The 72089-nt window shown below is 38.6% G+C and overlaps 2 protein-coding genes across 2 annotated transcripts; one reads left to right on the top strand and one right to left on the bottom strand.

Annotated features, from left to right (window-relative positions):
- The first annotated feature begins 20519 nt into the window (after positions 1-20519).
- id1 (inhibitor of DNA binding 1, HLH protein) lies at positions 20520-21643 on the top strand. Its single transcript, XM_081358343.1, has 2 exons — positions 20520-21001; positions 21109-21643. The coding sequence occupies exons 1-2, from the start codon at positions 20663-20665 to the stop codon at positions 21142-21144; spliced, it is 375 nt and encodes a 124-aa protein (XP_081214469.1). The 5' UTR covers positions 20520-20662; the 3' UTR covers positions 21145-21643.
- A 2984-nt stretch (positions 21644-24627) lies between these two features.
- ncoa3 (nuclear receptor coactivator 3) lies at positions 24628-71360 on the bottom strand. The gene is made up of 23 exons (XM_081358320.1): positions 71275-71360; positions 42557-42661; positions 42297-42457; positions 41104-41204; positions 40726-40900; positions 40420-40605; positions 40231-40317; positions 38016-38159; positions 36515-36662; positions 35894-36411; positions 33953-34965; positions 33428-33554; positions 33066-33224; positions 32742-32963; positions 32521-32635; positions 31737-31908; positions 31258-31608; positions 30240-30341; positions 30088-30153; positions 29781-29964; positions 29113-29293; positions 27210-27393; positions 24628-26535 (listed from the first exon to the last, which is right to left on the bottom strand). The coding sequence occupies exons 2-23, from the start codon at positions 42640-42642 to the stop codon at positions 26524-26526; spliced, it is 4494 nt and encodes a 1497-aa protein (XP_081214446.1). The 5' UTR covers positions 42643-42661; positions 71275-71360; the 3' UTR covers positions 24628-26523.
- Positions 71361-72089: the final 729 nt, after the last annotated feature.

The following is a 72089-nucleotide window of genomic DNA, read 5'->3' as shown; positions in this document are numbered from 1 at the left end:
TAAGCAGCACAAATGTTTTCAACATTCTTGAGCTGCAAATCAACATATTATAGTGATTTCTGAAGGATCCTGTGACACTGAAGACTGGAGTAATGATGCTGAAAATTCAACTTTGCCATCACAGATATAAATTACATTTTAAAATATATTAAAATAGAAAACAGCTATTTTAAATGTGTAATAATAGTTCACACTATTACTGTTCTTACTGTATTTTTGATCAAATAAATGCAGGCTTGGTGAGCAAAAGAGACTTCTTTCAAACACACTATAAAGTCGATAGTGAATTTGTGTTCGCTTGTTTCGTAGGCCTGGAATGAAGTTTTCCTTAAATGGATACTCCACTTTTTTGGGAAATAGTCTCATTTTACAACTCCCCCAGAGTTAAACAGTTGAGTTTTACCGTTTTCGAATCCATTCAGCCGATCTCCGGGTCTGGCGGTACCACTTTTAGCATAGCTTAGCATAGATCATTGAATCGGACAAGACCATTAGCATCTCTCTCAAAAAAATGACCAAAGAGTTTCGATATTTTTCCTATTTAAAACTTGACTCTTCTGTAGTTACATCGTGTGCTAAGACCGACGGAAAATGTAAAGTTGCGATTTTCTAGGCTGATATGGCTAGGAACTACACTCTCATTCCTGCTGGAGCTGGGGACTATTTTCAGGCGCTGCGTCATATCATTACGCCTGCTGCACTCATGGTACGGCAGTAAAGTTTCTTGATTATTACACAGGAATGAGAGTATAGTTCCTAGCCATATCAGCCAAGAAAATCGCAACTTTACATTTTCTGTCGGTCTTAGTGCACGATGTAACTACAGAAGAGTCAAGTTTTAAATAGGAAAAATATCGAAACTCTTTGGTCATTTTTTTGAGAGAGATGCTAATGGTCTTGTCCGATTCAATGATGTATGCTAAGCTATGCTAAAAGTGGTACTGCCAGAACCGGAGATCGGCTGAATGGATTCAAAAACGGTAAAACTCAACTGTTTAACTCTGGGGGAGTTGTAAAATGAGACTATTTCCAAAAAAAAGTGGAGTATCCCTTTTATTGTATTTGTTGTTTTTTTTTATTATTACATTTATATATGTAACTTTTTGCACACAAAAAGTTTACTTTTTGTTGTTAGTCTGGTTCTGTTTTTCTCCACATGAGAATTGGTGTATGACGTTATGACCTCATGGTTGATGTCATGACATGCCTGGTTTGTATTTGTTTAAGTGCATATTAACACTTTTTTGTTTTATAGACCTCAGTTTGCACATATTTATAGAGGTGAGTTTCAACTGATAAATAAATTAGCAGTTAGTTGCAGTGCTAATCTGTTTGAGTTTCTGCAGCTGAACATGTGCAACCAAATGTGTCAAGAATAGGCAAATGGAAAGAGACGTGTGAGACATTAAGTGTTGTTTCACTTTGCAAGTGTTTTTCCACTTACGGTGCTTTACTTTTGGAATTCCGCAATGGAGCAGTTCATTTGCCCACAGGCTGACATTACACGGCGAACTGATGACGCTAAAACGATTCCTGGTCACATCAGCAAATGGCAGTCACCTGCTTAGCTAAGGGAAATGGAAAAATCAGCAGTACAAATGGGGTGAGAGAAGATCACATGTGTGAGCGTGTTTGTGTGCGACGCGGAGAGAGAATTCCCTGAGTGAGGCCAAAAGCAGGAACTATCTCTACAGCTGTCTTTGAAACAGGAAACTACTCTCTGAGAAGAGCTTTCTCAAGGCCTGATCATAGAGGCGTGACAGGAAGCCCCATCAAATGACAGGAAGTGAAGTCTGGAGAGAGGAAGTGGGCTGTGGAGCTTCGGCTCCAGTAAGTCTGGGCCCTAAAGCGAGGGAGGAAAAGAGCGAGAGAGAAAGATGCTGGGCGTACTGATGTTAGCGGCAGCTGTTCCCACACTGCCAGCTGTGAGTTATTATTTGCCGCCTCGTAAAAGTACACTGGCACCAGTCGGGCAGCCTCCTGTCGCCATGGTACTAGTCTCTCCAGTGAAGAACAGATGTGTGACAGCACACAGCCATCGTTCTGTCGTTGTGTTAGCATACAAAAATAAGCATGTTTTTCATCTACAATGCCACATATTGTGGACACACTTTAGCATTATTTTCCTCACTGTCGTATAGTTTAATATGTCAGTAAGAAAACAATGGTGATAAAAATATATATTTGTGTGAACTAATTAAGCCAAAGATACGGCCTAGTGCATATTTACAATGTCTTAAAACACATGCTAGTGAACAACTCTTTTACACTCCCCTCAGGTTCGTAAAAAAAAGTCTTTAAAGTTTATGTCACGGACCGTAGCGGCGTTCAGAGCATGTGCTTAAAACATTGAAAGGCTAACCATGCCTGTTTCGAACACTTAGCATACAGAGAATGAGGAAATAGCTGTTTTGCATTAAAATAAGATGTATCACCTCAGATAAGTAGGTGCTAATTTGTGTAGCGGCAGCTGACATGAATACAGTGGCAGCGTCATTGTGCGTTAAGGGTTGTGACCACAAACATGGCCGCAAAGCCTGCATACTCATCCTAATTTGGGTATCAACTTCCTCATTCAGAAGAAGAGGTGCTAAGTGTACCTCACACTGCTAATGGCTCGCGAACCTCGCTGGAAAGGAAACCGATCTGGAGACAATAGCCTATTACAATTATCACACTTTCTAAGTGGCACCAGCAAGTTTAACCACTAAACTTTTCACCTACTGTAAAGGGCTTTGTGAGGCATTGCTTCCTTTCTTTAGGGATGCATCAGGTTGCTAATGGATCATTAGCACCCGTAACACCAGCCCTTGGACCCGGGGACTTTGAGTCTCGGGCAAAGTCAAGGAAAAGTTCAAGTTTTAATTGTCAAATGTGCAATGCAGAAAACTGCAGTACCTGCTGATGAAGTAGTGTTATTATGTAGAGTTGTAGTGTTATTACACAAATTATATATACACTCACTGGTCACTTTATTAGGTGCACCTATTCAACTGCTCATTAACACAAATATTTAATCAGCCAATCACCTGGCAGCAACTCAATGCATTTAGACAAGTGGACATGGTCAAGACGATCTGCTGAAGTTCAGACTGAGCATTAGAATGGGGAAGTAAGGTGACTTTGAACGTGACATGGTTGCCGGTACCAGACGAGCTGGTCTGAGTATTTAAGAAACTGATGATCTACTGGGATTTTCTTGCACAACCATCTTTAGGGTTTACAGGGAATGATCCGAAAGAGAGAAAATATCCAGTTCTGTGGCCTTGTTGATGCCAGAGGTCAGAAGAGAATGGCCAGACTGGTTCGAACTGATTCAAACGCAAAAGTAACACAAATAAGCACTCGTTACACCCGAGGTTTGCAGAAGAGCATCTCTTAACACACAACACTTCGAAACTTGAAACAGATGAGCTACAGCAGTGGAAGACACATCGGTGCCACTCCTGTCAGGTAAGAACAGGAAACTGAGGCTACAATTCACACAGGCTCACTAAAATTGGACAAAAGAAGATTGGAAAAACATTGCCTGGTCTGATGAGTCTCAATTTCTGCTAAGACATTCAGGGCCCTATTTTAACGATCTGAAACGCAAGTATCAAACACGAAACGCAAGTAACTTTGTGAGCGGATCTTGCAAATCTAAAATGGGTTGGTCTGAAGTAGCTACATTACTCATAGGTGTGGTTTGGGCGTAACGTGAAATAAACCAATCAGAGCATCATCTCACATTCCCTTTAAGAGCAGGCGCGCTTGTTCCATGGCGGATTGCTATTATAACAGCGGATTTGCCAGGCGCACGCCGGGAGCGGTTCACAGCCGAGGAGACCGATGTTCTCGTCAGGGCCGTAAAAGACAGAGAAGTGACATTGTATGGGGATGGGAGAAACCCACCCAAATAAGCTTCGGTTAAACAGTCATATAATAATTTGGGTAAATGTGGAAGCTAGATTTATGCCTATTTTTTCACATCTTCATGGACACCACAATGATTTCCCTCGTGTGGAATATTTTTCCCTGTAATTATGTATGCAAAAATGGAACTGCTGAGTCTGTGTAGATCAGAGAATCAAAGTGTATGCACGTTGTGTACACGCTACATTATGGCCAAGCATGCACCCTTAAAATAGCATCTGAAAATGCGCCACTGACTTTAGACTAGGTTTTTCCTGGTCTGTGGCGGAATTGTTTTCTGAAACTGCAAAATAGCACCAGGGAACGTTTGCGCCGGAACACGCCTCCTGTTTTCGCTGAACCGCCCCGGGGAGTGCAAGTTCATTCCCTAATTTACCGACGTGCATCTGTGGAGGGAAAAGTCCGCTGTGCGTCGGGTGCAAAATAGGAATGATACATGTGTCGGTGTACAAAGTCAATTGCGCTGGGTGCAAGATGCCTCAGATGGTAGTGTCAGAATTTGCTGTAAACAATATGAAAGAATGGATTCATCCTGCTTCGTATCAATAGTTCAAGCTTAATTAATCTTAAACTGGTTTCTTGAATATGACAATAAGTTCACAATACTTGCATGGCCTCCACCGTCACCAGATCTCAATTCGATAGAGCTCCTTTGGGATGTGGTGGAACGGGAGATTCGTATCATGGATGTGCAGCCGACAAATCTGCAGCACATGTGTGATGCTATCATGTCAACATGGACCAAAACCTCTGAGGAATGTTTCCAGCACCTTGATGAATCTATGTGATGGAGAAATCAAGGTAGTTCTAAAGGGAAAAGGGGGTCCAACCCAGTACTAGCAAGATGTACCTAATAAAGTGGCCAGTGTGTGTATATAGCATGGAAAGTTGGTATCTCCAACTATGTAAACCAGCAAGACCAACCAGTTTTAGCATATAAGGTCATTGGGTTTACATGCACTTAGAAAGTTCAATTTCAGTCAGACACAGTTCGCAGGAAGCATTAGCCTCATGGTTTCTCAGCAATGTCTTATTATTAGATCAAAGGTGCCACATTTCATGTGACCTTTTCATATTATTAAGATAGCAAACTCAAGTCTGATAGCAAATGAAAAACAAAGCGATGCCACAAGGACACGCTCAAGACAGACAGATAGTTACATTACTGTGACTGATGGCATTAGCCTAGCATCTGGACAGACATAACACAGGAGCCACAGAAGTATCGCAGACATAATTCACACAATTTTATCACCACGTACGATAATGTATCACATTATTTTGCATTTCCAGAGGGTGCACACCGAGATGCATCTTTCTTGGTCGAAACATTGCTCGTTGTATTTCGTTCTACATAATTTCAGAAATGTCACTGATTTTCCATCTCCAACTTTGGTCATTTCAAACTCATTTTGAGCAGTGGCTTTGATCACCTCACACAGCTGCACTGAACCACTTTCATTGCTCTCACAATAGAAGAAGAGTGTTTTTCTCCAGAAGAAAGCCCGGGGTTTAGTTCCCAAAGAAAGCTGAAGTTTAGCTCCTTCACTCTCTCAGCATTGTTATGCTAACAGGGTCAGGGCTAAAGAAACATCCCATTAGCATGTGAAGAAGACCCCACATCTGAGAGGAGACCTTCCAGAAAGACAATCTCCCATTCCTCTCTCACTCTCTTTCACTTATTCATTCATTCCTTCTCATTCAGCTCTGATCCTTCACTCTCTTTTTTCCTGTCTTTCAGGCTTTTATTGTTGTGTGTTTCCAAAGATCCTCCATCTGTTTCCCTCTCAAAACGAGAAAGTGCATAATATCATTTCTTTTTGGAAGCTTCTTTAAATATAGGCTCTTAACGCTAAACAATATTTATTGTTAATCACATGGCAATTATCGTTACCGTGACTCACGCTGTTGTAGCAGCCCTAAATGTATCCTTCAGACTCGGGATGAATTCATCATGTATATGGCAACAGTGTGTGCCTTAACTGGTGACAGATGTGGAGACCTTCAAGTCTGTGTGTGTGTTTGAGCGTGCATGTGTGTAGATCATGATAAGTATGACCACACTGATTTCTGTCTTATACTGAAACTCCATCCATCTTTAAGCGCACATCAGCCAGAGTAAATATATATGTTTAGATGCCATATTGGGCAGAGAGCTGTTGGATTATAGACATATGGTTCTGCTGGAAAACAGAAAGCTATCCAGATCATAATGGGAAATATGAAACACATACTTCATAATGACAAAATACGCTGTTTAAAGGATTACCTATCAGGGAGTGTGAGTATTAGCTATACTTTGGAGACAAAACTGTCCTTGAAACAGCTAATTCTGACAAAATCTCTCTTTGGGGATGCCCTCATAGTTAAAAATAATAATGATAATAATTAACAGATATTTAGTCTAAAGAATCTTTGTGTTTTATATTATAATTAATAATGTTTTATATTGATATTTTACTTTTTATCTTTTTTTTTAACCTATAGCATTTACAGTTTAGGCAGTATTACAATAACACAAAAATGCACAAAATTCTAACCTTTCATTGAAGTAAAAGTGGGGGGAAACTCACATTATGAAATATATGTGTTTCTCTAGTTCATGTTGGCCACAATTATTGGAACCCAATATTGCAATGCCCTTTTCCCCAGCTCTGAGTCTTCTTCCATAATGCCTGATGAGTTTGGAGAACACCTGACAAGAGATCAGAGACCATTCCTCCATACATAATCTCTCCAGATCCTTCAGATTCCCAGATCCATGTTGGCGCTTCTTCTCTTCAGTTCAGCCCACTCATTTTCTATAGGGTTCAGGTCTGGGGACTGGGATGGCCATGGCAGAAGGTACATTTTGTGCACATTTTTGTGTTGATTTTGATGTTTGTTTTGGATCATTGTCCTGATGGAAGATCCAACCACGGCCCATTATGAGATTTCTAGCAGAGGCAGTCAGGTTTGATCTTTTATCTATGGGTGCTAGAATCCATAATACCATGTATCTGAACAAGATGTCCAGGACCTCCAGCAAAAAAATAGGCCCCCAATATTAAAGGTCCAGCAGTATATTTAACCGTAGGCATGGGGTACTTTTATCCCTGTTTGCACCAAACCCTGTGTTTGCTGCCAAAAATCTTTTGAATTTCCAGTCGTGTCTGACATCTGAATTTGCTGGAGTTTGTTTTTGGAGGAGCGGGGAGGATTTTTCTTGAAACCCTCCCAAACAACTTGTAGTGATGTAGGTGCTGTTGTTTGATAAAAATGTTTAGGTTTTCTTACCCCAAGACTCAACTAATCTCTGCAATTCTCCAGCTGTGATCCTTGGAGAGTCTTTGGCCACTCAAACTTTCCTCCTCACCGTGCATTAGGACGATATAGACACACGTCCTCTTCCTGGCAGATTCGTAACATCTTTAGTTAATTAGAACTTCTTAATTATTTCCCTAATGGTGGAAATATGAATTTTCAATGCTTTAGCTATTTTCAAACAGCCATTTTCTATTTTGCAAAGCTCAACAATATTCTTTGGTTTTACTCATTGTGATGAATGATTAAGGGAATTTGACATTTGTGTTTCCTCATTTTTATACTGCTGTGGAACAGGAAGTCATGACTGGACAATTTCATGTTCCTAGTCACCCTGGTGTGCCAAAAAAACGTAAATATGAATTAGAATATACTTCAGAGATATTTTACTCATAAGAATTTCTAGGGGTGCCGATAATTGTGGCCAACATGAATTAGAGAAAAACATTTATTTCGTAATGTGAGTTTCCCCCCACTTTCAATTGTTTTACTTCAATAAAATGTTAGAATTTTGTAATTTTATTGAATGAAAGATCAAAAGGATAAACAATGCAGATTTATTTTCACAGCCGCCTTTGGTCATATTTACCAAGGGTGCCAATATGGAGGGCACTGTATCTTTCACGTGTTAATCAGAGTTTTTAAATACGCAAAATGCATTGGTTAAATATTTTAGAAACGGTTTCTAGTTTTTGCGATTTATTGCGATGTCACGGCTGGAACAACAACATACAAAGTATGAATGATAATCTCAGTACTGATTGCATGCTTATTGTGAGTTTAAATGTCATTCTGCGTGACCTTTATAGCATAATGAATCATCGACAATGGATGATTCAACTCAGATCTTAAAAATAAATAAAAGGGAAATGCTGAATTTGAATGTTGAAAAATGTTGAAATAATTATGAATTTGATGATGTACTTTTCTATAGTGAGTGCAACAGTCAGGTTCCGGAAGTAAAAACACCATAAATTTTCTCCATAAGGAAAATGATTTTGACCTATAACTTATAAACCTTTAAAGACAGACCTACTGTGAGCTATGAGTTTGTTAATCAATGATATTTACTTCTGTTGAAGCTGTCAGCACTCATTATTTCAACTTGTTTTTAAAATAATTGTTTAAAGGACAAGTTCGGTATTTTACGCTTAAACCCCTGTTTACAGATCGTTTCTGATGAAATAGAACGGTTAAGATAAAATTGTGGACATATGGTGCTGTCCCGAGAATTTTAGGTTTCTTTCGCTTTCCCCCCCACCAGTAGACTGGGTGTATAGGTGCACTTGAACACTCCTTCCTAAAACACATTAAACTTTCGTTTACAAAGACATGAAACTCACCGAGTGGTCAGGGGTGTCCACTGATATGCTCACACAAAAATCACTGCAAAAGATGCTTTCCAACAGGTGTTTTACCATTCGTTGTAAAACTGTGGACCTATTTTTCCAAACGTCTCACACCCGTAGATTCTTCCGTTGAGAGCTTGAATAATAGACACTCCAGCCCAGTTGGTGGCGATAATGCACCTTTGCAAGCAAACCACTGGCCTTTCATGGTTTGCGATCGTTTGCGATCCGCCGTAAAAAAAAAAAAAAAAACACGAAGAAGAAGAAGAAAACAACCCCTGAACCCCATTTAAGTTTCCGGCGGCGGAGTAATACCGTACCTCACAGCACATCCAATACAAGTCAATGGAGGAGACAAAAACTACGATAAAACCTGTTGGAAAGCATATTTTGCAGCGATTTTTGTGTGCGCATATCAGTGGACACCCCTGACCACTCGGTGAGTTTCACGTCTTTGTAAACGAAAGTTTAATGTGTTTTAGGAAGGAGTGTTCGAGTGCACCTATACACCCAGTCTACTGGTGGGGGGGAAAGCGAAAGAAACCTAAAATTCTCGGGACAGCAGCATTTGTCCAAAATTTTATCTTAACCGTTCTATTTCATCAGAAACGATCTGTAAACAGGGCTTTAAGTGTAAAATACCGAACTTGTCCTTTAACAGTTGGTCTGTGGTGAAAAACTACTCTACCCATGATGCTGTGCAGAAAATTAAACCAATCAGAGAGTCGAAACAAGCAAAGCTCACCAAAAGAGCGCTTAAGCTCCGCCCACTCCTGTGAAGAACCTATAGTACAGTCGGCCTCTCTGCTGTTCGCAATACTTCATGGGATTGTAATTCTTTCCCTCACTAAAGCAGTTAAATATACAGTCTTAGTACTTTTCAGATACGTTTTGGTACAAATCAAAGTTTGTGATGTTATGATTAATAGTTAAATAGACCATTAAAAGTTAAAGTGTCAAGTTCCGTATGTCTCCAAAATGAACCCATTCTGTAATCATGCCGCTGTAGTTCCGCTATGGGTTTCCCCACTAATAAGAACATGAATCTGGAATGTACATGCAAGTGTACTGATACAAACAGTGAAAAGTCTCAAATTTGAGGACTAAAACTAACTGTTATATGCTTGATAACAACTTGTTATTCATTGATCTGTTGCCTAAAATCAAAAGCACACCATGTTCTACTGATTTTGCTACAGGAATGTTCATTTAAAAAAGAAAAACAATGGCACTTCCTCATTTTGATCGCTAGGTAAACTTGTTAAGGTGTCAATAAGCAGGCTGATTATCACTATGAGTGTATGATAAACAGTAGTGAGAGAACACTGTGAGTGATGTGACACTCAGCCTGCTCTCATCTCAGAAACAGAAACTACTGCCAGCTGTACAAAGAGTCAGAACCGCTGCACAGGCCCATCTGCCAGAACACACTCACACACACACACACACACACACACATTTGAAATCCTGGAAACTCCAGAGTCATGGTGCTTGGCGCCTGCGTATGTGAGTGATGCTTTCAGTAAACACTGAGACAGCTGGGCTTTTAGGGAGCAGCTAAATTGTTGATTACAACATGTACCTGTGACTAGCGCTGTGGTGTAGCTTAACATCACATAGGCTCGCTTAATAAGGAGTTGCGTTGAGTAACCCACACATACTCATGGATGGGTAGGGCAGAGAGGATGACTAAGTCTCGCACCTGCTGGGCTGTCAGGGCATTTCACTAAAGACACTTACATAGGCAGAGAAAGGGAACGAGGGAGGAAGGGAGGGGGAGTAAAAGAGGATATTTCCAGTGAAGTCAGAAGGAGGATGTTGTGAAATCATGTTGCGTATGTGACTGCACAGCTGCAGAGTCGTAGAGAGGGGCGGACTGAGCATGTGCAATCACAAAGAGGCACATACATGGCGTACGCTGACATTTCGTCATCGGGGACATTAGCACAGATGAAACGGATAATGTGTGAACATTATGTGACCTGCCAACGTGAGGACTGGCAGTGGCAGAGGACACAGAGAACTGCACATAAACACATGCACCTTTCGTTTCCTGTAACTATTAGGCTCTGATCCAGCACATTCCTCTGTTCGGGAAGGAAATGCCTCACAGCTTCGGTCTCTCTGATGGTTTGAACCAGAGAAACACCCTGCACATGGACTTCTTTTGTTCTTTCTGACATATTTATGAAGGGACTTGCAGGTGGTTATAGGTCAACTATCTGTTAATACATAAAATGAATAAAATATCACTTAAAATCAACTGATGAAGCGGCAAAATGCACAAGGAGGCATGTTGCATCTCCACAAATGAATTAATTCATTTGTTTTACTTCAGGGCATAGCAACACATCAAACTAAATGCTTGATGTTTGAAAATATAAATACCTGACTATATATTTGTACATTATATGCTTATAATATGCGTATATATATATTGTATATATTCTAATTAATTTATATATCTATTTAATATAATAATATTTACTATCTTTAATATTTATTTATTTATATATATATATATAAATTACAAAGATAAAAAATATATGAAATATTATAGTACATATTTAAAATATTTATTTTAATTACTCTAAAATCCACCAATTAAGGTGGATTATAAGTATTGAAAATATAAACAGTATACACATGATATTTCTAAAATAGACCTAATATACTGTATATTATAAATTATGACAATATAAATAAAAATATGATTTTATAAAATATCTAGATTCATTATTCTTTATATAAATATATCTAAATGTATATTTACTTTATATTTTCCTAAACTGGTGAAACTTTCCTTGTCATAAACCACTAATGCAAACCAAGTAGTGCATGTTAATTTTGACCTGTGGGGTCTGTAACCACTGAAGCCGTTTATGGTGAAATGGCCTCCAAAAACCCAGTATAAGGGTGTATGAAGCCAAGCGTCCTTCCATACAGGCGCTGTGTGGTCCAGCTCCCCCTAGGAGATGTGCGCAGGAGCCCCAAGCTTTCTTTAACTGTCTATTTACCCTTGATGCCGATACTCTAAAAGCTATAGTGCACAGTATATGTATTAAGATGAAAGCATGGTCTTTTTTTGTAAGGTTAAGTATGTATATAGATAAGGTGTGTCTTCACATGTCTTTTTGAATGTAAATATATGTATGTGTGTGTGTGAGAATGTGTTTGGGGGGGGGGGGGGTACGGCGGTCCCCTCCTGCCTGGTTGCCAAGCGAGCACCATATGGGCTGCCTGTTAGGGTGCAGCTGAGGTCTCTAGCCCGTTCCCAGAATTGAGATGGTAATGAGAGTGGCCCTCTTTAACTGGACACTGGACTCAAGCTGGAGCTGAGAGGAGACGCTGCCTTTCAGTGCCTCCAACAGGCTGCGGGACAGCCCAACTCCACAAGACGCAGCCCCTCCAACAGGGCCAAACCACCTGTTTGATTTTCTCATGAAGAGGTGGGGGGGGGGACGGCAAGAAAGAATAAAGAGAGTGGGAGAAAGCAGAGGAATGTGCTCTGCTAATTCTGTTCATGAGTGTCTCCTCTTCATTCAGCTTTCTCCAGATACCCCCCTCAGCAGCACCGCTGACACACACATACTCACGAGAGTAATTTAGAGTCTATGCTCACAGATGAACGCGCACAGACGTGGACAGACACTAGAGGACGATGGTGTGAACATACCACACACACAATGTTCACCCGTTCTCCCTTTGTTACTGTAACCCCCCGAAACAATGCGAAGAAAGAAGAAGAATGTAAAAGAACTGGGGCACCTTCTGCTGCCTGTTTCACACAATTGGATCCCTGCAAGTCAGGCCTGATACATGTGTGTGTGACCAAGTGTATGGCGTTGCTCGGGCCTGGCTGTGGGAAAAGAGATAGCGTCACTGTATGTGTGTGTTTGTGCAGTGGACACATTCTTCTACCGTGAGAATGCCCAGGGGAGATGGGATGCATCCTTTGCATCCAGATTGTAGCCTCCTTCATTCCCGCAGTCATTCCTATGGACTTGTTCACAGAAAAACTCTGCTTTTGCTATGACATCAACAAGTGCTGATAACTTAAGATTTATTTTAAGATTTGTTGATTTAGTGTGATTGTTTACATTTAAAAAATAACACTATAAAAATGCAGGGATTTTAAGAGGATTTCATTTCTTCATCAATTATCATACACACAGTCATTTTTATTTTGCTGTAGTCAAAAATATAGCAATAATGTTAAAATCATATATATATATATATATATATGATATTACTATTATATAATAAAAATAAAAAAGACACATTTAAAATGTACAAGAAAATTATTTATAACAATGAAAAAAAACAAGTAAAAAAAAAAAAAGCTGCAACTGGTTTACAAATTATTTTAGAGTTTTTTTTTTGTTTGTTTTTTTTTTCAGAACTGTTTTCTGTTTTCTTAACCGGTAGGCATGTGTGGCTCAAATGTCCACATACTTGTATCTTGATCTTCCCATGCAACTGAATGACAGATTATTCTACTCTTGTGGGAACTGGCTGAATTTACATTCTACATTACAGTACCTACATAAAACAGGTGAGTGGTTGAAATTTAGCTCTATTATATTTAACAGCCCAGCCCTGCCATATGGCAGATGGGCAGCTGAAGTGATCCAGCTTTAGGCAGTCAGTGTACACTGGCTGATGAGCTTCACTTGTACTAAGGCTGCAGGCTGAACACCTGTGTGGAGGGTGTATGTGTGTGTGTGAGAAACAGGGTGAGTTTGTGTATTTTAGGGTGTGGCTAACTGCCTCGGCTCTGTGGACAAACAGCCTCACAGCAGCACCTGATACATGTGAGTTTCTGGTTACCTCTTTCTGATGTGATTTCAAACCTGTTTACACTAATAAAGGAATGAAACCAATGAGTCAAAACCAAACAATTCCTGCCTGCAGACTCGTTTGCCTTATTGCCTCATTGCCTTCTGCCATTTCTGGCACCTGTTGATCCCGAGGCTTGAGAAGCGGTCGCAAACATTTCTGAAAGTATGACGTCGTCACCACAGTCAAGCAACTCAGCTTTTATATGCAAGACAACAAAACACAATGATTACCAAAATTACCACTTGGGCAAATTCAAAAACAATCATCTTGGAATATTCTGGGTTCAATACAGGTTAAGCTTAATCGACAAGCTTATTTGTGGCATAATGCCGACTACCGCAAAAAAAAAAAAAAAAAAAAAGTAACTCGTCTGTTTTCTTTTAAAACGCAACCTGGGGTTATAATGAGTCACTCAATTTTTAGAGGATTTGAAAGCAGAAATGTGACACTTCAAATTTTATAAATATTTGAGTTGTGAAGTTGTTCTCATCATTTTTTAGATTATGAAAAGTTGTAAAGGCAACAAAGTTGAAAAATTATATACACTGTAAAAAAAAAGTTGCCGCCTTAAATTTTGTAAGTAAAATCAACTTAGATGTATAAGTTATTTCAACTTAAATTACATTAAACTGGCTTAATGAGTTGAATCTTGTATAACTTATAAAACAAATGAGAACATTTCTTAACTTATTTTGATGAGTTAAAGTAATGTAATAACATATGTTGTCATGACTTACTGATCAATTCATTTTTACAGTAGAACGTTACACTTTTATTGTAAGTGTAGTTCGAAATTCACTTAAGTGGTAATCAACATTATGCCACAGAATATTCCTTTAATGACCATACAAATCAAATCAAAGTATCTTGAGAGTGTCATACCCCCCAGAGGAGGACAATCTTACAATCCAGAATAATCCAGATTACATAGATTCAATACTGAAAACAAAAGAGCTGGAAAGGTCTGTTCAGTGTCAACGCCGGCGGCCATTTATCAGAACCATCAGCGGAATTCATTCTCAGGCGACTGGCACAATACGCTCTGACAAACAGGAGGGCTTCCCATTCTTTGAGACTGCCACTGGGAAAACGGATTTGAGGAATTAATCTTAGTGTGGAACTGAAGAGGAGAGAGTAACCAGGCCTCTGTATTGTCCCCTTTACTCTGAATAGGGCTTTGTGAGGGAAGCACAGCTGCCACCATCATCACACCCATCTTTAGGCCATACTTCCAGCCAGTATCCAGATGAGTTTGGGTTTGGTATTTTAGCACATATAGGTATGTGGAGGAAGTCAGGTGACTTGAGCACACAAAGATCTATTAGATGCAACCCAACCATACAAGTTGCGACAAGCTGCGAGACCACAAATAGTTGCTGACGGCAACTTTTTTGACAGCTCTGTAGAATATCGGAAATAGCACAGCACCTGACACACAGGGAGATCTGGGTTTAGAATAGAACGAGCAGAAGCTCTCCAGAGGGTCTCTGGCTAAATGGCCTCTGTCCTTCTCCCCTGCTGGTGGTGACAGCTGCCCGGTAGTAAGGGTCTTCCCTCCAAAACTTGGCCATTATACCCCAGCTGTGAGCAGCTGGTCTCCCATAAAAACACACACACACACACATCCTCTGGATTTGTCCATACAATGGCAATGTGATGTAAATGAGGGTAAGGCGAGAACATCATTCAGCTTTTCTTGTTTTGAGGTGGGACAAGAGTCATCTAAGCATCTTTAACGATCAACTTCTACCCACCTGGGGTGATTTGTAGACTTCTGAATGCGCATTAAATAATCATGCTGAAAACAAACCGCAAAGGTGTGAATTTTCCATTAAATTTCACAAGCAAAAAGTTCAATTGTCTATCGTCTATAGCGTAGTGATGTTTGAAGCACGGCTCACCCTGAAGTCGCTCAAACCAAGCAGCTTTCCGTTGGCCAACGCGGTGAAAAACTTGAACTTTTTGTGAAACATGCGTGGGGAAATATTTCGCATTCAAACGAAATTCCCGCTCACGTGGATTCCTATTGAAATGATTTGGCTCACGAACGGTAAATGTAACCCCGCTGTAAGTGTGCGCTTTTTTTACGCAACGCAGACCGGACGTTACCACCGTCGGTTCCTTTCAGAAGCTCTGCCCTTATGTCTCTTTTCGAGGATGTTAATATGGTGCTGTCTGGTTGCATTTATTACCCCACTAACAGCACAAAACAAACGTCTGTTCCCAGAAGATGACACAGTCACAGATTAACTCGAAGAAGCGGAGCTGTCGCCAATGAGCATGAGAGAAAAAAAAGGAGGAAAACAAAATGTGTTTGTGTGCGTGGGGGGTGCATCCAGAGGACAGAAAGAGCTCCAACGTTATTAGATTTGCAACTAGCCACAACACTGTCGCCCATTGTGTATCCACCTCCTCCCCCGTCCTGTCCCGTGCGCCTCCCGGAGTCCGGAGCTTCTCTCCGTAACCCTGGCTCTCCTGTCCCATCCCTTCCCAGAGGTCCAAGTCCTCTCCAGGCAATCTCCAATGGAGTGGAAACGATCCTGGGACACAATGGCCACTCTCTGAATGGGGCTTCAGCATGCCACCGGTGCTCTGTCACCAGCAGATGGGGAGCTAATTAGGAGCCATTAAGGCACTTTGATAGTGTGTGTGGGAGCCAGGCGGAGAATGTGGAGTGTGAAAGTGTGTGGCGAGCGGGGAGATCTGCGTTCACAAGATGCTAGAACCACTATGTAGGAAGGAATTTCGGCCTATATATCATTATGAGGTCAATCAGAGTATCTGATAATATCTAATAGTATTGGGATGTGTTAAAATCTCAAAAGAGTAAATCCAGCTGGACCAATGGATTTTGACTAAAGTTGCGATGTAACAAAAGTAGCGACAGATCATTTCTTCCATATTGTGATGAATATCCAAGAAATGGATTATTGAAAATAATAGAATGTAGGGAGGGGGTCCTATCAGTTGTTGATTGGATGGAGGAGGATAGATTGAAATGAAATGATTGGAGAAGTCTTGCATACGTCACCAGAGAGAAGTATGCCGTTTCCCCCGAAGATCCAATTATGACATTTTGATAAGGAATTACGAGGTCAAAAAAACTGTAAAAAATGAAACGTGCACGGTTGAATTGTTCGAAATAAGAGCAATTGCATGCATTTGACTCAACAGATGACTCAATTTTCCATTTCATGCAGATATTAAAGTCAAGAGACAAAAACGAAATGAATCAAAATGATCAAGCTCAAACAGTAGGGGATGGCGCCACCAATGCCATGGTTATAGGTTCGATTCCCATGCATTAACTGGTAAAATGTACACCTTATAACAATAACAAGTTGCTGCCTCAAATTTTTAAGTACACTCAACTTGGATGTTTGTCATTTCAACTACATTAAACTGACTTAAAAATGAGCTGAATCTTGTATAACATAAAAAAGTTGAAATTTGCTTATTTTGATGCGTTAAAGAAATTTAAAATCTGAAAAAATTGTCATATCTTATTGATCATATATATTTTTTTACAGTGAAAATGGTTCGGACAACAAACAAAAACACTGTAAAATGTCACAACTTTTCCACTTAGGCCTCGCTGGCGGTTGGAACATGTTAACCAATGTCCAGCTATTAAGCAAACTTGCTTTTATTTTGGCTTCTTTCTGGTATTTAATGGCCACCGTCCAATCAATTCCCACCCTACATTTTTTTCCCCTCATTGCCCTGTTTCAGAAATACGTCATGTTACGGAAGTCAAAATGTGTTGTGAAAAGCCATTAACGTTAACTTAATGTCAGATGACTCACACAAGCTAATTAGGTCTGTTCTCTGTGATCTGTATTGTCTATATTGCGCTTTGCATTGAACACTTCCTTTCTGTGTCTATCAGCTTTGTGTAGCTGTGATGTTGTGAATTAAAGACTTCATAGCCAGCTGATGACACAACACAGAACACTGCAGCCTTGTCAGACAGTGATCACATGACTTCTGACAGGATGTGATTCCCTTGAGGACAATTATCTGAGGCCACTCTTCCCATGAGAGGGGAAAGTCAAAGATACATGCAGATGCTTGAAGAAGAAGAAGAGTATTCACACTGACCCCGCACCAGCTTTTTCTGCTGCATGACATATTGTGAGAACACAGTCATAGACAAGATCAGGGTGGAATCAGGACAAGAACAGCTATAAATTATTTAAATGCGTGTTTATGTTATAAGTTCACCTGCATTTAAAAAACATCCTTTATATTACACATTTGTGTGAAATTATCCGCACTAAATGAATGAAGGAATGAATTAATAAACAAAAATGTATGTAGGCTACATCAATATCAACTCATTTTTTAAGTCAGTTTAATGTAATTTAAATTGAAATGACTTAAACATCCAAGTTGATTGTACTCAAAAATGTAAGTTTTTTTTTTTACAGAATAAAGATATATTAATATTTGTGTGAATGAATTCTGTCTTCTAAAACTATAGCCACACATGATGCAGATTATATTATATATGTTTTAATGAGCAAATAAAAATGGGTGATTGCTGTCCAGTGTCCAGCATATGAGGTCGTCGAGCAATAAAGCAAAACTTTTTTCTTTTAACTTCCTTTCTCCACTTCTAGGAATATTCTAGTTTTATATTTTACCAAGAGTTCATAAGGGTGTGTGAGTGTGTGTAAGGGGGATGTTACACTCTCTGCCTCTCTTTGCCTTGATGTGCAGTAAACAGGCTTTGGAGAGCCCAGCTGTGAGGGCTTATTGTTGGAGTCGGTAGGAAGTGCTGATAGCTTGCGCAGCTGAACAAAAGCGGGATGAGCGAGTGGAGGGGCGCTCCAGACTCGTCGGCTCCAGCCGAGATTCTCTCTCACAGTCCCGATACTGCACTCCCATTGTTCAGCTCCTCCTCCACCTCCCCTCAACCCCGCTCAGCTGTGACCGAGCCAGAAACGCTCCAGTCCCTCGAACTCCTGCAGGATGAGCAGCTATGTGCACGAGCCATCGGTAAAAAATAGCGTGCACACATTCATGCACGTTGTGTATTTAGGTTTTGTTTTAAAAACTAGTAAAAAAAGTAGTATTTTTTTACTATCTAAAAAAAAAAAGCACATAAAATTGCAAATAGGTCCTCTCTGTTTTGAATAATTTTCATGTTTAGTTTTTATTTAGTTCGTGGACAAACTTTTTTTTCCCCTTCAAATTATTAAAAATGCATATCTGTTTATATATATATAAATTATAAATAAATTATATATATATATAAAAATAAACGATATAAAAAAATTATTCGTGAAACGTTATCCTTAAAAATTTAATGTTAAACGCTAATGTATTTTGAAATAACTTTAAAAAATATCCGAACGAAAATAAACAATTAGCCTAACTTTTTTTAAATGACAACAAAATAAAAGGTTCCCAGGAATCAAAAAAAAAAAAAAAAGAACTCTGGCTCAATGGGCTATTTTTCACTTTGTCTCTCACTTTTTGTGTCTTTACAAGAGTCTTTCGCGGGACGACAATGGCAGTTTGCAGGTGCGCGCGGAGCGGTAATCGCATCAGAGGTTTTAAGTGATAAATGAGCGCTGACCAGTTTGTTCTCAGGATTCCGCAGCGCGCAGGTGAATGGGGGAGAGTGGAGGGATGCTAGCCTGTTGTTTGTTGTTGCTATAGAGACCGCCCGCTCGGCGCCAGGCTGACAGGCGTCAAGGCTCGAATGAATGGGTGACGTCACGGCGCTGGCGCCCGGCAGTCTGCTTCGGTTTGTTTGGACAATCTGGGGGAAGAATCAGAGCACAGCAATGCAAAGTTATGTGAGTGCGCGCGCTCGCGCTCAAGGCGACGCGCACATATGAAGGAATTTGGAAGTTTGCGCGAGGAAACACATTCGAAGAAAGACAATGAGACGATCATTGAACAGATAGAGGACGTTTTTGAATAAAAATGAGATTGTGGCGAGACTCGATAGCACGTGCACAATAGGATAAATCTCGGGCTATCTACAATCTATCTGCACTTACTGTAGGATAATGGACTATGAATAGTTTATACTTTAAAATACTTTATATGCTACTAAATGCAATTAGTCTAAGGCTGATGAAAATGTAAAAGTATATCATAACATTAAAAGCATGTGAACCTCTAGCAACAGTTCACAATAATAAGTTAACATATCATGCCCTGTTAAATCACGATTTTATCAGATTTTATACAAACCACAAAACAAATTATCCCTGGTCTATTTGATATAAAGCAAAGATTTTATTAATGTATAACTTTATGGCTTAAAAATGCACTGTAAAACAAAAAAACAAAAAAAAAAAAACAATTGAAAGTTTGGTTTCACTGCTCCCATTTAACAGACTGAAATTCTTGAAAAGCAACATGTTAGCATGAGTAGTTTGGCCTATTCCTTTAAAAAAAAACACTTTTGTTTAAAATACTATTAATAGCCTATTTGAACTTTGTCAACCTGATCAAAATCAGTATGGCAAAACCAAAATGCATGAAGCCATTTTGTTGTTATGTGAAGAGAAAACAGAGATGATTTCTTTAAACACTTAAGACTATGTGTAAAGGTCATTGATTTAAAAGGGAAAACTTTTTATTATATATAAAAAATACTTTTATAAAACGATTTTGTGTGCGTGTGGCCTACTTAAAAATATGTTTGAAACAATATGTTTGCATTATGAACACGCACATGTGTTCAGGGTCCACATTTCGCCCAGTATAATGACAGAAATGATTGTGACAAGTTAAATGGATGGAAACAAAGATGCTGATGAAACATTTTACAGTGCGCTTTGTTTCTTGACGCAGCCCACATACGAAGAAAGCTTGTTTCATTGGAAAGTAATAACTGTTGCCTGTTGATCCTCGAGCACCCCCACCCTCCGCTTGATCTGTGTGTCTGCTTCACCTGTGGAGAGTACGGACAGCTGGATATCCACAGATCATCCGCAGAAGACACACATTTGTTTCCATTTGTAACACCATCCCCCAAGCATATTGTATCTGCGATAACAGAGCCGCGCCGTGATTGGCTCCGCTCGCGACTCCGCTGAAATCCCATTGGCCCAGGCCTGAAAACACGAGCGTTTGGTGACGCCCACAACCCTTTAAATACCGAACAACTCGCCGCTGTTAGCATGTGGTGAACTGTCATCGCACTCTCGTCGACTCAAGACCCTAAAGGAGTACGAGCACATCGCTTCAACTCAATCTCTTTGACTTAATCGTCAACTTTAACAGCCAAAATGAAAGTTGTGGGACCTACCTGCGCGCTGAAGAGCGGTGAAGATGTTGTCCGCTGCCTCTCCGACCAGAGCCTGGCTATCACCAAATGCAAGATCCCGCTGCTGGACGAGCAAATGACCATGTTTCTGCAGGACATGAACAGCTGCTACAGCAAACTGAAAGAGCTGGTGCCCACGCTGCCGACCAACAAGAAAGCCAGCAAGGTGGAGATCCTGCAGCACGTTATTGATTACATCTGGGACTTGCAGGTCGAGCTGGACAGCAAGAAGAACCAGAGCTCCGCTCCCCGCACTCCCCTCACGACGCTCAACGCGGAACTGGCCAGCATCTCCGTCGAGGTAAACAGACTATATATGATACTTTCTGCTTAACTAAATTATCCATTCATAACAAGAATGTCTGTGTGAATGCCTCGACTCATGATGTTTTCCCTCTTGTTTTGCAGAACGGCTGTTCAGACGACCGAATCATGTGCCGTTAAAGCTAATGCTCTCGGTTTCACATCAACTGATCGAAGCATCGCGAATAACGAGCAAGGTGCGCTGAGGTGATGATGATGATGATGATGATGATGGACCAGAACCGCCGTGACACCTTGAACTTTGTTGGGATAGACTCCCATTCTCCTGTTGTAGAGGGAAAACAACTTTCAGTAGAGAGTCACAAAACCCCGTGGACATGAGAAGTGTGACGTGCTCTCTGAGATCTTCCCAAACACACCGATGTGTGTGTGTGTGTTAAAGCTGTGGAATCCATGGCGATTATTCACTTATAGTTCATGCATTTCCCCCCTCGGTCAAAGTTTCTCCAATGTTTTCTTAAGTCTTTAGAAAATCTTCTATTTTGCTGTAAATGTTTTCTCAGATTACTGAGCGAAAGAATGTATTGTATATTACAATGACATATGATGTGAATGCTTTATTGTGTTTTTTACAATGTATATTGTTTTTTTTATTATTAAAACAAGAAAATGAGACATATTTTGGACTTGTTTGATCTGTTTTGTATGTGGGAACGAATGAAAGTTGGACTGAGTCATGGTCCGTTTTACTTCCATTTAAAATGAGTTGGTTTCACAAGGTTAAAGGTCATTTAGCCTGTTAACACATTTCGCTGTAACATGTTTTCCTCATGTTACGACATTATTGTTACACAATTTCTGTCATTTCAAATAAATTGAGTTCTCAATTTCAACTTGATTTTGTCAGTAGTTAAACTGAAAGTGAAATTATCACTGCAGATTGTAACTTTGATTTAGTGAATAAATGAAACAAAAACAGCAATTCAATTTAGTGGGTTCATCTGTTTAAAAATGTAAATGATGAAAAACACGACAAATTCAGTTTTGCAAATACAGCTATATAAGATAAAGGTCCTATCTGATCAATATGGCATCAACAAAAGGCAAAATAAATGGAAAAGTAGGCCAATATAGTTCCCAAGAGAGGGAACTAATCTTTCCTTTGAAAAATTAAAATATTTAAATGAATAATAAAGCATTTTAATTGGTTAAGGATTGCTTCATTCATTATTCAAGTTATTTTTAGCTACAGTGATATTGTCAAACTCTTTTTAAAGCGTGTCATTCCGCTTCTTTTCACGCATCCCAGTATTTAAGCACGGGTAGCGGAAGGGTTAAGTGTTTTCCGAGAAGAAGGCAGTTCGTTATAAGATTTATTCCGTCTCCCTGGTGCAATGTTTTTCTCATTTCCCTGCGGTGTGATGCGCGCAGCTGCAGGCCTCTGCTCGGATCGGCCGGTGTGTGTGATTGTGTTTGTGTGATCGCTTTGTGCCAAGGGCAGGGGAGGGCGCAGACTGAGCGGCGCCGCCGCACACCTGGGGAAGTTCAGGTTAAATCGCTCCACATTCCTCGGCACACAGCTGATTGAAACATTAACAAACAGTAATCCGCAAGCCCGGGCTGCAGATGGGCCGGGAACACGGCCAAGGAACTCTCACTCCCTCTGTATAGTTTCCCACATACTACAACGAAAGCTTCTTTTAATAAGAACTTAGCGCATTTAAACATAGCGCCACACATTATACAGCCAACTTTTCCACTGGAACATCAACTTAACACTAACAGCACGCGCTTTGACTTAAGAACACGTTGTTTTCAGGCCAGTGCGAGATATTTAAATTAATTATAGCTAAAAAGTTTATGCAGTTAGCAATTTAATGTTAATTAAGGGGCATTTAGCCTATGCATGGAAGTATTGAATCTTCTCTGACAGACGTAAATAAGGCCAAATACATTTTTAGTAAATCCGTATGTTCGTCGTTTTCATTGAATGATACTTAGCCTACCACTTACAGCCTATTAATATGACAATCCCTTTTCAAGAATAAAGTTAGTTTTGTAGTTGAAGCGGGACATTTGGGCTTCTAGCGCCTCTCAGTGGTAAAACACACACTTTGGGTTTCCATCTTTTATGGTGACTTTCCATATGAATGGATTTTATACTGTACAAACTGTGTATTCGGTCCCCTAACACCACCCTCACAGAAAACTTTCTGCATTTGTACATGTATAAAAACATAATTTGGTATGATATTATTCATGAAATTTCTGGTATTATGGGGATATTTTTTCCTCACAATATACAGTACCAGTCAAAAGTTTGGAAACATTACTATTTTTTATGTTTTTGAAAGAAGTCTCTTATGCTCATCAAGCCTGCAGTAAAAACAAACAAACAAAAAAAAAACAGTAATATTATGAAATATTATTACAATTTAAAATAATGGTTCTCTTTTTTAATATACTTTAAAATGTAATTTATTTTTGTGATGCAAAGCTGAATTTTCATCAGCAAGTACTCCAGTCTTTGGTGTCTTATGATCCTTCAGAAATCATTCTAATATGCTAAAAATATTAATGTTTCCAAACTTTTGACTGGTACTGTATAAGGGGGTACCTGAACACCACACACACACACACACACACACACACACACACACACACACACACGTGTTCATGCTTTATGGGGACTTTCCAAATAATGGTTTTTATACTGTACAAACTGTGTATTCGGTCCCCTAACACCACCCTCACAGAAAACTTTCTGCATTTGTACATGTATAAAAACATAATTTGGTATGATATTCATGAAATTCTGGTATTACTTATGTTATGGGGACATTTTTTCCTCACAATATAGGGGGTACCTGAACACTACACACACACACACACACACACACACACACACACACACACACACACACACACACACACACACACACACACACACACACACACACACACACACACACACACACACACACACACACACACACACACACACACACACACACACACACACACACACACACACACACACGCTTTATGGGGGCTTTCCAAATATATAATGGTTTTTATACTGTACAAACTGTATATTCTATCCCCTGAGGAGAAGAATTTTGAAAATTGCCATCTTTGTGGGGACATTTTGTCCCCATAATGTAGGGTTTACCAGGACCACAAATATACACACGAACTGTACAAACTGTATATTATATCCCATAAGCCCATAAGGAAACATTATGCATTTTTACATTTTCAAAAAAACATAATTTAGTATGATTTATAGCCGTTTCCCCTAATGGGGACCAAAAAAAGTGTCAAAATGACTGGTATTACTCTTTGTGGTCCTCATAATGTACCAGGAGTGAGCGCACGCACGCACACACGCACACACACACACACACACACACACACACACACACAGAGCTAAGGGTACATTCCATACACTTGTACTGTTTTTAGATAACGCTTGTTACAAAACAACAAGCAAAACCTAACCAAAAACGTACTCAATTTTTACAATTAAAATAACCCCCAACAACTTTATTTACAAATGAGGGAGTCCTCAAAAGGAGCTTTTGTCAGATTTATCTCACTTCTTGGTACAAATGTATCATCAAAATAAAAAAGCAGGCACGCACAAACTGCAGAACATACGTGTCACGTTTAAATAGAACTTTTATTTACAACAATATCAACATCAAGCAAAATAATTAAGTGTAATGTAATTTACATCCTGTAAAACGTGAGCTTATCTTCCATGTTCACACCCCTCCGTCAACCAGTTCGGAAAACACACCAGAATAACCTCAATTTCCCGGAATTATCATTTCAAAATATACTTTGTCGCAATCAACAGTAATCTAGCGAAATGAACACAAATGATAGCGTTGCTTTCCTGAAAAGACTGAAGAGACTGACTTATTATTAGTTTCCCCATTGAATTTCATTCCCGCATCTGGGAATCAGCATTATTTGAAGTCACTGAAGGTAAAGACTTGACTAATGAAGCGGCCGAGGATCACTGCAGACAGAATGGATTGACAGAATGGATTCCTTATTACTCGTACTTTCAAAAAGCACACGAGAGGCTCTTAAAAGTGGTTTAAGAAACGTTTTAAAACGAGGTGTGTGAGTCTTGGCAGTTCTGTAGATAATTCAAAACCATTCAAATCTTACAAAACTGAAGAGCGAATAAACCGCATGATAGAGAAACCCTCAAAAAGCACAGACAATACTGCTAAAATATTAACTGGCCTCAAAAATAAACAGGTATACTTGGTTTTGTATGTATACAGTATATAGTACAAAATCATAATATGTAGTAATATGTTCATATGATATGTACCTTTTACTCTGCGCATTAGCGCAAACACATATAAATGGATACACTTCTGTAATCAAACTTGAGGAAACAGAAAAAGAAAAGACTGAAAAAAATATCTTTGGATTGTGCATGTTTCTTAAAGGTAGATTCTGAAGAACCGACAGTACGACGCAGAGAGAAAGTGAGTTATTTTCATTAGTAAGAGCTAGCTTAAAAAGCAACATCAAGCATAATCTTTGCGTATCATCTGAAAATTTGCACCATTGTTTTTTTTTTGTTGTTTTTTTCGGTCAGAAGAACAAATGGAAATGAAAATAAAACGATGAAACCATCACATGAAACCAATAAAGTGCCATCCAAACATAATGGCGGTCATTGTTGAAAAAGAAAAGAAAAATAGGCTGTGCTGGAAAAGATAAAAATAAAATATTTTCTCCCTTTGATAAAAGTTAGAATAGATGTAAAACCCAGAGCAGTATTGACCTAAAATATAGATAAGATGGACCTAACCAAGTCCAAACTCTGTGCAAAAAAAAGGTATGTAGTAAAAGCATGTATGGTACATATGTAGCATACAGTATTTACAATTCCAATCTTATTCACACACACACACAAAAAAAAAAAAAATAATAATCCTGTCTAATACTGCAGTACCTTTTGCTTTTTGTTGACACACCACTTCGGTGGATTGAGAGGAGGATTATTGCTTTGATATGCGTAAGTGATGAAGTCCTGGTGCTTACAATTCCCACGGTTTTCATTCAAAAAGAGGCTTGTCCGAAACAAATTCAAAATAGACAATATGCACATAATCGTTCTATAAGGCTAGAAAAGCAAGAAATATATTGCAACTATCCTTTTCCGTACTAGCCTTAAAATAAAGTGCTCCCCACACTGTCAAGTTGTACCACAACCGTTCCTACTCTGTTCCCCCTGGTGGTTATGTTGTGTACTGCAGTACAGCCACGTGGGACAGGAGAGAGAGAGCCTGCTGCGCTCGCTACTGGGCACATTCCCCAAAAAGAGAAGGCTTGAGTCTCTCTCTTTCTCTCTCTCTATCTATCCCCTTTCCATGTCTTTCTCTCTCCCTCAGTCAAGTTTTCACTGAAGAGTTCCAGCGATTTCTCCTCTGCGAGGCGGATGTTATAGCTTCGTGTTGACGTTTCCTCAGTGGACTGATGTGCGAGTCCGAGTTAGACTCCAGCTTTGACAAGAGATGGCTCGTCGCCTCAGCAGTACTTCTGTGAAACACATTATACATGCACAGATAAGTAAAGGTAACATGTGACGCGTTATAAAGGAGAACTCCGGTCAATTTTAACATTGAGCTAATTTTTTTGTAAATTTGGAGTGCTGTCAATACAGAGAACAATGACAAAAATGTGAAAGATATGTATAAAAATGATGTTATTTAAGCCAGCGCAAATACCTGTGTTTACATCCTGTTTTCGGTTGAAGTCCAAAGTAGTCGAATGCCGAGTTCATGCGCATAGGTTTAGTTACCTATGATCACGCGCGTGAACTCGGCAATCGACTACTTTGGACTTCAATGGAAAACAGGGTGTAAACACAGGTATGTGCGCTGGCTTAAATAACATAATTTTTATACATATCTTTCACATCTACTGCAGTCAGATTCACTCGTGTTCACTTAGAAGGAATCACTCACATTTTCTGTGCACTTGTAATGACACATCAAGGATGTTAAGAGGCTAAAAGCAGGTTTAAAACTTGCCCCATTGAAGTCTACAGGGTGCAAATTTTAAAAAGAGGATAACACGGTGTAGGCAACACCGATTTTTGTCGTTGTTCTCTGTATTGACAGCACTCCAAATGTACAAAAAAATGAGCTCAATGTTAAAATTGACCAGAGTTCTCCTTTAATGCAGTTATGCGTAAGTAACTGAATCCGTACCTGATCGGGTCCCATCGGCATGCGTCCCATGCCCATGGCACTCATGCCCATCTGGCCCTGCATTGGGGGCATCTGCCCAGCACCGTTGCCATTTACACCCCCCTGCATGGAACCGTTCATCATCATTCCCCCGTACTGTCCCGGCGCCCCCTGCTGGGGATATTGCTGCTGCTGGGAGTATGAACTAGGAAACGGATAAAACAGGAGAAAGATTTAAATACGCCCTTAAGGCTTAACTGGTAGCACTTTGTTTTACAGTCCCCATGTACATACCATGAACTTATTACAGCAATTAACTGGGTAATAACTCTGACCCCACTCCTAAACCTAACCCATGTAGTTACCTTATATTATCCAGTATGTAAGCACACTGTAAGTACACATACTGTCAAATAAAGTGCGACCACTTAACTCTACTAAAGACCATGCATTCATGTGACTGACAGGTTCAATTCACTTAACACTTTAAATGCTGTATATGTGAAGCTCATTATTAGTTCATGTTAACTCATGTAGTTAACTAATGTTAACTAACGAACCTTATTGTAAAGTATGACCAGTTTTTCATTTATTTAGCACAATGTGCCACATCGGCATTGTTTTAGTGCTATTTATACTATTTATATTATTTTTACTATTATAATATTTATTAATAATTTTGTTATGTGCTTTCGCCATTTTCATGAGTTTTTTTTTCCCATTTCTGTTTTAGTTAATAACAACCCTGCTTTTTGCCAATAAATTTCATCTTAGAACTGAGCATAACTAGAAAAGCTGATTTATATGTAATAACAATAATATATAGTAATAAATATTATATAAAACAATAATATAATATCTAAAAAATTTAATATTAAAATTACATATACTTTATTTGTATATATTTTTACTTTTATAACTATAGTAATTTCCATAACATTTTCAAGACTTAAGGGCCGTTCACAACCAGAACAATAACTATAATAATAACTATATTAGCATCCATATTATATTGTTCTGTTTATTCTAAACACAATTATGTCATCTGCTGCTTTAAATGCTCAAGCTCTTTAAAGCAGGAAGGATTCTGATTGGCTGGCTATTTTTATTGTTCATCAGCTGAAAAAAATAATAATATGAAAGTGATTACAATATTGTTTCTGCTATTCTTTTATGTATATCTTTGTCGTACTTGGTGTGAACGGGCCGTTAAGTATGGAAGCTTGTTTCCACCACAAAAAAAAAAAAAAAAAAAGATAATTGCGACTTTTTATCTCACAATTGCGAGTTTACATCTCGCAATTCTGACTTTATTTCTCAGAATTGCGAGATATAAAGTCAGAATTGCGAGATATAAAGTCGCAATTGCGTGTTATAAAGTAAGAATTCTGACTTTTTTTCTCACAATTCTGACTTTATATCACGCAATTGGGAGATATAAAGTCAGAATTGTGAGATATAAACTATTCCCCCTTAGAATTGGACTTTATATCTCACAATTCCGAGAAAAGATGTCAGAATTGCGACATATAAACTCGCAATTATGTGTTATAAAGTCAGAATTGCGTGATATAAAGTCAGAATTCTGAGATATAAAGTCAGAATTGCGTGATATAAAGTCGCAATTGCGAGAAAAAAAGTCAGAATTCTGACTTTATAAGACGCAATTGCGACTTTATATCTCGAAATTCTGACTTTATTTCACGCAATTCTGACTTTATATCTCGCAATTCTGAGAAATAAAGTCAGAATTGTGAGATGTAAACTCGCAATTGTGAGATAAAAAGTCGCAATTATCTTTTAAAATGTTTTATTCAGTGGCGGAAACAAGCTTCCATAGTTAAGTGCATTTTTCAAGGACTGAAGGAAAAAATGATCTGACATTTCCACCCGCTTCCATGCTGCATAAGGGTTTAGAACTTACTTATTCATGGGCATGGGCCCCTGTCCCCAGCCTTTCATCTCTGCTGACTGGTACATGGGATTGCTCTGTGGGTGCTGTTGCATCATGGGATTCTGAGGGCCACCCATACGACCAGACATCATATTGTTAGGGGGGCTGCTGCCTGTTGCCACAAATGAAGGGTCCCCCTGCTGGCCCATACCTGCAATCACAACACACATATTTACAGGAAAGCAAGAATAAAGTGCATTGCGCATAATTTGCAATTGATATACCCAAGGTAATCGATATTCTATTCCAATGCTGTAAACCACCATGTTATTTTATAGCGCATTTCAGGAGTGTTTCTAGCTTTTTTATTAGTACTCAGGCACAGACCCCACATAAACAAAAATGTATAGTCTGCATATTTTCATAAAATTGTAAATATATGGACATAAATTGTCTTTCCCTGTAGTAGAGAGTCGTTCACAATGTGCACGAAATCTGCTCATGAGAGCGGGGGTAACCTGTCACTCACATGAGATCGCAGCAATAGCAAACCACAACCATCCAATCAAATCCCAATGGACAAAATAAAGCCCCGCCCTACTTTTTCTCTTGTTTGAGAAGCCGTTTCACTCGGACACGGGTGACAATATTTCATGATGACTTTAAGCAATGAGATCCCAATATGATAACTATCCTACCATAGTTGCCTCCATAGTTAAAGGCCTGCTGGCCGGGCTGGTTCATTGGGGGTCCTCCCATTGGACTGTCCATTCCTGTGGGAGCTGTGACATTAGGAGGGGGACTGAAGCCTCCGGCAGCAACCTGTTGCTGTTGATGCTGCTGTTGTTGCTGCATCATCATCATCATCCTTTGTCTTCTCATCTGCAGAAACGAAGAAAACAATCTTACATCAAATCATAAACTTCAGTTACTTCGGTAAAGTATGACACAAGCAACTCCATGTGACAAACACAAGCGCATATTTTGAAAACGGTCTGCTTATACCTCTGTTTGAAGATTCATCATTTCTCTGCTGCGCTGGGCCATCATCTGAGCATTCAGAAAACCAGGCTGAAAGATGAGGAAGAGGTGATATTAGAGAGAGAAAATTAACATATGTGAGGTTTCAGATTTTATCGGAGGAAGAAAAAAAGTACCTGTCCACCCATGCCTGGCTGCATGCTGGGTCTCATGCCAGGGTTTCCGGGCGGGTTGTTATCTGGCCTCATCACCATGCCCTGCCTGCTCTGGTTCAAAAACTGCAGCAAAGACACATCCAGATGTTATGAGGTTTCATCAAGTAACATCATTCATTACAGTTAATCTGCCGGAAGGGTAAAATAATTAAATCATCAAGTAAATATCAGTCCTTGTGTAAATATAGGATTTCAAGTTTCAATTATGGTTTATTTCGAATCTAAAATATATGTTCGATTTTACAACAACAACAAAAAAGACACTTTTTCTACTGTTTTGGATGTTCAGTTCTGGAGTTATATTAATGTCAAAAGCACTGCTTTTTCTGCAATTCTCAGATGTGCTTGAAATTGGGAAGCCAAATTTGTAAAGTTAAAATTTCACAGAACAAAAATTATGTATATTTCAATATAACCTTCTTTTTAAAAAAAATATTATTTTAAAAATTAAAATTATTTTTTTTTAAAAATGCAACTATTTTATAATGCAATATTGCAACTATTTATTACTGAATTTTTAAAATGACATTATTGTGCGTACGTTATTAATTAAAATTTACACGGCTTAAATATACAAAAATGTTCAACTGTAGTCGTCATGCAAAATGCAAGCCTTTTAATATGCTTATTTCAATAAGTTATTTCATTTTATAAAGATATTTTTGTCATAAATATTCTTCCATATGTGGTTAAGCTACATAAATTTCATAGTGTTTTTAATGTGAATGTGTAAAATATACAAACATTACAAGTAAATGTTTTATATAAAATGGTGTCCCAGTTTTCTGTGTCATAGCAAAAAGATCTGACTAAATGATAATAATTTTCCTCCATTAATTATTATTAATTAATAGTCCCAGCCCTACATTACACAAAATATTATAGGCACTAGAAACTAGAATTTCTAAAACGTGGATCAGCTGTAAAAGCATGTTAATCGATTACACTTCCTCGTTTTTGTCCGTTGAGTGCTGCTCACCTGCTGTCCCTGCAGTCTCTGCTGGAGCTGTAGTCTGAGAGGCTTGGCCGTGTTCACCATCCGCGGTCTCATCATGTTCGCACGAGGATGCATAGCGCCCATTCCGGGAAAACCACCCTGCTGGCTCATCTGACTCATCATGGGGTTAAACCCTGGTCCAGACTGGGGACCAGGTCCAGGGCCGGGACCAGGGTTGGGACCAGGGCCATATCCGCCCTGCATCCCCATGGATGGGGGGCCTGGGTAGCCCTGCCCATACATGCCCTTGGGCTCCATACCCATAGACGAGTCAGGCCCCGGACAAGGACCAGAGAAGTGGTCTGTCGGAGGGGGCTGGTCTGAACTATGACCCTAAAGGGAGAAAAGAGAAAGACATTGTTTTTCAGGGAATGTGAATGGATGGTTGCTCTAACATTTCTAACTCCACAGCGTTACAGAAAGTGAACACATCTGTTCCATGAAGCAGGTCGGCTGAGTACCTGGTTGATGAGATCCGGTATGCCAAGGGCACGGTCGATCTCCTCCAGAGCAATGACGTCAGTGTTGTTGAGTAGAGAGTCCAGCTGGTCCAACAGAGCTCGCTCATCACTCTGACCCTCAGTGGTGGATGGAGGGACCAGAAGATCATCCAGAGAGTTATTAAATGGCAGCCTGATACATAAAAAGCAGAGGGCAAAGAGGACGCTATTAACTTTTGGGTGTAAAAACCATCTAAACATCGTTGCAACAGAATAAATTTACTTGAGAAGCAATGAGATGCACTTCAGAGTGCAGAGAATACATCTTGAATTAAGTACTTTTTTGGTTTTAAGAATAAATCGAACAAAATTTCGTGCTTAATAAAAGGGGGGACATTTCATATAAATGATATAAACTTAACTTAATGCAAATCTTATTTGACATGTACATTTATAAAATGATATATGAAGAGTTCAGATGCAAAAGCCTCTAAGTGCCATCTGAAATTTTCTTCTAGAATGATCATTTTTATCAAGCTCGTATATTTAAATTCAATAATTTCACTTAAATGGCAATCTTCATGAAAGATGAAACCTGTCAATTTGAAAGGGCTTTGGGGAGAAAATGTGTGACTGGATGTGAGGATATGATCCATTTGAAAGTGCTATATAAATGCCACATTCATTCATTCATTCATTCATTCATTCAAGTGAATAAGTCTACACTAATTTTAAGTATTTAGCATCAATGAAAGCAGGCAAATGATCTAAAACTGTAGATCTAGTGTAGCATAATTTAATTGACCTGTTTGCATTCTGTGGTCCCTCCATTCCCATCCCACTGTCTGGCCATGAAGGGGACTGTGGTGGAGGTGCCTGCCCTCTGAACGAATTTATACCCATTCCTACATCATAAGGCCCTGCAAAAACAACATCAAGCCGTTTAAAAGATTTAATTTGATATATTACCCGTTTTAATAGGCACACACTGCTGGACTGTAGCTATTCTGAATTAACAGCACTTACCCATATCCATCAACTGCTGCTGCAACATGGATCTGGTTGCAGGAACGCTGTTAGATCGGTTAACCATGGGTCCTCCCATCATGCTCTTAGGATTGTGGTCCATGCCTGCACGACCCATGCCAGGGTGTCCGACAGGGCTGCCGGTGGAACCAGACATTCCCCAATCTCCTGCACCAGCCATAGGGGGCCGATTGGGCATTCCCATTGGCCTGTTTGGACCTCCTGGGAACAAAATGGTGGAAATGTTAAAAATCCCTCTATGGAATGAATGTATGCATGGTTTTACAGTTACATTTATGTTTAAACGTTGAATATGAGACTCACCCATGCCCATCTGGTTGTCAGTGTGCTCCTGTTTGACAAGAGAGGAAGGGGCGCTCCTCCTACCCGTCATGCCCGGCCCGCTCAAGGGTTTACCATCGACAGACACTGCCCTCTGGAAGGGCACACGTTGACCAGGGCCCATACCAACAACTTCCCGGTCTGGAACACATAATGATGCATACAATTCCACTAAGAATAAACACAATGGGCAGCAGTTTTGGTAATCTACGTGGTCATCTGCAGTTACCTTTAACATATTTGTCCAGTTCATTTTCTGTTGAAGTTTACATGTTGTCATCTAGTCAGATTAAATTTTCAACATCCTCTCCTGGCTTTGAGGCCCTCGAGGTTTTGTGACTCACCATGTGCGGTGCTGTTAGGTCCATTGCCTTGCTTATTGCCCCCTTCCATCCCTCCGGTTCCAGAATCAGCAAACATTCCAGAACCTGAATTCCTCAGCCCTCCAAGAATACTCTCCAAGTTATCCAGCTGGAAAAACAAAACAAAAGGATTGATTTTAGAATAATAAACAAATAATAGACCCTTTGCATATCAACAAAACCTAATTTAGTAACTGGCATTATTTTTCATAATGTGTAAAGATATTCCAAAAACCCTAATTTTTAAGTATTGACTTAGAAGGGTTTTTAAATATTCGAGATATATATATAGATCGATAAATATGCTAATTAAAGTTTCTCTTATGCTCATAAAAAATACAGTTATACTGCTAAATATTATTACAATTTAAATTATCTCTTTTCTAATTTAATATGCTTCAAAATGCAATTTATTCCTGTCATGGAAAAGCTGAATTTTCAGCTTATGCTACTTAATATTTTTATGGAAACCGCAATAATATAATCCAAATAATCAACCATGAATACCTCATCGGGTGGTTCGATCTTGACTTTGCCCTCCTGGTTGTTAGAGTTGGAGGTTGTGACCCCTGACCCATGCCCTCCAGTGGCCCCTCTCCCTTCCAGCTCCTCCAGCTTTGGCTTGACCTCTGTGGCATTGGGCTCTTTGGAGTCATCCTTATTGAGGAGGTAGTGAAGAAGGGCTGGGGGCTTTTTTCCTTCTTTCGGACTGTGCTGCTCCTGTTTGAGATCCAGATTCCTCCCTTCAGCGCCTGGGTGTTCCGAACCAAGAGAGGCCTTGCCAGTAGCCTCGGCTGTGATGCGAGCCACCTCATCGGGTGTGTTTCCATTTTGAAGAAGCTTGTGGAGTATCTTGTGTTTTTCCTGTAAGGTGTGAGTACTGTGATGTCCACCGGGACAAGCCGTGGACGACACCCCTCCCGAGCCTTGCTGATTTAGGTTAATCCCTGATGATGAACCGGAGGAGGAGGACACCCCCGTCGATGAAGGACTCATCATGCCACTTCCTGCCTCCTTTGAGTCGGAACCCATTGGAGTGGAGGCGCGACCTGGGACGGGTCCACCAGTCGCAGTCCCAATCCCTATCTCTTCAGTTGGGGATGTGAGCAACTGAAGTAATTTCTTGTGGCCCTTTCCGTCAGGGACTCTCCGGTTGACTTCCGCCCCAGTGGAACCGTCCTTGTTGGACTGACTGTCCGGCTTATCCGTGGTCTCTGATGAAGAGGCCTGTTGTTGATCCAACCCTGTGCTGTGAGCACTTGACGGGCTCTTGGAGTCACCAGCGCTGGGTTTGTTGTTGCCGGTCTGACCTTGCTGACTGGACTGGGTCGAGTTGATGCTGGGAGAGCTGTCGGATTTGTGGGCAGGTGAGTTGAGAGCTGAAGGTAGAGAAGAGCCAACACCTTCACTTATGGCCTGGAGAGCATTCAATGAGCTGCTAGAGAAGGTGTTCCCAACTGATGGACCAGAAGATCCACCACTACCGCCCATACCTACGGGACCCATGGGAGAGTGCATGCCTGCAACATCAAAAAAGTAAAGAAACAATAGTCAAATCTTGATGTTTGTTTTCTAATGGAGCACTAAGCTCAAAGTATACTTAAGGTTTTTATGCATACACTAGGGTCCGTATACATGATGCAAATGTAATCATCAGCATAGTATGCGTGTACTATACAAAGCAGTCCGATTTTTCTACCAACAAGTACAATGTACGCTCAGCTCCCACATGCACCTTGAAGTTTTAATGCACTAACTAGTTTGCCCACAAGATGGCAAAACTGCCAATGCCCGTTGTTTCACAGTCAAAAAAGAAACCAATGAGACAAAAAACTACTGGAGACAACAAAAGATGGCCATGTTGACGAGCGCTCGTGTGAAGGAATAAAGAGACACACGCAGCTCTGGTTTAAATGAGTAAAGACATTTTTATCTGTGATAACTTCTGAAGAGAAATAGAGCAGATTCACTAAACAAGGCAAAACTTTCTAGTGTGCATGTATTTATTGAGTGTTCATGCATCAAATGGAGTATACTTTGAAAGGCTTAACCTTACGCATACGCCAAGCATTAATGTCAAAACTGAAGTATATTTTAGGCTTAATAGACAAAATACTAAAGTATTTTAATAACAAATGAAATCTGGACATTTGTCTTATATTTTCTGTCTTTGGTTTAAAGGCAAAACTGATTTAAATTCAGTTAAATTAGTTAAAATACCAATAAAAAAATAGACAACCATACCTATTTATTGTAAGGTAAGAGCATGATCAAATTAGCAAAAATATTTATTAAACGAATACATAAGGTGTTTGGGACAAGTAGAACTTTAGGAATGATGTGTTCGAATGCTGTGGACCTGAGCAAAGCTTTCTATGGAATTCTGTTAGATTATGCAGGCCTAATATTCCAACCATTTAATCTAAACTGCAAAAACAGGACACATACCTCCAGGTGAGAAGGGACTTGCACCCATTTTAGGACTCCCTCGAATCCGTGGCGACCCTATGAGGTTCTGTTGAGTAGGATTCATACCGGGGCTTCCTTGCGAGGGACTTGTCATGCCCATTCCATAGCCACCACCATGAAACTGACCCTGTTGGTGTTGATTCATGCCAGGATGGCCCATCTGATTCATAGAGTTCATCTGATTCATAGAGTTCATCTGATTCATAGAGTTCATCTGATTCATGGAGTTCATCTGATTCATGGAGTTCATCTGATTCATGGAGTTCATCTGATTCATTGAATTCATCTGGTTCATTTGATTCATCTGATGCATCGGGTTCATTTGATTCATCCTGTTGCCTGGGCCGTACATAGGTCCTCCTCTGGGTCCCATGTGACCTTGCTCGTTCATGCCGTAGCCCCTGGGATTGCCCATGGCCATCTGGGTATTCGGATTGGCATTGCCCATAACTGTTCGCATTACACCACCCTGGTTGGGTCTGTATCCATTTTGCTCCCTGTGTGAAAGAGATTGAGATGAGGACGAGGACAGCACAGAGGTATTTTCATGTAAAATCAGAGTAGTGTGTAACTGTTGGCTTTGGGCAAAGCTGCACAAACCTCTGCAGAAGATGTGTAGAGAGGAATGTGACCGGGTCGTTGGTGATGGGGTTTCGGCATAGCTCGCTACGCGTTTGTGCCGTTACTGGAGTGCCATCTGACAAAGAGAACCGATAGAGTGGAGTCTCAGCTCTGCCATGAGCATATGCTGAAAAAAAGAAAAAAACACCATTAATATAACAAAAGTACTCAATCTGTCAATTTCACACCTCATGCAAAAGCAGCATGTTAGCAAGTTACAGAATTCACACTTCCATTTTGTCTTTCAACATCTTTTCTCAAAGTACATGGAGTCATTTATTTAATTTAAACACCAAACTGTGCAATGGAATGTGATGACATGTTTCCAAAGTTATTAAAGTTTTTTTTATCTATTTTTTATATATTATGTATATTTGTTACACTATACTTTGTGTTATATTACCTTAGCATTAAAATACAGGGTTAGTTCACCCAAAAATAAAAGTCCCTGTCATTAATTACTCACCCTGATGTCATTTCAAACCCGTAAGACTTTCGTTCATCTTCAGAACACAAATGAAGATCTTTTAATGAAATCTGAGAGATTTACCACTTCGAAGCTTCAAAAAGTCAATAAAAAGATTGTAAAACTAATCCATATGAATGGAGAGGTTTAGTACACATTTTCTGAAGAGACTTGATCGCTTTATATGATGAACAGATTGAATTTAGACTTTTATTCACATTTAAACATTGATCAGTGAACATAAACCGAAGCTCAACTGAACCTGCTTGATGCGCGAGTACAAACCTAACTGGTTCTTGCTGAAGCTTAAACGTGCTGTTACACGAGAATGAACCTCATTGGTTCTTGCTGAAGTTCAAACGCGTAACACATGAAAATGAACCTCATTGGTTCTTGCTGAAGTTCAAACGTGCTGCGTAACAGACAAAAATGAACCTCACTGGTTCTCACACGTCACGCGAACGTCCTTGAGCTTCCGTTTACCACAACTGATGTATTGATGAATGCTTAAATATTGTATGAATAAAAGCCTAAATTAAATCTGTTCATCATATAAAGCGATCAAGTCTCTTCAGAAAATTTGGACTAAACTGCTAAATTCATATGGATTAGTTTTACAATCTCTTTATGAACTTTTTGAAGCGTCAAAGTGGTAATTGTGTAGCTGTCAATGGATGGACAGAAAACTCTCAATTTCATCAAAAAGATCTTCATTTGTGTTCCCCAGATGAACGAAAGTCTTAGGGGTTTGCAACGACATCAAGGTGAGTAATTAATTAAATGAATTAAACATTTCTTTTAGAAAAATCTAAACACTAGAAAAATAGACACTAGCATGGATTTTTATTTATATTTTGCTATTGGAACAAATGGGAACGCAACAAATATATTTGCTATAGCTTCCATTCACCACTATAGAAGTTTAACCAGCTATGACGCTTCTGAGAACCCCAGAAATGTTGAAAGGGTTCGCACTAGAAATGAAAAGATCCATGCAGGTGTACTACCACATACCTTCATGATAGTGTCTCTTGTAGGACCAGGGCTGACCCTCGCTGCGATGAAGGAACATCTGCATACACCTGCGCACTAAATCCTCCCAGCCAGGACGCATGGTGGTGTGCAACAGGCTCTGCTGCTCGATCTCGATCAGTTTACCTGTAGTCAAATGCATTTTAATATTATCTCATTATTTGGTCACAGCTGTCACTTTAAGACCTGACGTAAGGATCCATTTTACTGTTACACATGCGTTTTCTTACTCAACAATTACGCTCACTTAAAACATAACTGACTGTGTTTACGTGAATACTCACCAAGACCGGGATTTTGACATTGTGTATTTGACATTATTGTGTATTTGACACTATTGTGTATTTGACTGTAAAAGCTGCGAAAAAGAACTCAATTTAGTACTGAGAGGCGGCTTTATGTGCATGCACTTTGGGTGTGAGCACAAAATCTGCGTGAATGAGTACAATTATTAAATTCAAGCCCTTGTAACACCAACAATATTCATCCAGAGGAAATGAAACGAGCGAAGAGGGGCGGGTTTGTGTGTCAACTCGCTGTCGGAGAGTTGAGAGAATGAGAAAGCGCAGCTGGTATCGTGTATCTATTCTGTGGAAAATTCAGATATTTCAGTATCAGTATGTATTGAAAAATCTATATTTTTGAAAACACTACATTGCACTTAGTTATTTTAGATGCCTTTTTTTAAAAGACTACAATTGAAAAATGTATATTTTTCAAGTATATGTCATTATATGTGTGTGTATTAGGGCTGTAGTACTCGAGTCCGGTCTTGGACTCGAGTCCGGACTCGAGACCGCTTTTCTATGGTCTCGGACTTGTCTCGGACTCGCTGGTATTCGGACTCGGACTTGTCTCGGTCTCGGCCACTGGTCTTGCCAAATATGGCTTTTGGTCTCGACCGAGTCCAGGTGTCTTTATTATGTTCCCAGTATTCACACATACGTCGCCGCGATATTAAAACAAAATATTATTGGAGGGAAAGTGAAACACTGGCCACCTAATAATATGGGCATTTTGGCTCTTTTTCGTGAGCCGGCTCGTTTCACTCAGCTCACTGAAAAGAGCCGGCTCTTTTGACTCACAAACGGCTCTTTAAAAAATAAATGTTTAAATAAACTCGCTGAAAGTCCACCGCTAGTGCAACGTGAATATTCACATTTTTAATTGTCCATAAAACCCAGAAAACTAGTCTGCTTGCCTTGCACATCTAATTAATTAAGTTTTCCGACTTTTTTTCTTACCTTTCCTTCTTTGCCACGAGTGGTAGACTGGCTGTTTTAAAATATAGCTAATATCGAAACAAAATAACCCAGCTCATAACTTGCAGGTTTGCTTAGTGGCAAACTTTTTTCATTTGATTGCTTCAACCGCCACCCACCTGAATTTAATTTTCGTCACGTCATCCGCCCGATCCGCGGTTTATCCGCATCTCTAGTGTGTGTGTGTGTGTGTGTGTGTGTGTGTGCGTGAGTTGGCTCGGCTCAGTTTAATTGGTTGACATCGCGTGTATGATTGACAGGAACAGATTGTGAGGCTGATCAGACAGTCGAAACGAATGTGTGTGCGCCTTTAGGCCTATATAATTATTATTTTTTGTTGTTCTTTGAATGTCAATTATTTAAAATAAAATTATTAAAATTACTAAATAAAAAATTATTATTAAATTATTCATTATTTCATTATTACATAATGATTTAATTTCTAAAGGCTAGCCTATATTTTTTAGCAGACTTTTTTTTTCCTGTCCTGGACTTGGTCTTGACTCGGACTCGAACCTTTTTGGACTCGGTCTTGACTTGGACTCGAACCTTTTTGGACTCGGTCTTGTCTTGGACTCGACAAAGGTGGTCTTGATTACAGCCCTAGTGTGTATATGTGTTTTTAAAAGAGCTTATTAACCTGCTAATTCAGTTTAATGCTATTCCTCTATCTCAGTTCATAATTGCAATATTCACATTCATTCTATGTAAATTCACTTTGTAAACACTCTTATCGCCTTTTTAATATCCTGCAGTGTATATCATGGTTTCATTAACAGTATTTAATGAGCTTAAGTCATTTTAATTAAAAATCATTCAATTTCTGTCATGACGACTTTTCACCTTGTATTGTAGACGAAATCAAAGAAAAACTTCACAAGTAATTTCACTGATGAGATTTACATTGAGCTCAATGGCACCATGGTCAATTTTACCTGTTAGTTCGTGTCTAGTGCTGAATCTTTCTGTCCTCTCAACTGCCGTCACTCTTCGTGCAACACAAATCATACACGACTGCAGGTCTGAAAAACAGAAAGAAAACCCTCTTTATACTTAAAATGCACTGCAAAAAAACAGACCTCAATCTGAATAAAAGTATTGAAATGTATAAATTTACAACTGACCTTCCCCTTCCTCCATCATTGCTTTAGGCTGCGTGAGAGCGAAGCATTGCATAGTCTCGTAGCGCGGCCCACCGGACCCTTCTTCACCTCCAGGACCGCCATGGCCGAACTTTACCAGCATGCGGCAGTTAAATGTGTGACTCTTCTGACGGGAAGCATCACCACCCCATGACACACTGTTGGGACCTTAACATACATACAAAAAAGTTTTGCTTTAATCAAGTGGCATCATGAATTATGTATGAACAGTCAAAGAGCAATATTCACTTAACACACTGTTTTAGATTAATACAGTGGCATTCGTACCATTGCTTTTGGGCAAGTTTTTATGCAATTCTTCCCTGTCTTCCTCATGCAGTATGTTGTAGATGCTGGTGTTGATCAGCTCCTCCTGTTTATACTGCAGATACTGAGTCACATTATCTGACACAAACACAATGCTGCCTTCACGACTCACCACAAACAAAAACCCATCCAGAGCCTGAATGAGAGAAAAAGATGCAGAATTAATATTATTAATTCATTATGAATAAATACGGGTTACTCGTATATTAAAAAATGAGCCTAAATACTTTTAACTTGTTTTAATAATTTCCCAATCCTTTGGAAACTTCATATAAGACACTAAATTATAATTGCAAATGTTCTACAGGTGACCCTTGACCTTTAGGTCTCTAATCTAACCTGTAGTAACAGAGGGCCCAGATGGTCCTTGTCGATGACTCCTGGACCAGTAGAGGAGACATCCGCCTTCTGGACATCATCATCGCCACATGAGCTTTTACCTGTGTGATGTGCGATTAAAAACCACATATTAGAAATATTTGAGTATTTCTTTATAAATGTATTTTTCGAAATATATTAATACATTTATTCAGCAAAGATGCATTAAATTGATCAAAAGTGGCAGTAAAGACATTCACAAAGCTACAAAATATTTCAAAAGAATTCTATTCATCAAAATGTTTCTGAAGGATCATGTGACACTGAAGACTGGAGTAATCATGCTGGAAATTCAGCTTTACCTTCATTCAGGAATAAATTACACTTTAAAATGTATTTAAAACTGTTATTTTACACTGTAATAAACTCTCTCGATATGACTGATTTTACTGTATTTGTAATCAAATAATTGCAGACTTAGTGAGTGCAAGAGACTTCTTTCAAAAACACAAAAATGTTTTCACATATAGAATATTACAGCAAGAGAACAGTTTTAAAAAGTTGATCAGTTTATCTTAATATTTAGATTTGTAGGTTTCAAACCTGTAAGGCAAGATTAACCGACTGAATGTCAAATAAGGTACAATGAACACCAATGCCTTTTCATACAGTAGTTTTGCTGTGTGAACACCAGGTTATATAGTCTAAATGCAAAAAGGCATGTATAGGCCTGTCTCATGCAACAGACTTGTGGAGAATATTGTTTTGAACGCAATATATAATTAAGAGAGGGATGAAAACAGGGCTGTCATTGAAGAATATATACTTCAAATCTTACAAATATAGTAATTAAGTTAATTATTTTACACCACGTTTTTCTTTATGTACAATGATTTAATGATTTTAGTCAAATTTGATTTGCTAAATTTGCTGCTAGACAATCCACGCTCATTCACATTCATTTACATCCACAGGCAAAGTCATGAATGCAATGTATTTAAAAGAGAAACTTATTTTTTTATCCGCTAAAAGTAGCAAATGTGTTGAAGATGCACTCAATGTTGAGACCAGACTGCAGTAACACAAGATTCCACTTGCCACCAGGTGGCAGCGTTTTATAAAACCGAGCCAATTCATCCGGTTCCTCACACTGTGGGTTTAGTCAATATTGTTACAGGCTGATATGTAAAAGAGCAGTTCGAGCAGATGTGTACCTTGCTCTTTAATCTGTCGTATCTGGCGCACTGTCTCTTTAAGGATGGCACATTTATCGGGTTTGACATTGAAGCTGTCGATGTCACTAAGGTTGGCCGAAATCAGTTCGGCCAGCTCCTCTATATACTTGCTCTCCTGTTCCCTCCTGCGCTTATCACATCTGTAATAAAAACCACACATATGTCATTTTAGTGAGGAAAAAACATGTAATACATTGCTTGTTGCACGTTTCCATTCACCCTAAAACAAAAAGTCTCACCCTTGTCCTGGTGTGTCACATGTGGAGAGTTTGCGCTTCCGGTCCGAGCACAACGGCTCAAGTGAGTTCTCACCCACTCCACTCATGTTTAAAACATATCAGCACCTAAGAAACACACACAAAGTTTAGATCTGGGGCAGAAAACACACTTCCAAAGGCATATTATGATCTCAAAATGGCAGGAAAACACCACAAGTGTACTTCAAACAAATAATCAGCTGACTTTGACACTTCTACTCAATGCACTTGAGGGCTTCATCTCTTTCCAAATGGTTTAGTAAAAAACTGCATGTGTGTGTGTTTGTGTGTACGGCTTATTTTTAAGTGTTCCCACATACAGCTGAATGCGCGGAATGTTCCAGGCCTCAGCAGCGGTGCTGCGTGCGTGTGTGTGTGTTTGTGTGTTTGTGTGACAGTGTGTCTGAGAAGAGACACTGATTATGATGGAGTGAAACGGGGCCCCAGGGGAAATGGACCAACCCTCAGTGTGTGTGTGTGTGTGTGTGTGTGTGTGTGTGTGTGTGTGTGTGTGTGTGTGTGTGTGTGTGTGTGTTTCTATAGCAGGGACTGGGTCAATTATCTCAATCCGTGAAGCCGTACGCTGCACAAAATATAAATGAAATGTATAAATGATCTAATTAAAAAGCAGACTAATGAATCCGAATTACTCTAATACAGAATTAAAGACAATTTGGTCACAAAACACCCTCGAGCCCCCCTCCCAAAATGCATTTCAGAAATATAATGTCCTTCCTCCACATGTCTGACACACAATCACACCATTTCTTCCACCTTTTACCGTCATTGCTCCGCCCACTTTACCAATGACAACACTTCCTCCTTTTTAGTGACACTTTTTTTCTTTCCTTTTGTTGTTGTAACTGGCACTACCAGATCTGATATGTCTGTAAGATGTCTTCCTTTCAAGTTATGTATGCAAAGACAGAGTGAACCCGAAATATTAATCAAACTTTATCCACAGGTAAAATGTATAAATGTCATTGCATTAGATACAAAACATCAAATCTATAGCCATTTATTGAAAAGGTGAAGTGTGTGACAAAAATACTGTTTTTAAAATTGCTATGTATGTTCTTTGGAACAGTCCCGATATTGATTGAAGATCACACAGGCCGATTCCCAAAACGAATGACTGTTATTAAATTGAAATGACCTTGTGAAGCTTGTAAATAGGAACTGAATCGACACTAGTGTCACCAACTGCAAAAACGATGACCGTTTTACTGAACATTCTGCCATTGGTCACCCAAACAGATATTCCCGTCCCAAACCTACAGCACTGATTGAGCCAAAGTTGCTGTGTCGGGCTGCGCAGATGTTTATAATTTTGAATGTATTTTTTATTTGTGATGTATAATTTTTTTAAAACAGAAGCCATAGTGAAATCATATGCTGTCAATATTTATTGCAGCGTTTGAAGACATTTTGCATACTCAAAGCATACAATGACATTTTGCATACTCAAAGCCTACAATGACCACACCTTAATGTGAAATATATATTCATAGTTAATATGATGAACTACACATGTGATTACCTTGCTAAGACATCAGTGTAAACTTGAGGGGAAATTAATTCATTCATTCAGTAAAAATCACTTGGTTTAAAGTAATCACACACGGCTGTCTTTCCGTCTCCGTTCTTTTCATTCTCTCTGGCTTCTTCTGCTGTTATCGGTCTCTGTCACACTGGTCATAGACCTTCTGCTGTATGCGTGCATGTGTGTGAGTGTGTTTGTTTAGAGCCCTGACCTTGCCCCGGGCCTGACCCCTCCCAGAGTTCAGCGGAAATCTCAGAGCACAGACCATCGGATTGCAGTCTTTTCCCCTTCCCTTGCTGAACACACACATGCAAACAACCTTTTCCCCTTGCTTAAAAAGATAGCTCACCGCCCATAAATTAAAATCCTGTCAATGCGTTGTTCCAAACCCATAACACTTTTCTTCATCTTCAGAACACCGTTTATATTAAATATATACTTTTAATATTCTCCTATCTTTTTTGTCCATCGATTTAAAGTCTGATTGAAACTATGCTCTATTGTGATGCATATCAATAATTTTAAGTTTGGTCAACTCAAATACCCAAGTTGTCACTTAGTACAACTTTACATTTCAAGTTGACTAAACTTAACATTTAAAAGGCAGCACAAACATTTTTTCTTTTTAAGTTGAAACTTTTTTTTTTTTACAGTGTTCTTAAACAAGAAAAAATGTAGTGTGTGACTGGATTTTGGCAATTTTGCAGGAATTGACTGGGTTTTTAGATTCTATAAAATTCATAGCGACTTTAAAGTCAACATTTCCACGTTTCAAAAATTTCATAAAGACATCATAAAAAGGGGAATCAAGCTGTTTAAGCCAAGCCTTAAATAGACATGATAGCTTTATATGATAAACATATTTAGTTTAGGCTTTTATTGACATTTAAACATTGATCAATGGACATCAAACATGAACATCAAATATGGTAAACCGGAGCGCAAACAAGCCTGCTAGACACATCTGTTTACCATAACCAAATCTTCTGGTTTAGTTTTACAATGTCTTTATGTACTTTTTAAAGCATGAAAATGTTGATTTCCTACACTTTCAATACATGGACAAAAAATTATAAAGATTATTAAAAATATCTTCATTTTTGTTCTGTATATGAATACAGGGCTGGAATTGCATGAGGGTAAGTAAATGATGACAATATCCATTTCTAGGTGAACAATCCGTTTAAGGTTCACACAAAAACACACACAGTTTGCCCTCTGTCACCTAAAAACTCTCAGTATGAGCTCATCATTCCGGAGTCTGACTGAGAGACATTACACAACTGTGCCTGTACTGCACTGCCTGTGCTGACACGTACAGCTGTCTGTCACAAACCAAAAACCTGCTGCTGAAGCATTCGCATCTTCCAACTTCTTTATTATTCTGGCTCCGTCTTTTACCCTTTCTATCTCCTTGAACTCTACAGCGGAGTGAAACAAATGATAGACTGATAACCGTTCATGATGACCCAAAAATGATATTTCTGTCATTAATTACTCACCCTCATGTCGTTCCAAACCCGTAAAACCTCCGTTTATCTTCGGAACACAAATTAAGATATTTTTGATGAAATCCAAGAGCGTTCTGCTTTCTGAGGTTGAGTAATTAATGACAGACTAATTTTTGGGTGAACTAACCCTTTGAGGTCAAGGCAACATTTAAATCTAGTCATTAAAGAGTTATTTCATCCAAAATCGAAAATTTATGTCATTTTAAACTGTTCTAAATGTTTTCCAAATGTGTATTAGGGCTGTCAAGACTCTAAAAATGACAAAAGGCACCCTGAATTGATCACTGTAAAGTGGTCAATGTACCTTGTGGCCTAGGCTACATTCCAATTTACAAAAGCCATTTAATAGCTTTATGCGGTGGAGAAACCCTAATAAAACTGGCATGATTCACCAATGCAACATATTTAAGTAACGATAAGGGGTTGCGGTTGCTCCGAGCATGTTGTGCCAAACACTGGTCTTCAGTCATAACTAAAGTCACAATATACACTCAAATCGAATCCAATTCACATAAATTACAATGAATATATTACACATTTTAAAAAACTGAATATACATGAAAGCAAATTAGATTTGAAAGCAATGGCAGAAGGGCAAATTGTCAGTAGAAAACAACGCAAATTTGAGCCGTTCCTCACATAAAACTATCATAGGACTTCGGAAGAATTATTGAATGAGTCACATGGACTATTTTATGATGCTTTTATGGTGTTTTTATTAAATTTTGGACCTTGACAGCCTCAGTCCCCATTTGTTTCTATTACAGAATATAGAGGTCATTTACAGGTCATACGGATTTAGAATAACATATCTATTGAAAAAAAACAAAAACAATACAATGCTAGTTTTCTGGTCCAAATTGATCTGTTGGCTGGTCTCAAAAGGGTTTTGGGCACTTCTCAGCTGGTCAAACCAGTTAAATGCCAATTGAATTGAGACCAGTAAACAAGCTAGACTGTTTTTAGCAGGATTTGTTTAGCAGGAATGAGAGAGTAAAAGATTTCACCTGTTCTTTTACTACTCCATTCATGTACAGTTCCAGCCTCATCGATACTCTAAGTGCACCTGCAACAAAACCAGAAACCACATCAACATTCTGCTCAAGAGAGCATGAGAGAGCGAGGGTGAGCGTGAATGCGAATGTGAGGGACGAGTGAACGCAAAATACTGAGACAGAAAAAGAGCAAGAGTGAGACAACTTCAGTCCAAGGATGAGCACTTCACATACGCTTTTAATTAAGCAGGAGATGTGGAATGTAGAAGCTCACGGCAGGATCAAGGATACAAGAAAGAGTGCAACTTCTTTCTGTACGGAGCTCTTATGTTTCCGATCTAACAGTCGAGACGGCGAATGGGTTTTAAGGATATTACGGCTCCATTATACAGTGATGCAGTTCCCCATCTTTCAGAAGTTCAAAAGGTGAACCGGGTATCTGATAAAAACACACAAGAGCATCGCTCATTATAGCTGAGCTCTTCAAACTGCTTCTTCCAGAATGCACCAGATGAGCATCTCTAAGCAAAGAGCCATTATTCTCAGAAAGACTGGACGTGGATATTTTAATGGGAAAGTTATCGAGAATATCCGAATCAGGAAGCAGCAAAAACAGGCATCCTGTTTGCGCCTTCCCACACACACCGAGTTCTGCGTCACCGCTTCCTCTTCCTGGAAAAAGCCTGCTGGCTCTTTGCAATCATATTTACATATTCAACCTCATGGGCTAAACTGGTTCTTCTGTTCAGTCTCTTCGAAGCTAATCTGTCTGTCTGTGTCTTTCCGTGGGTACTTTATCTTACACCACCACCCATCATCTCTATCACTCTCTTAATAAGAACTTAATTTTGCTAAATTATGTTAAAGGAGCCATATTCTACAAGTTATTTTTTTACCCTTAAGTTGATTCAGCATATTTATGCTATCACCAGCTACCAACTATTTAAATTTATTTAAATATTGGATTTGAATATTGAATATTCTGATTCGCGATAAAACACGGCTATGACCGCTTCACCAAGCAGTTCTATGCATCACTACACAACACCCCTAACAACCACTCTTAGCAACGTAAACATGTTTGTTCTCATTTATGTTGTTCATTGAAGCTAGAGTAGAGTGAGAGATCAAGTAAGCGAGTGTACTTGCATTTACAGTAGATACAGCATTTTCCTTCAGGTCAGTCCTATATTCATAATGAGATATCCGTTTGAATGCCTGCTGCGAAATCTTGTCCTTTTAAGAGTCAATGGGTTTTCCCGTACCCTAGTCATTTGTAAGTTGTGTCTTGCTTTTCCGTGTTCACAAGTTTGAGTCCTTTCAATATAAAAGTCTTCTCTACTGACTCACTCACTCACTCACTCATAAAGACAGCCTTTGCCGTCATTTTCTTCTAATGGTGAACTAATGCTTGTAACTTCTGTTGCTGTTTACCACAATTTTTTTCCAGCTGAAGGAAGGCTTTTAGTGATTTTACTTCATGAAAGTTGCATAGATACATATTTTTCGGCTTTAATATTTGTATTGTGTGGTAACTGTTTTATAAAAGCAATAAGGTACTCGAGGCTAGTATTGTATCGTGAATAAGTCATGGCTGAAGGCATGACGCAAAGCGAAGCTTTGACTTATTCAGGATACAGCACAGCCTCTCGTACCTTATTGCTTAAATATAAGGAATCAAATATTTAGAAAAATATATAATTTTTGACAATGTTCAATCTGTCAAAATGTAAGAAGTAAAACAGTAAAATTGTTTACAATTAAAGGCATATTATCTTGACACGAAATGATGACAAAGATAAAACATTTAAATACCACACAGTATAATAATGAAATAAGAATAATTAATTAAAATAAGAATAATTAGGTATTTATCTACATGCACTTATATATATAGCAATATTTACACACATAGAGGCTTAGCCTATTCTTTAGGGAAATAGTTTAATGCATGAAAAATGCCACACAGTGACAATTAGAGGACCGGTTTTGTCGATTAATAGGCACCGATAGGCCATTGCTGGAACAATCGGTTATCGGCAAAAATTCAGATGTGGATTTAAAATAGACAATGAAACGGTATGTTATATACTGTACACTACCGTACGTGCTTTCATATCATTATAAAAGTTATTAATTTGTTGACTAAGGGAGATCAGCAGTATGTTTACCATCGGGGCTGAGAGGACACTAACATTAGTAGCCTCAAGCGGTTAAAAGAGTGGGAAAAGAAATACACGCAATGCGTAATGCGGTTAATGGATTCTCGTCCTTGGAATGCCCCACTTCCGGTATTTGACAAGGGTAATTTTTTTTTTAAATCAAGTATTCGAATTTAATAGAGGAGCTGTGTCAGCCCTAGACACGTTATTAACCATCGTCACGAGACAGAGCACTTAAAAAAATATTGCAATATTCACAATGTATAAATACAGAAGCAGTGAATTCAACGGCTATTTGTAAATACAAATGCATCTGTCACGTTTTATGGATACTAATACACTGGCTGGAGGGGAAAGAATAATTTATTAATGAAAATTAAGATATGAAAAACTAGAGATTTACCGACTACAAATTCGACAGATATAGGCTACAAAACCACAACCACCACCACCCTCCCCAATTGCTGCTGTCTCCTCTGCCTGTTTCCCTGACGACCAGTAGGGTAACGTCTTAATATCCCATCATGCCTTGACCCCATACAGAGAGAACCTGCATTATTGATGGGGCTGCCTCCTGTCGCCAAATACACACAACACACAGTCCACCTCAGTACCTCAGAGCCCTTTTTCCATACATATCAGCAGTGAAATTCAATGGGCTGTTCAAAACTATCACACTGAGTTAAAGGGACAAATGCATTATTGAAAAGAAACATAATTATGTCAGCGGCACCTGCGACTCTGTCCTCCATGTGCAATGAAAGGTATATCAAGCCATTTAACAAATTACACTTCAAGCGTGCATTAAGGTTAAATATGTTATTAGCTTATTTTCAATACGTCATAAAAACTCCATTTGGCATTTTCTATAAAACAGGAGCTGTTTTAAACCAAACTGCCACTTACAGAGAAGTGAATGCAAGACATACACCATGCAGAGGACAGCAAATTGCACATTACACAGTTGTTCTCACTGAATACCTGGTTAGACTTGGAAATATTACACATTTAGGAAGCCAAATAGGTTTGTTAATGCTATTTCATGTTCATTCACTTTAAAAGCTCTTTCATGTGCACACACTTTAAACAGACCCAAACATGAATGATAATAAAACATAAAAAATATATATATCCAGCTCACTTTGTATTTGCAATAAAACATTCCAGAGCTGCACGATTGTGGACAAATTGAGAATCATGATTTTTTTTGTTTCAAATAGAGATCACGATTCTCCCGCGATTATGACCAGACAAGTAAACAACATAAAATGTTTTACGTTGCAGTTTCTATTATGCTTATATGCCGCATTCGGTCACTGCCGCTCCTTTCGTTTTGTTGTTTTTGTTAATTTTACGATTAAAAGTAACGTTTAAGATTCGCCTCCTTCACATTATTTTATGTCATGCTAATAAAACAGCCGCAAGTGTTGAATTACTACTCATACAGGTCACTTTATATGACGAATTAAAATTGTAATCATTTTACCAGTAATAAAAGCTGGATGCCTTGTGTTGCTAAATGGCATGCAATTAATTAAAAAACATATTGTATGGCAAAGAAAATGCTGTATTAGCCTACTGTTACTACAAAAACACTTGACGAAATAGCGTTGTCTCTGAGACATGGTACACACTTTACTCACAGTAAATCAAGAAAACAAGTGATTCAAACACTAAGACTAACCACGTTGAGCAATTTAACAATGATAAGTTGTCTGATAAAAGTATTTAAACAGTTGCTCACATGTTTTATAAAACAATATATTAAGTGTCCTTGGTTTCTATGGAAGTAAAAACGGAAATCGAGGGTAACGCGGATCGGATGTGATGTCATTGAAAGGCGACGCAATGACACGGGCCGTTACACTGGTTAAAATAGCTGATTTCTCTGGATTTAAACATTGTTGGAGACATTTGATATAATGTAAGTACACAAGTCAACAAAATATATAACATTGTTCAAGTGGTCTTCGAATATTTTAATCTAAAAATCTTACATATTGTGCCTTTAAGACGTCTATTTAAAAACTGTTTAATTTTAATCAACTATTTAAAAAAAAAAAGATTTGAATGAATAATGAAATACTTCAATTGCTTAATCAGCGTTTTGAACAAAACTTTTGAATGAATGATTCAGTGATGTAATGATGATGCAATGATACAATCGGTATTTGAAGCATCAAGTTAATTTCAAAAAAGTGATTTGATCTATTCTGATCGCTACTGTAGACATCAGCATTTATATTCAAACTTAGGGGTGTAACGGTACGTGTATTTGTACCGGACCGTTTCGGTACAGGGCTTTCGGTTCGGTGCACGTGTGTACCGAATGACCGAATGCAATATTTTGTGTGCGGAACATAGGTACATTTTCGTGTTTCCACACGAACATATTAGGTGGCGGAAGTCTCCGCGTTCAGCGCAAATCCATAGACAGTATAAGAAGTGGACAGAGCCATCTCATTGGATCTCAATTGAGACAAGTGAAGCCCATTTTTAGCGATTTCTTAGCACTTCCTTTCCTGACATGCAGACTCAAACCGAGCAACCGTCTGTCTTCTAGTAGCTGTGCCAAGAGAAATCTGAATCATTCCCTTCCGAATCTTGCAGAGACAGAGAGTGTGAGTAGGAGCTGTCCATGAGCTTGGAGCAGGAGCAACTTTTGCTAGGTATTCTGATTAATTATATTGTCATTTTGCTTCCACATCCCCCCGATTGCCCGTGAGCTTCTCCTCCTGTCCATACGGTAATCTCTCTACTGTGCGACAGAGAGTCGCGTGGTTATGACGCAATCGTTAGCCTACTTTTACAAAAACTGCTTCTACGGGGCCATAACATAAGCTACAACGTAATGGAGAATTTTATACATGGTCGTGTTTCTTTAGAAACAAATAATGGACAAATGGAGTCTTCAAACGCCTCAGATGTAAAGTTATGCGCTATCAAAGTGACACCAAAATGAATGGGAGTCAATGGGATGCTAACTGCAGGTGAAGTTCTGCTACAAGATGGTGGCACGCGGCCGGCTTCAACTTCCGGTCGACTTCCTTCCCGCCTGCGCAAATCCCGCCTTGCAGCTGATTCTAAAGCTGATCCCGTCTTATTAGACATTCTCTGGTTTTACCCGTCGTCACTGTAACCTAAACCAATGAAATCGACAGCAGGGCGAAAAAAGCTTTTCCGCTCCGTGTGCGCCGCCGCACTCTCCGTTCCGTGTGTGTGTGTCTGCGAGCTGCGCTCTCTGCTCAATGTTCAATGTTCGACTCCGTGTTTGCGCTGCGCGTTCTGCTCTGTCGTTAACGGCCCAAACACTCCAATCATGTACCGATCACGCACTGGAAAAGCAAAGTCCGCTCAAATAAGGTGAAATTTCTCAGTAGACTTCTGTTTGCTGAGCTGGTATAGTCATGCTGGGCAACAATGGTAAAATGACCTGCTCTGATCACATGCTCTGGTAATAATAGCTTTGTAGGACTATATTTTATTTTGATAATTAATATAAAAAAAATAAATAAAAAAAAAATCTTAAATTGATTATGTTGATTGATTATTGAAAAATAATAATACATTGATATATTTGTGTTTAATATTATTTTAATATAGGGCTATTTTCTGTTCCTTTTTTTCCCCGGTGTTTCATTTAATTAGGTGATTCTAAGTTTAATTATTGATGATTACAAGCTTGGAGGAATTGCAATTAATTATAGCAAATTGTGCAATTAATTAGTTCATTTTTTTTAATCGATTCCCAGCCTTAATTTTTAAATATGAGCAGGCCTACAAGCTGGGATTGGTAATGCTGCACTGTAATCATAGTTATCTATTTATATTTTTCATAAAATTTATTATGTGATATTGGTTTGAGACTGAGAGTATTTTATTTAGTGGAGAACTTTGCAGCAGTATTTTATTTCTTATTCTTTTTTTTATTTTATATATATTTTATTATATTTTATTAAAAAGTGTTAAAAAAAGTGTAAACAAATTGTTAAAAAAAAGTTTATAGTAATAAACAACCTGCAGTTTAATGTTTGCATTTCTTTCCCTTACTGTACCGAAAATAATCCGAACCGTGACTTTAAAACCGAGGTACGTACCGAACCGTGATTTTTGCGTACCGTTACACCCCTATTCAAACTATAAACTTTTATCTCAGTACTTCTGTGATAATTTGAATTATTGTAACAGAAATAATGATACTGTGTGGTTGAAAAGACAATTTGTGAAGCCGTTTCATACGTACATGACAAATGCTCTCTCTGGCTCAGAGGCAGCAAAGCAGATTTGAATGTTGCGCTGTGATTTTGTCAAAGGTTTAATAGACAGGCGAATTGTAGTCATTTAGAAATAAGATCGCACGGGTGTTGAAATCAAGATTGTGATCTTTTAATGATTAATCGTGCAGCTCTACATTCCAGTATTTCAACCAATTACACATTTAGTGAGCTCAGTTCAAATTCCATTCATATTATAACTGGACTCAAATCTCTTTGTTTGATCCATAGGTTTGATCCACTTCAGTTTCACTTGAATTGAAGTTAGGGCTGAACTTATCATGCTAAATGTAATTTTATTTTGATATTAAATATTAGATCTAATATGATGATATTATGTATAATACCACAAAAACAGGTCTTAAAGTCTATTTAAAGCTATTAAAGTCTATTTAAAGTCTTTTTTTTTAATCAACTATTTTTAAAAAAAAGAGTTTTTTTTCGATATTTTTCCTTCTTAACATCACATGAGTTGAATGACTTCTCTATGCTTGAGAGATTTTACTGTGTTATAGAAGTTACCAGTGTGATTACTGATATGTTCTTTTCATGTATTCTTTAATGTCTGTATTTTTATTTCAGTAAAAGTGCTTGCTCATGTAGCCCAGCTTCCAGAAATGAAATATGGAAAGATGTTTTGTTTGAGGTCTTCAACATGTCAATACATTCATCTGTTTTATAGAGTACTCTGACAACTATGGTCACAGGGGTCAATGAAATCTATAGTTTAAGGGACCATTTCTTTGTTAAAGCCTTACTTTCCAGTTAGACTAAAGTGTAGTTCTCCTTGAGAGAAAGAACGCATTATCTTGATGTTTTGAGAGGACTCTCCTGTTTATAGTTAGAGCCTGGCTAAATCCAACCTTGTGGAAGCTGTGTCGGTGTGTGTGTTAGTCTTCTTGCTTACAGGTTAAGGAACCACTGGCATTATTGGAGATTGACTGAGTTGTTGTTTGGGACATGCTGGCGCCCAGAAACCCAAATCTGCGACCTGGAAGGCCACAACGTGCCTAACTTCAGGGTCCAAGTGTCAGCTGCATAATCGATGGAGATATGCTTCAGTCTATCTGTATATGTGTGGAAAATTACTATGTTTATCTATTTCTTAGCCAATCAGAATCATTCAACCTGTAAGCAATGACGTAGCTTAGACCTTGGAAATGTTATAACTGCTGTGATCTTTGTAACTGTAAGCGGGGCGGCCTACGAACTCCTGTGTGAGTCTTGAAGCTGACTTCTGCTGATGAAACTGCAAACTATCTTTTCTTCAATTTATTATAATTCTGACTCCGGGTCTTCTTTCAAACATCTGGTCCTTGGGTCCTAAACTGTTACCCCCTAACATAATAATAAGCTGTAATTTGACCTACTTCAAATGAACTTGCACTGGCTGAAATATTAGATTTGATATATTGATGCTACAGTTTGAATAATAAGTATAGAATAAATATAAGTATTTTTTTGATCCACTTCAGTTAGTCCTCTTGAATATCATATTAATGTAATATTACATTGATATTATATAATAGACCTAATTTAATATTAATCATACAGTTAAACCCTTCAGCCTATAATTTCAAATGGCTTAAGCCAGAAAATTGAATGATTGCTGTTTACTTCTTTTTAAGGTTCAGGCAAGTACTATACATGTGACTGCACATATATCTGCCCAGTCATGTTTTCGTTGAGACTAGGGCGCATGCAGTCACAATGGGAACACACATCATAGATACTTACAGTATGTATAATGTGGGTATGAATGCAATGTTTCTTTAAAAGCAGATGAATGGAGCATGTAAAGAAACAGAAGAGATGTAGGAATGGATGAAGAATGACTCTCAAGTAGGAGGCATTCAGACTCAGAATAGCCACCACATTCTGGCAGAGCCTGAAATAAAGCATGAAATCTGAGCTCAGTGAACACTCACTAAAAAACAAACGCATACACAACACAACAAAACCTCCGCAGACAATACGGCACGCACACACGCTCTGCCTTTTCAAAATGAGGATGTGGAAATGAACTGTGGCAAAATCTATTCAGACACGGTGCAAGAGGAGGACGAGGTGGCACAAGTTACTGGTCGCCGCTCTCTTTCTCTGCGATAGACCCCGCATGACCATGAGCATCTCAGGACGGCTCCATTCTGCAGCAGAGAGGAGCGAGACGGCAAGTGCAAGGGATGAGCTGAGGTAGAACAAAAAGGAAAAGAGGGAGGGAGAAAAAAAACGAGAAAGAAAACAGAACAAGAACCAGGGACAGAGACTGGTTATGATTGGATGAGGAGGAGGGTGAGAAAAAGCAAGAGAGAGAACAATAGCGAACAGCCCAGACACGCAGACATGTGCCAAGCATGTGTGGACATGTGCAGACATCCAAAAGCTTTTCGCAGTAACACTCGCTGCTTTATCTGAGCTCAAGCGTACTGACACACGATTCACTGCCAAACCTGGACCAACTCGCAGTCCAGCACTAAAAAAAAAAGAAATGGCAAAGATATCTGGGGTTTGATGTCTTAAAGAAAAATCTGACTAGGTGATGATGAAATCATCAAGTAAAAATGATCACAATCAAAGCACGGTTATTCTAGAAGGACAGTACTGTTTTTGTGTTTCGTGAGCACATCACTTTCTAAGTTTCCTTCCACTAAACCGTTAAAAAATGTTGTAACAAAGAGGGAGTGGCCATACCTGTGCATTAAGGTGTGCAATTTAATTTCATACTGCAATTATTTTGTTCAGTATCGTGATGCCATGGCATGCAAAATAAACATTTAAAATTTTACATCTCAAAAGCTTGGATAAAATGGGTGTAACATCCCAGGATCAACAGGTTGTGCACAAACTAATTATTCACTCTTTTCATGGTCCAATCAATTTCTGATGAATAAAAATACGAAATCAAGCTTTATTCTACTTTTTTCCCCCTTGTTGAAAATACAGGGTTAGGGTTACATTATAGAAATAAAATGGATTGTGAGTGCATTTTCTTTTTGAATTCACATTCTACCTGGACTTTAATGCAGATTCAGATCAATAATATTTTTTATCGATCATTTTTATTTATATTATCATTATTATTACATTTATATATTAATATATTATATTATATATACTACCCTTCAAACATATGGGGTCTGTATGATTTTTTTTTTTACAGAAATTAACATTTTTATTCAGTGAGGATGCATTAAATTGCTCAAAAATGATAGTAAAGACATTTATAATGTTACAAAAGATAAATGCTGTTCTTTTGAACTCTATTCATCAAAGAGTTGTAGGCTAGTTTCTACAAAAATATTAAGCAGCACAACGTTTTCAACATTGATAATAATAAATGTTTCTTGAGCACCAAATCATCATATTAGAGTGATTTCTGAAGGTTTATGTGACATTGAAGACTTAAGTAATGATGCTGAAAACTTTGCCATCACAGGAATATATAAAAAACATTTGAAAATATATCCAAATAGAAAACATTTTAATTTACATTGACATAATATTACTGTTTTATGGTATTTTTACTAAATAATATATACTTTATTAATATAAATGTACACTACATTTATTATAGAATAGTAATCTTCTCTAAAACCAATAAATGCAGCTAATATGAACACCATATTACAAGCCACGTGTGCTTGAAGAATAAGCAGTAGATTAGAGGCAGATCAGAGTGCTCTCCTTCACTGTGTGTGAAGCACACTATGCATTTATATTTATTGAATTAAATCACAGCCTTTTGAGGTTTAATAATACCATATCGCACCAGGCCATATCGCGATTTCGATTTTAATCCGATTAATTGTGCAGCCCTAATGTGTATGTGGTGTTGCTTATGGGTGCGCCACAGGCCCATTTTGTAATTCATAACAATAAATCTGTTAATCCAACTGTGTTACTGTAACAGACCACCAGATAATAAGTCATTCCTGCTGTGCAATACTAACAAATTACGCATCTTTAAGTATTAGATTAAGGAGGAGACAGAGAAAGCATTTGAACGTTCGCCTTCCCTCTCCTTCAAGAAACTGGCACATGCACCCGGTACCAACCATGTGGAGCAAAAACTGCAGAGTTCAGGAAAATTGCAACAAACGCTGCAGAATCACCTCTGCAGGAGAGGGGGGGGGGGGGGGGAGACAAGCACGCATGGAGGTACAAAAAATGGATTTAAACACCATACTATGCAAATTCATTCATCAATCTATGACAGAGGGGCTTTCAGCAGCCTGACGGGGCGAAAGAAGCATGGAGGTTTGGCTGCACAATATATCGAAATATCGCAAATGTATATATCGCGATATGCATATCGCAACAGCTTACTGGGGTCATGAACAAACGACAAAGAGAAAATCACTCACTGCTCTTGGCTGAATAACTTTTGTGGCTAATAAGAATCAGTATATATTTAATTCATACAGAGAAAACTTATTTACTTTATTTTACACACTTTAAGCATTATCGTATCGCATATCGAATAGTTACGGCATATCGCCTTTTTCTTCAATATCGTGCCGCTCTAATGGAGGGTAAGAAAAAGACAGCAAAAGTGAGGGAGAAAAGTAGAAAATAAAGAGGAACGGGGGGTAGAAGGGGAACATGTGCCTGGTCATCTAGTGCAGGCCACTCTTTCAAGCACATAAAAACACAGAGCTCTGAGAGCAAATGGAAAAAGCAGAGGGTGGGCCTCATTTTCCTCATAAAAAAGCCCATTTAAAGAGCACAGCTCCACTCTGAAAAACATCCATGGATTTTTGAACCCAGAAGGAAGGGAGAAAAGAGAAAGAAAGAGAGAGAAACTTGTGCAGCCTAAAACCCAAATGCATTTCTCGTTTTTTTCCATCTGTGTTTTTTTTTCTTTTTTTCTTGAACTCATGTTGACTGCTCTACGCGCTTGAACAACTTATTCATTCCAGACTGTGACTGTGTCGATTCCTTTTTCCAGCCTCCGCTCTTTCTCCCTCCCTCTCCCTCTCTCTCCGAGTAAACAGAGGAAGAGCGTAGGCTCCATTCCAAACTAGTCCTGGGCGTTCCTGCGCAGCTCCGGCAGGGTCAAAAGTTTACAGTGGTTTTAATTTCACCTTTCCTCAGCCAATAGCAGCACAGCAGCTGAACTCTGACCTCTAAAAAAGGATTCTACTGGCAGGAGGATCGCTGCTCTCTTTCGCTTTCCAGTCTCCCCCCTGCACTCTTTCTTTTACTCCGTTTCTTTCTCACCGCTCGGATTTGTTTTGAAATCGGTAGAACGTGGGATTTCAAACAATGTTAAAAGCAGGACGACTCAGAAGAGCTAACGTGAAGGTTTTAGTGCTGATGCTGAAGATAAAGTAATGCTGTAAATATGAATTTGCTGCTGTTAAGGTGAAAACTACCACCTTGTGCCATTTACATATAAACATATTACAAATGTTGCAGGAGGAAACTACTAAAAATGAATCAAGATCTACCAGATGTTGAAAATAATCATTTCAAAATCATAATTCATCTTTTTTTATATTATTTCTACCTACTGATATTTATTAAAAGTCTTTTCTAGAACAGTCCAATGAAGGATTTTTAATGGATAGCTTGCTTAAAGCAATTAATCAACCAAAAGTAACAATATAACTGTACACTCAAAAAATTACCGTACTTTTTACAGTAAAAAACAAAAAAATGCTACGGTAAAAACCTGTTTTGGTTAACAGTAAGTTTCCTTACTATATGCAGCGAATAACTGTAATAGATCTAACTTTACATTTAATGTAATTTTACAGTAAAATACTGTTCAAATTACAGTTTTGGAAGTGAAAAGTTGTATAATTTGCAGTGAAAAAATGTAAATTGACATTCTCAGAATTCCCTGAGTGACGCTTTATATTTGATGTTTTTTCATTGAAATAACTTTCTTAGTTTTTATTCTAATCAGTTATGTACATTAAGGTTTTATGTTACGTCTAATGTTGTCAAATGAATGTTTATTGCATTACTTTAGTGTCGTGTGTTACCTTGAACTGTGCACCTTCTATATATTAGTATTCAGCTAGCTTCTCAGCTTCCTTCATCATGTGACCTTCTCATCACCACCTGTTTTTGGTGTACTTCAATAGATTGGTATATTACCATTATATCAGTTAAATGGATGAGTTTTTTTTTACTGTAAATCCAAACTAAATCTGCAAAAACTAAAATGTTTCTACCGTATTTTTTTTACAGTACATTTCTGGCAACCACAGCTTTCACCGAATTATTATTTTTTTTTTACAGTGTAGATAGTGAGGACAGAAAAATAAAAAGACTTTATAACCTTTAAAAGGGCTGAGAAGATGCTTTTTTTAAATTGATGTCAATGGCAAAACTCAAACGGCAAACCAAACTTAAACAGTAATTTGGTGAAATTAATCCGTTACTTATTTTTCTACCATTTTTGGACAGTTTTTGTTCCATTTGCATATGTCTTGGTAATATTTTAAATATTTAAAAAATATAAAAAACAAAATTACATTTAATATTAAATGAATAAAATAGTCATTAATTATGGAACATCTTGAGTAGATTTTTGATGTAATTTGATGAATTTTGGGGTGTTTGCATGCCTTTCATTTTGTACATTAAACAACTTTGGTACTTCGATATAAAATGAAGGTCGTGAAACAAAACTGGACTGGCTTGAGACAGACCATGCCTGTGACTTTCTCTCACTTAAACAGCTGGTTCTCCTGGAGAATAAACTGAATACTTTTTTCTCCTCCATCATCCTCATTCACAAATCAAATTATGCAGTCTTCATAGTAAAGGGAGCTAAGTGCCCTATGCTGACCTCAGCCTGTGACCCCTTCTGTTCTCCAGGTTCCCTTTCCTCTCCCTCACCACATGCTGCCCCAACACGGGCTAAACGCCAGCTCGACGTAGGCTAACACTATTAAAAGCGTGTTTAAATGACTTATGAGCACTGAGACAACAGAGAGGTCGAACGGGCTGAGCACCCAGGGAGCACGAGAGAAAGGCCGAAGGCTGGGGAACGCTCCAAAGTGCCTCCAATATTGAAGATAAAAATCAACTAATCGAGTTTGAACTGCCAATACGTTCGATGAAGCCCGGTTGGGTTCAAAAGGCTTCTCTGCATATTTCAAGGTTACACTCTTAGTCACTTTGGCAGAAAACCGTTGACTGACTGGCAAGTCACAGTTATTTCATGAAAACGAATTGAGCTTCACACAAAGGAAGGTTTGAAACCAGTCAAATGGCAAAAGCTACACAAAACATTTGATCGGGGACATAATTTCCTTTAATTTACAATGTCAAAAGAGAGGGAAATCAGTAAATAAACAGTTGTTCTCAAAAAGACAGGTACTTGACAGAAAACTTTCTCAAAATGCATATGAAATTGTGCAGGTGTCTTTTTCACAGTCATCAATGTCAACTAGGTGAAATTCTCTAACATATCAGTGCAAAACCACAGTTATGCAATGACCTTCCTAACCTGAATTTCATCAAAACAAAACTAAATCTATAAATAAACCTGGAAACTTCCTGTAACAGCATATTCTACATATATAGACTTGCTAAAGCAAAGCGTCAGCTAGCTCTCAACGCTCTAAAGAGCAGAATGAACAGGGTTAAAGGCCAGTTGCTTTTGTTAGCTTGTTCTTTTCTTAAAGATAACCCCTGACCTGTTCTGGGGTCAGCAGTGCTCTGTCCTCACTGCTGATGGTGTCTGACTGGGTGCTGAGTGAGAGATCGGTCACTACGCACTGAACCTGAACACTGTTTGGTCAGATGCTGATTGGAGACAAGCACAGGTGATGAGTCAAACTGTCAGAAAGCATTGTGAGACTTTCCTTAGGCAAAAAAGGCACATCAGCCTTTAACGTGTTCCGATTTCTAAGCATGTGTGACAGAACATCAATCACTGTGGTTCAATTCAATCCATTGGGAAGATATTGGTACATTTCAATCGATCAGAGGTGATTCTTGCATCAAAATCCTGTTCAAGGGATGGTTCACTTAATGAAAATTCTATCATTTACTCACCCTCATGTCATTACAAACCTTTATGACTGACTTACTAAAGAAAATTATTTAAAAGTTTTTTTTTGGGGGGGGGGGGGGGGGGTTTCAATGTTGTCCATGTTACGTTGGACAATGTCAATGTTGTTTGGACACCAACGTTCTTCAATAAATTTTTTCCGTGTTCTGCAGATGATGTTCATTTTTGGGAGAATTGTCCCTTTAAGTTATATTATTTTAAGTTTATTAGCATATTAGTCACTAACACCAGGAACACTAGAGTATGAAAACCATGAATCTTTTCCAATGCATCAAAATGTCGATGAGAGGAGTCTTTTTTTTTTACTTCGAATCAAATGTAACATTGCGATTAATCTCAGAGCACTGTTGTTTTAGCATTATTAATACACTATTATAGTATTTATTAATATTTAGAATTTTTATAGTTTCAGTTTTCATTTTAGACATTCTATTAGTTTATATATATTATTTATTTATTTATTTGGGCTGTCAATTTAGCACGTTAATTAATTATTTATTTGTGGAAAAATAACGCAAATAAAGTGATTTAACACACCTAATGCACCTGCCCTGCCCCACCCCAGACCTACATTCTTCATCTTACATTTCATACAGTTGATTTGTGACAAACATGAAGCAGTTAGAAGGCCCCTACAATTCAAGATATTAGGGCAAAAATGCCTATGTATGATTTTTTTTTCCTCATATTTATATCATATAATATAGTTAAAGGATTAGTTCACCCAAAAATTACAATTCTGTCTGCGAATTAATTACCCCTCATGTCGTTCCAAACCCGTAAGACTTTCGTTCATCTTTGGAACACAAATGAAGATCTTTTTGATGAAATCTGAGAGCTTTATGTCCCTCAATTGACAGCTACGCAACTACCACTTTGACACTTCAGAAGTACAACTTTTCAACAACTCAAGTTCAGAGTTAAGAGATCGTAAAACTAATCTATGAATTGAGTGGTTTAGTCCAGTTTTCTGAAGAGACACGATCACTTTATATGATGAACAGATTGAATTTTGGCTTTTATTCACATATAAACATTGATCAGCGAACATAAACAGAAGCTCAACTGAACCTGCTTGACACGCGAGAACAAACCTCTTGCTGAAGCTCAAATGTGCGGTGTAACAAGAAATAACCTCATTGGTTCTTGCATGTCAAGAGAACTAGAGCTTGAGCTTCCGTTTACCACAACTGATGTGCGAGTTGATTAATGTTTATATGTTTATACTCAATCTGTTCATCATATAAAGCGATCGAGTCTCTTCATAAAATTTTGGACTAAATCGCTCAATTTACATTTTTAGTTAACAACAATGTTAATTGTTTTTAATTGATTGACTGGTAAAAGCTAGAAAAACAACTAAGGGACTAAGCATAGCATGCGCAACTGTGAGCGCTGAAACCCAACATTGCTGAATGTGTCATAGCATGTGCATAGCATGTCACGTGTGCGCTAATTGCTAGGCTGTAACTGCTAGGCTCCGAAACAAAACATCTTACAAAAGTCAATGGTGGCACCTCCCTTCATATCAAATGTTGTACAAGCAGTCGCAACAAGCTCCTTTGGGACACTTCCTGTAAAATGTTACCATCAACTTCAGTGTCTGTACTCCATGCTAAAGACAAAAAGATTGGATTAGTCCACCCACTGAAATAAATGACAAATGTCAAGATGTGAAATGAATGTCATAAATCACCCAAACAGTGTCAACCTGTGCTTTTGGCATCAGGGTTTTGTTTCGTAATTTGCAACCACAAAGAGTGAAAGGTAAAGCAGCTCACGTCAATATGGTATGATACTGTATATGATATACAGGACCATGGCAGTCTTTGTATACATAACTCAAGTTTAATTAAAATTTAGTAATGACAAAAGGCCAATGCAATAGCAAGCTGCTCTATTAATAGTGTATTGGATAGATGGACCTCCTAAAGGGAAGAGGACGCCCATCATCTTTTCCACAGCGAGGAGAGGAGAGCAGTCCCCGCCCACGACTGGCCTCGTCACCTTGACAACAGGCCATAACACGAGTGAAGCCATGGTGACAGGCAGACAGACAGCAGAGAGACCAGGATGTAATCTGCTTTACCACACGGTCTTGGACTCTATCCAGTAGAATGAAATGCATTTCCAACCGAAAGCCATAAGACCCTCCTACATCCCATGGCATAAACATCTAAACCCAGAACCCTAATACAGACTGACATTGATACCGATTCTGAAATCGGCAATATATTCAATGCAAATATGCATTTCAGCCATATTGGTCAACCGTAGAACGCAAGACTGTGGTGTCCGTTCCGTCTGTCATGCTCTTTGATGAGTGGCACGTGTGTCTCAGGTGTGTGACCGGTCCCGACAGCACAGGACGGCTGCGACAGTGGCTAATTAAAACATAAATGATGTGATTAAAGGGACAGACCGTTGCTTTCCCCACCTGGTGCCATCTTTTATTGTCGAGGCAGACGCATGAGGTGCATCTGCTCTGCTGCAAAGACACAGCATACCTGTTTTTATCACGAGCTTGTACTCTACCTTTGATTTAATCACTGCAATGCTAAAATCCTATTCGCCGTTGTCCCTTCAACATCATCAGATTATCGGCCTGAGACAGAGAGATTATGACGCTCCTCAGGAACAAAGAAAGATGAAGCCTATGGAAATACAGTGAGCAAAAGAGGGGTGCATCAAACTTGGATGCAAATAAGCCTTGCGGTATGAAGGTGGACATAAAAAAAATACTCTACTCTCCAATGGTGTTGCAGTGAGGTGCTTCCATAACATGACTCATTCAGTCATGTTTATAATGTATAATTGCATTATTATTTATAACCTACAAATAATTCATTATGGAGCTAACCGTTTGTTTGACTAAATTATCAGAAAATATTAGAGCTGCCCCCGCCTAAAGATTTTTCTAACCCACTAGTAGTCATTCATTTAAGCCATTGGTCGACTAATAGCATGTTTATATTAATTTAATTACATAAATATATACTGCTGGGGGGGGGGGGTCATAATATATAGCCTATACCGCATTCCAGCGCATGGATAAAGCTTGCAGCAAAGCACCGGCAAAAGTAATGATTATGAATGTGCTGGAAAAAGTAGTATTGTTTATTAATAAACAAGTGTTTTCTGAGTCCGTGTCGGCTGCAAAGATGAAGTTGACGATACTGACTCTCATCTCCGCTGTAGGGGACGCCTTTAGAGAGAAATGCAACTTTTATACAGACAGATTACATAATCAGAGAGTATTTGTATTTTGATAAGAATTGGTTCTGTGAAAGTAGACATGTCAAGCTTTCTATAGATATATTTCACACTTCTGTGAGGCAAGTAGCCTATACATAGCCTGGTAATACCAAACTCTGCTACTTCGTTTTGCTTCGTAGACAGAGACTGGAATGGCATAATAGAGAAGTGTTTTCTCTCTCGCGGAGGGTCGCTTGTCTGAAGTTTAAAATCATTGGTTACCCGTAAGCCAATCACAAGACGTTTGGTTATGGCGTGTGTTATGCGCATGCTCAGCCGCATCTAACTTCCACTGTAAACACATGTATGATGCGAAAACAAAACCATTGAGCGAAATACCGGAGTAAACATGGCTGTGAACGACTTTTGCAGATTATGTGAAGTAAATCTACGCATCCACGGTACAATCAGCATCTACGTCACGGCTCTCAGCCCGCCCTCTGTTCGTTGATTGGCCCGGCCGTCCGAAGGCTGCTGGAAAACTGAAAGATAGGCTGCTATCTCAGACTGACTACAGAAGCGAAATGAAATTGAGCGGGCCTATACACTGCATTTCAGTTCATTTTTGCGACGCGCTTCAGAGACAGAGACGTAAGTACATCCTGTTTGTTTTCTTTATTTTACAAAAGCACAAAGTTTTATTTTATTTTAAGGTGACGTACATGTTCCTATATGCACTTCTTTGTTGAGCACGAGAATAAATGTCTTTTTTTTTGCTTTTTATTATTGACCTTAAACTTTGAACGGTAGTGTATACTGGTATTGTTCATCCATCCCATTCATATGGATACAGAGGGGTGCAAGAGGTGAGGAGTTACTAAACACAGGAAAAGGTAAGCATAAAATTGTAAAGGGGCATGTAAGAAGAAAGAAGAGGAAAGACACAGTTCATGTTTAAAGATCACTTTCATATGTCAGTATAGCGATATTCAAAGGCTGAACACTTTAATTAGGCTACTTGTGTATGAAACTGTATGTCCACATAACCCACAGCTGCACTGAAACAAAACTCTCACCTGGAGTAATGTAGAGTTACAGGAACAAGTCAGCTCACCCAGATAAAAGTTCTTGGTTTAAAAATTTTCTCATGAAGCATAAAATAAGACATTTTGAATAGTGAGAGACTGATAAATCGGTCTATAATTAGCTATTTTAAAGAAATATTTTACCTCAAAATTTTAAATAAATATTTAATAATTTTCTGACTCCGTAGAACACAAAAGAAAGTCAGACAACATTGACCCCACTGACTTTCATTGTATTGACAAAAATAATTTTTGTTTGTTTATTTATTTATTAGTTTTCCACAGAAGAAAGTCATTATCGACTCATTTAAAGGAATCTCTAAGCTTGCACATTGTGATTGGTCAAGTGACAACGAATGGAGCTTGGCACCACTGACATCAAACCTGGAAACTTGAAAATAATTCATACAGGTTTGGAACAACATGAGGGCTAGTAAACAATGACAGCATATTAATTTTGCGTTGACCTAATCCTTTGATTGTAGTGTAAATATTCAACATTAATTCAGTTCGGCTGTAGTTTGTACTCCAGCAATACAATGGAGTTTTGTAAGTGTGGAATTCTGACTAACTCTCCACAAACCTTTCGTCAAATTGGGGGCTGGGGATGCTGGCAAAATGAAAACAAGGTGGCCGCTAAGCAGTTGAGAAGTTCATCCAAAGTTGACTTTCTCTCTTTCCATCGACTTCTCTCACTCCCCCCCACCTCTCCTTCCTCTAGGCTCAACTGCCGAAGAACGCATCTGGTAACATTTACCTCGTGACTTAAAACTTTTCTCTACTATTATACAACAGGGCCCTAAACACAACACAAACACACACCAAGTCTTGCTAACTTTTTACAATGGTAACAAGACCAGACCAGGGCTTTACCCTCCCGTGGGCTCATTCAGGTGAGCCCGTTTTACGAGCATTCTTCAGCAAAGGGTGAGAAAGCCAAAAAAACGAGAGAAAAAAAAAAACAGGAGTGTGCACTTTTCACTCTTTAAACCTCGTTAGCCCCCCCCCCCCCCCTCTTTTCTATCTGCTTTTGACGGCAAAAACAGGAAAACAATGACGGATCGTGGAGAAATCCAAAACTGGGCTGGAAAATTCAACAAATTAATTACGACAGCAATGAGTAAATGAAAAACCGAACACTGTATTTTCCTCCTCAAGCCCTTTCACCCTCTCAAGAGAAAGTATTCATGCACAGAACGCGTTTGCATACATTTCCAAGTTTCACTTTCAGACACCCACAGTACTGCAGAGAGCTTCCTTCCGCGTATGTGTGCATATCGAGCACACGCCGTCGCCAGGCACATCCAACTCGACGTCACCGCCCGAACGACCTTGAGCCAGTCGTGCAGGAGTGTCGTCATGGCAACACAGCTTTACACAAGCAGCCACAGCTGGATGCAACTTACAAATTCCTCTTAAATTCGACTTGTGCTATAGGACACTGAAGGGAGCTGTAAAATGTATCCGGAGCGCACGACGACACTCGCTTGCAGATGCCATGCAGAGACTCTTAATTATGACTCATAAGTTTCCAAATGATTCGCACAGAAATTGACAAACGACAAACAAACCTTCACAGTTGAGCTCTTGATCCGTGTCTAAAGAGTGAAGGGAGAAAGTTCACAACATGTTGTTTATTAACTGAGTAAACAAAGACAGAAAGGAATTAAGCGTATTACTGTCTCTGGATTGCATTGAGAAGGACTAACTTTACTTTTATGCTTGTTTCTCTAGTTAGCAAACCGGAAACTTTACAGCGGTCTACAAATTAGCATCGTAAATCCAAATGTTTTCGTGGAGGATCGCTGAGGTGCAGTAAATCATTAATATCCTGAAGGTTCCAAGCGGTTCATCACGAGATGCGAGTCAACCTCACCACACATATTAAAAGTTTACAGGGCTAAAATAACCCGCCTGCACCAACACCTTTAACTACTCAGAGCAAAAAGCCATCGCAAGTAACAGGTATCACATTTCAATTAGTGCAACAATCAAGCTTTTGTTTCAACCCACTGCCACCAACACAAGCGCCTTGGAGCAACACTATACACCCCCCACACCATTAATCTTACATTTGAAACAAACACACAGATACTTGATATTAACTGGACCATTTTCCCTGCTCTGAAAATAACCGTCACCCACAACCACAGTGTTTTCCTCCTTTCACTCTCACATCGCGCTCAGAGAACGGCAGCATTTCAGCTTCTTCATGTATCGAGGACTGAAAAATGCTAAATGAGCTAAGGCCGATCAGATAAGTGTCAGAAAGGTGACGGGAAGCACATTACTCATTCTGCTGTTTCGCTAGTCACAACCTCCTGTGATCCAAGAAGAAAGCCACAAAATATCTGTGCAAAAACGAACATCTATTATAGATTAGACATTATGGAATAGTTCAACAAAGAATGAAAATAACATCCATATTTAATTTCTGTCTTCATTTGAACACAAAAGCTGAATTTTGCATGAATATTCTAGACGCTCTTTTCCAAATAATGGAAGTGAATGGGGACTAGGGCTGTCAAGCTCCAAAATTACCCCCCAATAAATAGATATATTAGGGATGTACAATATATTGGCTGATATACGGTCATTTTTAATGTTTGCATTCTCGGGGCGAAAAGAAAATTTGTCCGATATATTAAAGCCGACAAATAATAGATTATTTCCTACAGCTGAGACGCTTCAGATGTGCACTGTTCGCCATGATGGTTTTGAATAGCTTGAAATGTGTTAGGAATCACTTCAAAAAGGAAAACACAGTTAAGTGCAACATGAAATTATAATGAGAACATTATAATTGTGTGCTTGAGACATGGCTTTTTCATGGCCAAGGTGGTGAGACTTGTGTTTTTGTAATCAGGCTCTCAAAAATTATATAAAAATTTGGATTTCAATTTATCGGTCAATGTATCGGTTATCGGTTTTATGATAAAATTTTCATATCGGTGCATCCCTACACATACATACATATATATGTATATACATAAAGGCCTATATGTATATACATACATATATACACACACACACACACATACATACATATACACATATATTTAATTAACATGGCTCATAAGACTTTTGCGACAAGTCTTTCGAAGTCACATGATAGCTTTGCGACTAAAGTCATTCTTCTCTGAAACGCGTGACTGAATTAGGCTAGGCTATTTGTCTTGGATCATCTGACTGAATCGACAACTATGAGTTCAAATAACTGATCAGCATTGTTACATGCTGTTACATGTTTCCTTTAATTGAAATAAAGTTAACTATTTGATTAAAAATGTAATGAAATTTAGAAATTTTAAATAACTAACTGAAATAAAATAAGCTGAAGACATAATAAATTTACTAAAACTAAAATTAAAAAGCTAAATATAAATATTAAAAAAACAATACAAATAAAAAAGGACATAACATCACTAAAAATCTAAAATATAATATCATATAAATAATAATAAAATAACATTGACTCAATGGTTCAAGTTTATGGCCACTGGGTGGCAAAAGTATCAGTGAATAACAACTTAAATTTTGGTCTGTTCATTACACAATGCTTCAGACATGAAATAAAGTGCACAAGTCATATGGTCAACTTTTATGATACTTTTATGGTGCTTTTGCCTCAAGTTGTTCATTACATTGAAAAGATATACAGGTACATCCCTAAAAATTATAAACAATCATTATTTTTATTATTTTAAGTTAACTATTCCTTGAGCCACAACAGTGAAATCAAAATTAAAAAAAGATGCTCAAATCAAAACTCAGATGGTCCTTCAAAAATCATGGGAAAACTTTTGCACAAGCATTTTTTTCTTCCCCTGAGAGAGTCCGAGTTAATGAGTTATAGAGCCAGAGCTAACAAATGGACGAGGACAGAGAATCTATGCATCCTTTAATTCTTAACCCCATCTGCAGTCAAAGCGTTCAACACAAGATTGATTCATAGTTAATGCAGCCTGACGCTCGGCGTGTGAGAGAGAGGGAGCTGCGGAGAAAGGAACAGATAAAGGGGGAAGGAGGGGGGCGGCCTGCGACTAGTGTGAGGAAGAGTTCAGAGGGTCTTTTCCCACACGCAGTCAGGGCATCCGTGGGTCCCGTAGCGTGTGAGCACCAACATACACACGCACGTTCTGTTCTCATGCATCCACGGAAATGTTTCAAAAATACACACTCGTGTTAAACTATTTTTAAGCTGTGAATAAGTGCACTAGTACAGGCTAAAAAGGCTGCAGACCCAGCTTTGAAATTTAATACCATTAATTATCAGGAAGATTTTCTATTACACTGTAGAGGCAATAAAAGCAAATCAGTTATGGTTCTAACAATATGTTATTAAACAGTGCAAGCATGATATCTACCTGTGCCTTCAGTGTGCAAATAATAACCAAAAGTAGGCTATATTTCAAAGCGTCTACATGTCAACATGAGTGCATGTGGATTTCAGGGAAACGTTGGTCCTACAACTGTGGTTCTGTGATGTTTCTATAAATGGGCAGTGAATATTTTTGAAACGTGGGATGTGGTCAAAGTCTCCTAGCTCACAAACTGCAGCATTTGGATCACTACAAAATGTGAAGCGCTTTGAATTCAGAAGAACATCAAACTTTCCAGTAGCGCTGCAGTGCACTGAATACCTCAGGCTAAATCATTGCAATTAACATTGCAAGTGCAAAGAATGGGAGTGTTAAAAATAGTGTCTGATGACTCTGATAAGAATCGTTCATGTTCCTACGTTCACAATGTACACGTTCCAAAACGCGTCTGCCATGTCCAACAATACTGTCTGGGTGGAGATCACTGGAGTTTGTGACACAGCCATAATTCAAGGGTCTAGTACAGTAGGTAGGTACAACTTAACACCACACTTTGTCACCATAAATACGCAATACAACAACAAAAAATACAAAATCTAAAAGATAAGAGTTATCCTGCTGACTTGTGCATCACTAAAGTGGTCAAATGATTTTAATTGTATTAACCCTTGAACCGTTTTGTCAGCTGATAAATACAGCACAGTTTGGTAGGTAGGAAAGTAAAAGCATAAAAACACTGTAAATAATGCCTAACTTTGATTTGTTCATTGCTGACCTATGATAATTTAATCTCCACCCTCAGTGTCATTAACCAGGAAACCATCTTGTTGTTTGGGTTATTTGAACTTCATATTGAACTGAGAGCAAAAGCAACAAAACATCCTCATAACATTGCATCACACAATACATCTGAACAGATCGTTTGAGGTCAATAAGTTTTCAGAATCAGAAAGAAAAAAGTTGGAAGAATTTATAAAATTATGTATTTGTGATAGTGACAGATAAAGGGTTAAGAATATGTTATGCTTAAGCAAACTAACTTAAGCTCATGTTAAGTAAACTATCAGGTGATCCACAAACTGGTAAACAAACTTGCTGCTGATCATAGATTTAAAACAAGGGGAAAAAAATCTATTGATTGTGGAAATAACGTTAAAATTATATAAACCAACAACGGTAATAGTACAGTAAATTAAAAAAAAACTTAATTATTTTGAGTTGTAGTTCATCTCAAAAGATTCAGACTAGATTCAAACCTCTTTAAAATGTTCACCAACTTAGGAAAACAGTGTTAAAATGCGTCGATTAATGACTAAATGTTATTACGGTCGCAGAAGAATACAAAAAACCACAGACGGATCTTGTTATGAAAAGTAAACAAACACGCTGGAGAATGTTGTATCTGGCAACACTGTTACTACGATTATTGTCTCAAAGGCAGAATAACTAGGTGGCAAGATCCTCACCGTGGACAAGAATGTACTTCTGAATAACCGGCATCACGTAACATTGTTTCACGAACACAACAATTGGTTAAATGTCTCCATTTACGATCGCGATTAAGTGTTTCGGTTCACTTACCGGTGTAAATGTATCCCGTGAAACACTCCAGTTTCTTTAAGCCACTTCTACGCATCCGCCATCTTCAGCATTAGCTATGTTTGTTTAAATGGGAAACACTCCCAAAGCTTAAAGAAGCCTGCCTGAACCATGCGCGCGGGGAGTTCTGGGTAATGTCGTTCTGCCATCCGGGCGCTCAGCGCATTCCACCCAGAGCTAAAGAGGAAAGAAACTACAAGTACATGAACCCCCGCAGATCGAAAACTAGACATCCAGTAGGCGATGGGCAGTAGTAGCAATATCGTAGAAAAAAATATAGTGCATTTATTTTTAGCTCATCCAAGTACCACATAGAGATAACAGTCACGTATCCCTAATGAGTATGCTGACGTACGCCTTTATTTACATATTTGAGTGTGATTAATTCGGTGTCTTCGCGAGAGATCGAATTATTTGTTATTCATTGTCTGTCAAATCAAATCACTTTATTGTCACTACTACATGTACATAAACCTCGTGTTGTCCACCAACATTGCAGTCCCGAACAGTGACAGTAAAAGACAATGTAGCTACAAGTATACACAATATTGGCCTACACACGATGGATACATTACCTAATACAGACAATCTACAAGCAATTGAACAGTTACTTGAAGTTTCAAATAAGTTGCAGAATGTATCTCAATATGCACAATACGAAGTAGTTAAATTTGCCAGCAAACGTGAAAAAAAAACTACCCTAGATGATATTTAAAGTAGGCCTAGCTAGAATTTTGCCTCCATATTTAAATATTTGGTTGTTTTTTTTTTTGGTGGCAAATTGTATTTTGTATTAC

The sequence above is a fragment of the Scardinius erythrophthalmus genome (assembly GCF_964197995.2).
Source record: "Scardinius erythrophthalmus genome assembly, chromosome: 25".
NCBI lineage: Eukaryota > Metazoa > Chordata > Actinopteri > Cypriniformes > Leuciscidae > Scardinius > Scardinius erythrophthalmus.
Note: the sequence above shows the minus strand (reverse complement) of the source record. Positions and strands in the feature narration are given on the sequence as shown.

Coding starts and splice junctions, on each gene's coding strand:
- id1 (XM_081358343.1), top strand. CDS start 20,663: ATGAAAGTTGTGGGACCTACCTGCGCGCTGAAGAGCGGTGAAGATGTT. Junction 21,002..21,108: donor TGGCCAGCATCTCCGTCGAG/GTAAACAGACTA, acceptor CTTGTTTTGCAG/AACGGCTGTTCAGACGACCG.
- ncoa3 (XM_081358320.1), bottom strand. CDS start 42,642: ATGAGTGGAGTGGGTGAGAACTCACTTGAGCCGTTGTGCTCGGACCGG. Junction 32,636..32,741: donor GCAGCAGTTGATGGATATGG/GTAAGTGCTGTT, acceptor TTGTTTTTGCAG/GGCCTTATGATGTAGGAATG. Junction 31,609..31,736: donor TACCGGATCTCATCAACCAG/GTACTCAGCCGA, acceptor TTCTCCCTTTAG/GGTCATAGTTCAGACCAGCC.